The sequence below is a fragment of the Schistocerca cancellata genome, chromosome 7, assembly GCF_023864275.1.
Source record: "Schistocerca cancellata isolate TAMUIC-IGC-003103 chromosome 7, iqSchCanc2.1, whole genome shotgun sequence".
Lineage (NCBI taxonomy): Eukaryota > Metazoa > Arthropoda > Insecta > Orthoptera > Acrididae > Schistocerca > Schistocerca cancellata.
Window position 1 is genome coordinate 309,465,446 of NC_064632.1, and position 60,948 is coordinate 309,526,393.

At 42.3% G+C, this 60,948-nt stretch overlaps 1 protein-coding gene across 1 annotated transcript; it reads right to left on the bottom strand.

Moving 5' to 3' along the window:
- Positions 1 to 20,489: 20,489 nt before the first annotated feature.
- LOC126092745 (luciferin sulfotransferase-like) lies at positions 20,490 to 56,753 on the bottom strand. The gene is made up of 7 exons (XM_049908470.1): positions 56,591 to 56,753; positions 51,505 to 51,604; positions 45,340 to 45,481; positions 42,512 to 42,632; positions 25,660 to 25,754; positions 22,151 to 22,332; positions 20,490 to 20,673 (listed from the first exon to the last, which is right to left on the bottom strand). Exons 1-7 carry the CDS (start codon positions 56,751 to 56,753, stop codon positions 20,490 to 20,492), a joined length of 987 nt encoding a protein of 328 aa, XP_049764427.1.
- Between the last annotated feature and the right edge of the window lie 4,195 nt (positions 56,754 to 60,948).

Genomic DNA, 60,948 nt, shown 5'->3' on the forward strand with positions numbered 1-60,948 from the left:
TTCTAGGAACTTTCGCGTTTGTAAGCTGACAGAATTTTGCCAGTATGCTGCCAATGAACCGAAGTCTGCCACCCGATTTATCTACAATTGAGCCTTTGTGGTGGTTTAATTTCTTATCCCTAGAAATTGCCAGACCCAGATATTTGAATGAGATGCTTGATTACAGTTGTCACTCACTGATATTGTGGTCAAACAATATTAGGATTTTTTATTACACACTGGTGGCAAAAACTAAGTTATGCTAAGAACAACACACACCCATGCCCGAGGGAGGACTCGAACCTCCGGCAGGAGGGGGAGGATAACGTCATAGACCTCCTAGAACAAACAGACTTGAACTTATCGTATTAATTAACGTAGAGGAAGGTATCAGTGATCATAAGTCTCAGATAGCAACTATGGTTACAGGTGTTACAAGGAATGTTAAGAAATGTAGGAAGATATTTGTGCTTAGGAAGAGTGTCAGCCGGCCGAAGTGGCTGTGCGGTTATAGGCGCTGCAGTCTGGAACCGCAAGGCCGCTACGGTTGCAGGTTCGAATCCTGCCTCGGGCATGGATGTTTGTGATGTCCTTAGGTTAGTTAGGTTTAACTAGTTCTAAGTTCTAGGGGACTAACGACCTCAGAAGTTGAGTCCCATAGTGCTCAGAGCCATTTTTTTGAAGAGTGTCAGCATACATATTGCAGGGTACCTGAGCACTCAGCATCATGTATTTAATGATGAAGCCGAAGATATGGAGCAAAAATTGAAAAAAATCAAAAGCATCGTTCAACATCAACTCCGAGCGACCCATGTAGATCCATGAAACTTGGACAATACATAGAAAGAACTGCTACCGTATAGTGTATAAGACAACTGAAAGTAATACGTAATGAGAACATAAATGACAGTTTTATTAAAAGATATTAAATACACTAAAGTCACCGTGATTTATGACGGACGCGGACATTACAAGCGGCGGAACATGGTTCTAAATAAGCTCCGTAGTCCCCACGGACAGAAACGCATGGTCTGAAACGTGTTCCCATGCTGGCCATAAGGTTCGTAAGGCGTCCTTCTTGTAGGGCGTTCCATTTCTCTACAAGCACCGTCCACAACTGCTGTATGTGGGTGTGCTGCAGGACATCTTTTCAACTCATCTCACACATACTCGATAGGTTTTAAGTTGAGGGAACAGGCAGGCCACTCTGGCTACCGTATATCCTCTCGTTCCTAAGGCTCTACACTGAAGAACCAGAGATACCGGTACACCTGCCTAATATCGTGTAGAGCCCCCGCGATCACGCAGAAGTGCCACAGCACGACGTGGCATCTACTCGACTAATGTCTGAAGTAGTGCTGGAAGGGACCGACGCCATGACTCTTGCAGGGCTGTCCATAAATCCGCAAGAGTACGAGGGGGTGGAGATCTCTTCTGAACAGCACACTGCAAGGCATCCAGTTATGCTCAAATAATGTTCATGGAGTTTGGAGGCCAGTGGAAGTGTTTAAATTCAGAACAGTGTTCCTGGAGATACTCTGTAGCAATTCTGGACATGTGGTATGTCGCATTGTTCTGCTGGAATTGCCCAAATCCGTCGGAATGCACAATGGACGTGAATGGATGCAGGTCCAAATGGTTCAAATGGCTCTGAGCACTATGGGACTTAACAGCTGTGGTCATCAGTCCCCTAGAACTCAGAACTACTTAAACCTAACTAACCTAAGGACATCACAAACATCCATGCCCGAGGCAGGATTCGAACCTGCGACCGTAGCAGTCGCGCGGTTCCGGACTGCGCGCCTAGAACCGCGAGACCACCGCGGCCGGCAATGGATGCAGGTGTTCAGACAGGATGCTTACGTTTGTGTCACCTGTCAGAATCTTATCTAGTCGTATCAGGGGCCCCTTTTCACTGCACCTGCACACGCCCCAGACAATTGCAGAGCCTCCTCCACCAGCTTGAACAGTCTCCTGCTGACGTGCAGGGTCCATGGATTCATGAGGTTGTCTCCACTCCGACAGCCCATATCCATGATGTTTCGTTGAACACTTCGCACGCTGACACTTGATGGCCCAGCACTGAAATCTTCAGCAATTTGCGGAAGGGTGGCACTTCTTTCACGTTGAAGGATTCTCTTAAGTCGTCATTGGTCCCTTTGTTGCTGGATGTTTTTCCGGCCGCAGCGATGTCGGAGATTTGTTGTTTTACCGGTTCCCTGATATTCACGGTACACCCGTGGAATGGTCATACGGGAAAATCCCCGCTTTATCGCTACCTCGGAGATGCTGTGTCTCATCGCTCGTGCGCCGACTATGACACCACGTTCAAACTCACTTGAATCTTGATAACCTGCCATTTTAGGAGTCTAACAACTCCTCCGGACACTTGTATAGGCGTTGCCGACCACAGCGCCGTATTCTGCTTCTTTACGTATCTTTGTATTTGAATACGAATGCGTATAATAGCTTCTTTGGCGCTTAAGTGTATGAGGTCACACATCGTCAACCATAATAATGAAGTCAGGGCCGAATGCAGTCGTGAAAAGAGCAGAGAAGGAGTACAGTGTCGCACTAACATTGATTTGTGGGTGGACTGTATTAAGAGACTTTAGAGGCCGGTACGCCGATGCAACACTATACCTCCCCACACCTGGACATATATAAATGATTACGTTCGCCAATGATCGTGGATGCAGCATGTATTCCTATCCCTCGCCGTATGAGGGTACGTCCAGAATCACTACTCAGACTGAATCTGCCGTCATAAAAGAATATCATACGAACGCCCTCCTCCAACGACCATTGCGTCTGCACTTGGCCCATCGCAAAAGTTTTAGTCGATGTGTTGATGTCAACAGGACACAAAGTTCTGGTCGTCAGGCACAGAGACCACCTCCATGCAGTCACCGTGCGACAGTGAAGCTGAAATTGAGTGCGTTGTAGTCCTGTTAAATGTCGTTGCAATTGCAGTCGCTGTCTGATGTGGCTCCAATCTGGCTACTGCACAATATAGCTGTCATCTACTGTTGTAATTCAACGTGGTCGACTTCCTGCTCTCCTTCGGACAGCAGAGCCAGTGGTTCGGAAACCTCACCATACTCCCGAAACAATGCTGTGAACAATACTAAACTCTCTGCCTACTCTCGCATCATCTGCGAACAGTCTTAAAGAGTCTCCGACACATTCTTCTAAGTCACTTATATACATTGCAAACAGTAAGGGTCCTAACAGATTTTCACCGAATATTTCGGAAATTACCTTTACATCTGCCTGTTTTGTTTCGTTAAAGGCGACGGTTTGGGTTGTATATGCAAGGAACTCTTTAATCCAGTGACAAATCTGGTCCGATACTCGATAGGCTCCTAATTTTTTTCGCTAAGCGGCAGTGCAGGACGGTGTCAGATCCCTTCCTGGAGTTAGGGAACGCGGTATCAAGCGAAGCGCCGTTGTCCACAACGATATGGATCTCATGGAGGAACAGAGCAAGCTGAGTTTCACAAGATCTGTTTCCAGAATCCACATTCATTTTTATAGAGGAGATTTTCGTTCTCCTAACATATCATAGTTCTTGATCACAAAACATTTTCCAACATTCTACAACAGATTTATGTCAACTATATAGGCCTATAATTATGTGCATCTCTTCCTGCGTTCCTTCTTGAAAGCGGGAGTGACCCGCGCGTTTTCACAGTCAATATTTACCCTACGTTGCTCCAGCGATCTACGATAAACTGCTGCTAGAAATGAAACAAGTTCTTTCGCATAATCTTTGTAGAAACTGTTAGGTATTTCGTCTGGTACTGATGCCCTTCGGCTACTAATCGCTTGTAGTTGATTTTCTATTCCGCAATCGGTTATCTCATTATCTGCCATTTCGACGTTCGTGCGATGATTGAAAGGATGGACTCTGGTAAAAAATCCCGTTGCGAAAAAAATTCGGAAGACCGAAAACAGTGTTTCAGCCTTCTCTCTGTTATCTTCAGTTTCGGTGCCAGTAGGTCTCTGAGTGAATTAATAAAGGATTTCGACTAGCTTAGTGAATTAACGGAGGACCAAACCTTCTTATGGTCTTTAGTCATATCGGTTGACAGAACTTTGCTTTTAAAATGATTGAATGCTTCTCTCATTGCTCTCTTTATGCTCGTTTTCCCTTCTTTCAGCTTTTGTTTTCCAACGTTTTCAATTCCCTTTCATCTGTGATGAGGCTCTCTCTGTTTACTTAGCGGTTTCCTAATACGACTATTAAACCACAGCGGGTCTTTCCCATCCCTTAAGATCCCGCTCAAAGTTGATGTCGAACGATGTTTTTGAACTTTTTTTCATTTGTGCTCCACATCTTCGGCCTGATCATTGAATACATGATGCTGAGTGCTCAGATACTCTGCAATTTGTATGCTGACGCTCTTCCTAAACAAAAATATCTTCCTACCTTTCTTAACATTCCTTGTAACAACCGTAGCCATAGTCGCTATCAGAGCCTTATGATCACCGATACCTTCCTCTACGTTAATTGATACAATAAGTCCAATCTTTTTGCTGCTAGGAGTTCTAAGACGCTATCTTCCCCCTCCCGCAAGAGGTTCGAGTCCTCTCTCGGGCATGTGTGTGTGTGTGTGTGTGTTCTTAGCATAAGATAGTTTAAGTAGTGTGTAAATCCAGGGACCGATGACCTCAGCAATTTGGTCCCTTAGGAATTCACACACACACACACACACACACACACACACACACACACACATACACACACACACGTTATCTTTATGAGTTGTTTCTCTATCAGCTCAAAGTAATTTTCGGTCAAGATGTTGAGAATAATATCACACAAATCCTTGCCTCTGGAATCTGTTTCGATAATACGACTCTCCCAATCTACACCTGGAAAGTTAAAGTTGCCCCCCCCCCTCACCGACTTTACAATAGAATTATCAGGATATATTCCATACGTTCTATAAAAGCATCATTTTATCGTTTTTGACCGACCTTTGCTGCTTAATTTACACAAACTCCCACCAAAAATACAGCTATCGGCACATAAACCTCTGAACATTTGCATGCCATGTCAAAGCAAAACCTAAAAACAATCTCTCACCTACGTTACAAGCAGTGGTTGTTTGTACATCTTGGTACACTCTGCACTTATGTTGCAAACTGTAATCACCCCTCTAAGGTCGAAGTCACCCCTCCCTGTAATGTTGCCAAGGTCAACGTCAATGTCAAAGTCAAGGTCGCAAGATGACGTCAAAGATGGCGGACTATGACGTCACAAGATGATAGAAAAAGATGGTGGACTGTGGCAGACTGGTGGCAGGCTGTGGCACAGTATGACATCACAAGTTGGAGAACTGTGGCCAACTATGACGTCAGGTTGTTGGTGACGCTACAGCTGTCCATTAACACTGCTCACTGTTCACTGTAGTGGAAGGACCATGAAGTGCCAGCCACCACCATCCCCTCCCCCCCCCCCCCCCCACCAGAATAAGAAAAGAAGAATACTGTCAGATTTGAATACAAGTATTATTATTATTAACCATTTCCTCTCATTGTTCACTGGTTGTCTGCACAAGTACGTTTGCGTATTCTTCTTTTTTTCAGCAGCAATGCAGAGGTCTCCTGATGTGCCACAAGTTGTCATGTTGGAGTAGGACATATATCTATTGGCCAGAGTACCACCATTCATCAAATAAATCAGAGTTGAATGGTTTTAGTGTACTATGCATATACTGGCTAAAAGATATATTTGATGTGGATACACAACCATTCATCAAGCTCCAGTTAAATGGTTCTAGTGTATGACCATTTGCCACAACATATAATATGACTGACTGCATATCAAAGAATGTGACTATAGACATAAAAGCAGACAGTGAATACCAAGTAATAATGTAAATTTAAAACGCCAAACATAGTATTAAAGTACTATTTAGTCAGATGGGCTGGAATGAGCTATGTCGAGCAGTGCCATACATCAATGCTCAGATGAGTACAACATATGATCCATCTCAACCTCCTGCTCCATACATCTAGTGCTTTGGTCTGAAGCTGTCTATCATAGAGATGTACTGGGATGCAGCACTCAAGATAGCACCTGGAGATCCCTTTATTTATCTACATTATTCATATGTTATGAAGTTGCGTGAACTAGGGAGTGCATTATGGGATGTGTTCAACAGACTGAGTGGATAGCAGTCATAAATTAAAGCTGTATACAGTGATGTTGTGTGTTATCTGCATTAGCATAGTGTACATGTGAATAACTTGGAGCATGCATATGCTCAGCGCCAAAGTCAGGTACTGTTAGTTCCATAAGTATTAACTCCATGAATGCTAAATTTATGGATGGAATACCAAAGTTTTTTGTGGCTCCCATATGTCTGCATGCTACACAGGTTGAATTTATGTTATATAAGAAGCAATTGTTTGGAAAATACTGTACAGCTGTTGATGTACTGCACCTGATGTGAGATTATTCATGTATAATAATAATATTCCACTACAAATCTCTTTATTTGTCATTCTAATACCATTTTTAAGTTTATAAAGATGTACTGTCACTGTAACTCATGAGTAAGTTAATGAAAAGAGAGGCACTACCAAACTGCTTAAGCTACAGTGGTTACATATGGAGCTTCCTAACATAGCATTTTGCTTTTTATTAGACATGAGGTGTATCAGTCATTGGCTCCGATTTCAGCCCCTATAAACATTTAATTTTTTAAAAGAATACTGTTATTTGTGCATTCAAATGCCATAGATAGCTAATAAAAATCAGTATGTGCTATTTTCTCTATTACTATGTGAAGGGTGATTTGACAGTTGCTATTGTCAGTGGAAAGATTCCTCTGCTAACAATCTGCAACTTTCTCAGAATTTTGTTTTTACCAGGGTCACAACCATACTATGGTGCAGCACCTTTTTCAAAATGAGAGATCGAATGTTAACAGAGAATCTAGTAAATTTTACATTTTAGATGATAGTTGTAGTGTTTCTATATGTATATATCACAGTGTCTGTGTATTGTTGGGCTACTTTATCAAACTGCTTTGCACAGTGACCTGTATGTCTGGGGCAAGTAAATGATTTTCAAGGCCGAGATGCGTAGTTTACCCTGTATGATGAATGTTTTATGGGAGTAGTATTGGCCTACACATCTACACATGCAAAAAACATGGCTGTGGACAGACTGAGGTGGACAGAGGAGGGGATGGTCAGAGTGAGGGGGGAGAAGGAAACGGACAGTTAATCACTCTCACAGTGTGTACTTAACAAGTAGAATTGTTTTCAATCACAGCACACACATTCTTGCTCCTATGTGCAATCAATGAACGATCACAGCTTGTCATATGACAACCATGGACTTCCACACAGAAGTTGTCCCTAGAAAATTCAACAAATGCTCCGCTCATGTACCATTCAATGCAGTATATCAGCCATAAAACCACTAGTGTGAAACTGGCAGCTGCGAAAAGTACTTCGGTAGTGCTGCTCTAAGCATGCAGAAACCCTTTTCTCCACCTCGACTGGAAGCACTGCCCATCTGGCTGGGAAAAGAGACTAGCCTCTTCACAAGCCTGCTGATTCCACACTCCATATGGACTGTAGTGACAAGCGGCTGTCTGTTCAGTAGCATGCCAGTTTCTCTAGACCCTCGCTCTCAGCTTCACTCAGAACTTGCTTGCTCGTCTCAGTGCTGCAACTGATCACTATAACATCTTCAGACCCAGCCCACTGTGCTGGATACATCAGCCACTGCAACAATGTGAACCCTGGTGGTATGCCACAGGTTTCTCCACTACTTCCACCACAGCGAGGCAGTGGTCTCTAGAAGATGTTGCTACTTCCACTTGTTACAGCTGACTCACCTTACCGCTGTCCATGCTTGTGACCACTTCCTGGATGTGGGGAAACAACTATGCCATTCGACATGGCACAAATTATCCGATTCTGCAGAAACAGCATCCTATGCCACAACTGAGCTGTGCGCAGCTAGTGTTCATGTCATTTATTGTTTGTCATTACGGTACTGCCGCCTCCTTTTCTTATTCCATTTACTGGCGTCACTAACTACTGTCTTACTCGCCCGTGAGTGGCAGCAGTAGCGCTTATCGATAAGTGCACTGTCGTACCATCTCTGGAGCGACCGATAGTATTTCTGGGTCGTCGTGTGTCTGGAAGTTGGAGAAGGACCAGAAGTGCAGTTGGCGACGAAGGAGTGTCGAGGACAGAACACCAGTGAGGTACGGACAGCCAATGCTTGCCGACAGCTGGTGACACACCTCCGCGTCCGAATGAAGGAGACTGGAGCAGGAGCGGCCGTTGGTTGGTCGTTCGATCGGTCGTCCCATCTGCCGACGTTTGTTTTGTCCTTTGACCGTTTCCGGATGGTGGCAGACGGTCAGTTGGCTCAGAGCAGCGAGGAGGTCCCTGTCGCGTGGAGTCGGGCCAGAGCCGCTGGCGGCATACACGCACAGTTGGAGTTGTGAGGCGCTTCTTGCGAGGGTTACGAAGTTCGTCGCCTACCGATCTTGGAGTGCTTACTTAACCTATTATCAAGTCTCAGCTGCTATCACTTCTCTTCGTTTGATCTTGGTTGTTGTTTTCTGCGAGATTCCCGTGAGCGACAACACGTGTGCATTCAAGTCGGCTAGAATTGCAGCCGTTTTCTTGGATGTGGTTTAACTTAATTTAATTCACTCCTTCATTCTGGTTACCTGCCCTGGGCGATGACGTAGTTTTTGGCAGTGTATTTTCCTTGTCGTGTTGTTGCTGTCCAGCATGGCGTGTAGTTCGACAGCTGAGGTGTGTTGGTAGTTTTGGGGTTTATTCTGACTTGGCTGGATTGGGCACAAGTATCCACAAAGTTGTGCTATTTACGTCTTGTTGTCGTTTTGCTCGTCGGGTGGAGCAGAACTGATTTTGTTGGTTGGTTTGTCGGCTGGCCTTCGGTTAGGTTGCCTTCTGATTAAGAGGTTTTCGGTCTGGCTGCCTGCCTCACCTAAACGTGCATTAGCGTTACTTCCCAGGCCAACCCTTGGAACCTTCTGAGCGCCGCTCATTGTGTTTTACATAGTGATTTCCTTTTAGTTTTAAGTACTCTGTGTGGCCTTCAGCCGAGTTTTAGCTTATCAATATTGCAAGCTTTTTTCTCTTTAGGCCTTAAGCCATGAAACTTTTTTCTACATGGCGTGTGGCTTTCAGCCGAGTTTTAATCTGTCTTAAATGAAAATTTTAAATTTTTTTTCTTGCCCTTAGGTCATAAGATTGGTATTCTTTAGCATGTGGCCTTCAGCCGAGTTTTACTTTCTCTTAAACTAAAATTTAAAAATCTTGGTCTTCCCTTTAAACTAAGATTTTAAAATCTTAAGTCATAACATTGTTATTCTTTAGTATGAGGTCTTCAGCCGAGTTTGCACGAAATGTTTTAAGCTGAGACCCTCAGCCTGTTAAATTGAGAGTCCTTTTTCCTAGGCTTTAAGCCGTTAAATTGTTTGGTTGATATGTAACCTTCAGCCGGGTTTCAGCCTATTTAGAATTAACATTGAAAATTTTTGTTTTGGCCTTAATCCTTAACACTGTTCTTGCTTAATGTGTGGCCTTCAGCCTATTTTTATTGAAGAAAAAATTGTTTGAAAGAATTGAAACTTCCAGAAGAACTCCTGTAACTCAATTCCTTGCTTAGGCCTTCGGCCTTAGATTTTCGTATGTAGCTTTCAGCCGATTTAAATCAAATCAAAGGGGCTCTTTCGTTAAAACCTTGAGAGTTTTTAATTCTTGCTTATGTTATTGTGTGTTTTAACTAATAAAATTTATATGTTTAGTGTAACTGACAGCAGCTTATTTTAGCCCCTTTCCACACATATTAACCTCACTCGCTCTGTCCTGCTAGTCCAAGGTTTTCAACTACATAATTATATTATGGGTCAAAGTTGGCATTCGGTAATATTAGGGCCAACTCACCCGAAGATAGGGATGTTATGTATTTCACACTTCCATTACTGAGTAATGAGTATTCACATGACTTGAAAACTAGACATTTTTCTTCCATGCATGCAGTTTGTACCTGACACAGGTCGAATTCGTTACTCTCACCGAAATAAGAGTAACAGAAATGTCCCATTACTCGTCTTTCTCCTTTCCTTCGTGTCAACTCAGTTGTGTTCATATTTGCATCAGTTTATTATTATGAACAAAGCAAGTCCTTACTAGCATGGAGTATCGAGTATGTTTTATTTTTTATTTTTTTATGAATACAATTCGTGTCTGACTCAGCCAGATTTGGCATTAAGCATAATCCTCCAGTTTCTTTGTTTCACACGTCGTGGTTTCCGCTGAATGGCAGTCACTGTGTATCAATAGCCCCGAATGTTAAACTGGGGTTATAACACTCCTACCAGCTACTGCTATACCATAACCTCGGAACTGGAGGCAGTTTGCATTCAGAATTATTTTGTTAGAGTAATAATGGTATAAAGCAACAGAGCAGTGCTACCCTCTGAGAGGAATTTTGTTATGTTGACCGTGCTGTACCTAACGGAGGTGGCTTATCGGAAGTGAAAGTCAGAATTACGTGAATATTTGAACAGTAACAAACAAAATTTTGCCTATCTGCATTGTTTAACTGATAAAGAAAACGGTCGCCAGCCTAACTAGGCAAGAGAATGATTAACATTCTTGTTCAATAAAATAGTTATTAGTAACTTTAATGGATAAACACAACCTATACTTTGTCACAAGCGAGTGCAGTGAACTCTGACACATACATGTGTTTACGGTAAGATTGAAACTAACAGTTATAGCAGCACCAACTATTTGCAAAATTATAACAGTTACCGAAACACACTATTACTTTCAGGGCTTACACAAACTGAGTGGTCTTTATAACATTACCATTAACATTCCCTCCAGGATCATAAATTGGACATAGGTTAAGTCTCTCTCAGTTAAATACTTTACTATTTAAAATGAAAGTTAGTTGAAATTGACTGACAGGTTACTTATCACTGCCTTTCTAATAAATAGATTATGGTTTTCATAAATAGAGATCTTTCCGTTACTTGTTACCTAGCATTAGCACAATAGACAGACTGTGTATCTTGTTATACTATTAATATGCACTTCCAATACACAAGAGAGACAAACACTTAGCAATCATGAACATATAATTTTCTGCTATTGCAGTTTCCCACTTTTACTACAGCGAAACACAATTTTGACAAAATTGCAAGAAACTGACTCACCTTTTAGAATTTACTACAGACAACAATGTGATCATTTACTTTATAAGCCTCAGTCTTAAGAACTTTTAATTTTGAAGTTGGCAACAGCACTTTAATAAGCAGTTTTAATAGGAATATTTTCAGCAAACAATATTTACTTTAACTCACTCTCTTGCCACATTAACTTTAACTTTCCTTTTACTATGTTGAAGAGGCATTAATGAGCAAAATACTGGGCTTTAATGTTCATTTAGTAAGGACACTCGGATATCACTTTAGCTCAAACGGAGAGGAACCTGAGAGGTGTTATGATGAGGAGAAAAATCAGGGTAGGTACATAAATTCAGATATAAATTACCTTATATTTGAGCACACTAACACATCCATTAAGCTGATCCTTCACTGTACATCATTGCAGTATTCCGATGTAATGATTGCGCAATGTGGTGGCAACTGCATGTTGTTAGGTGGAATTGCAGGTAGAATTGCTGGACTCTGTCATTTCTTGGTGGCGATGATTGATACCAATCCCAGAATATTTCCAGCTATTTATCCATTCTTCCGAGGCATTGGAAAGCGGCAGGAAAAGCCTCTCTCGGAACCCGCACAATATGCATCTTTTACGTAGCTTTTCCCCGACTCGTAGCTTGTCCCCGACTGACTATCAGTTCCACCTGTTCTACGTAGGCCAACCACAATTTGCGCGCGCTACACAGTTTCGTTCCCGAGGGGAACCACTGCACCTTTTACATACTAACTTACTAAGAACCCTAAGTGAGGATCAGCAGTTTACATAACAGCAACCAAACACATTAAATAAAACAGAACATTTGCACATATTGACATTTCTACCAAAAATTATTCACACAAAATTACAATCATATAAAGTAAGTTTAGTTCCCTCCAAATGGGACAAAGAATTTAAATGACAGGTACTCTACATTGCATAGAACCAAACCATGACATCAAAGTTTGTGCAAAGAAAGGAGTATACAATTCTGTGTTATCAATTCAGTCAAACAATGTTTACAGAAGCTCAACGATGTAACATTAAGTGGAACAAAAGCAAAATAAATCAGCAGAGCATTAGAGTTATGGTGTTATAGGGTTTTAACATGACCAAGCCATAACACGACAGTGTTATATCTATAGAACCTTCGAGCCATAGTTCAAGTTGCTGCACTCGCTGAAAAATTGAAGATGGCCATGATGAGAAATTGAAAAGTGCAAGCTGGCTGTGGTGGGAAAATTTTTAAAAAATGTCAAATGGTTGTGGACAATTTACAATATGGTGGTGATGAGAAATTTTAAAAAATGCAGGATGGCAGTGGAAGTAATTTAAAAACTTAGCTCAGTTGTGCTCGCACTCCCCCATTTTCCTCCCCTCCATATCTCCCTTTGCAGTCAATCTCAGCATTGCACTTAAAAGAGTTAGTCAGTTACCTGAATTGCATAAAAATGGCACCAGGTTCGAAAATTTGAAGTATTTTCGAAAAAATAATGTTCAGTTCCCATTAAACCTCCAAACACGCACACACAAACGCACACACACACACACACACACACACACACACACACACACACACCTCTGTGTTTCACACGTCAAACTGTGTACTCTATGCCCATGTTAATAATTGATAACTCCGTTTTTATTGTTCACTTTCTTCACTACTAAAATTTGCTAGTGTCAGATATTGTACTGTCTCGCCAGTAAATTTCACCTCATATTTGTAAATTGGAAGCTATATACCATTCGTTATGGAATATGAGAATCAGCATAAAACATACTTCTGTAAACAGTTAAAAATCAGTGTTCACTTACACACTGTAATTAATGAATTAGAAATACGTAATGACCACAGATAAGTTTTACCATAACTAGTATTCCACGAAATTTCAAAATGCAAAATACAATCAACTACTGCTTGATGCTTCTGTTGCTTGTTATTTCTATGTAACAATACCATCCTCATACACAACATAGGCAAGAGACCAACAAACTAATGAAACTCGAATTAAGCTGTTTCAATGAGATTTTTATTCTGTTACAATGTAGTACTTAAACCACCCATTTTTCTAATACTCAATGAGAACTTCTGCTATGTTTACAGTTATTCATCACAACACGAACAAAGAATAAGACAGAGTGAAGCGCAGACAAAGGTGATGGTTCAAGGATACAGAGATGAAAAGTCGATATCTCGAAAATAAAATATTTCCCTTCAAAATAAAATTATTTGTCATTTATTGAGTACAAAACACATGCAGGTTGCTTGCCACAATACACATGTAACATTATAGATCTCTGATTGCCAACGAAAATTCGAACTTTGCAGCAAAATAAAGTTGTATTATTTCCTAAGGTACGTGAGATTTCGAGTACAAAAGACACATGACACTATTTTCGTAAATTAGCTTTTCTGTAAAATTTAAATATGCACATTGCTTGTATATTGGTTCTAATGAAAAAAAGTCGAGCGGCATTTGGCACGACCAAAATTTGACTGCAGTATCACACTTTGCAAGCACAACAGACCTTCAAATTAAATATTTCAATATAAACTGCATGTGGAACTTATCCAAATACATACAGCTTGTTTATTGACACTACTCAAATAACTTATAGGCTACTAGATGATCACAGCTTAATCCTAGTAACGTACATTAAACTCATCAAAATATATAAATATGGTTCTATAACAATGCAAAAAACACATGGATACTGCTACTGATCTAACTTACAGCTTAAAGTGCGCTTGACGACGAGTACACCGTTCGTTTGTTGCATATTTTTACGAGCTTCAAACAGGAGCGACTGCAGTAATGGATAGGAACTGTGATTGTTGTGTACAGATGCGAGCTGAGCTGGCGACCCTTCGCTCACAGCTTCAGGCTGCGTTGGCTTCCGTCACACAGCTTGAGGCTGCTGCCAGGGGGCGTCACTACGGGGGTCAGATGCGGGGATGCGAGGGACGTTAGGCACGTCGCACGTGCCCTCCTATCGGTCCACTGCTGTGACCGCCCCGAGTACTGCCTGCACTGAGGTTGTCCCCTCACCCGCGGTAGAGTGGGAGATCATTCCCAAGTCTGGCAGGCAGCGGAAGACTTTCCGTGGGGCCACAGCAGGGCCTCCTTGGTTCGTTTGACGAACAGGTTTCGGGCGTTATCTGTGGCTGACGATGTCTCTGAGCCGGATGCAGTCGTCCATCCTGTTCGAGAGGAAGCTTCTCGACCAGCAAGGTCTGGGCATTCACAGAGGGTGGGTTTGCTGGTAGTTTGGAGCTTCAGCGTTAGGTGCGTAATGGGGCCTCTTAGGAAGGAAAAGAAGCCAGTGTTCACTCCTTGTGCATTCCGTGGGGAGTCATTCCGGATGTAGAAAGGCTGTTTCCGGATGTCATAAAAAGTACAAGGTGCAGCCAAGTGCAGGTGGTGGCTCATGTCGGTACCAATGACGTGGATCGGAGCAGATTCTGTCTGGTTTCGGGCGGCTAGCGGAAATGGTAAAGACTGCCAGTCTTGGTTACGAGATTAAGGCGGAGCTCATCATCTGCAGCATCGGCGATAGAACCGACTGTGGTCCTTTGGTGCAGAGCCGAGTGGAGGTTCTGAATCAGAGGCTCAGGCGGTTCTGTGACCGTGTAGGCTGCAGATTCCTTGACTTGCGCCATCGGGTGGTGCGTTTCCGAGTTCCGCTTAATAGGTCAGGAGTCCACTACACACAGGAGGTGGCTACACGGGTAGCGGGGGCTGTGTGGAAGGGACTGGGCGGTTTTTTAAGTTAGAGGGTCTCAGGGAACCACAGAAGGGACGTCCGTCTAAAAGTGTGCAGGTAAAATACAGTAAGGTAGTCGTAGAAACGATTGGTATTGTAGTTGTAAATTGTCGTAGCTGTGTTGGGAAAGAACGAGAGCTCCAAGCCCTAATAGAAAGCACTGAAGCTCAGATAGTTGTAGGTACAGAGAGCTGGCTAAAGCTGGAAATAAGTTCAGCTGAAATTTTTTCAAACAATCTAATAGTGTTCAGAAAGGGAAGATTAAATACTGTTGGTGGTGGAGTATTTGTTGCTGTCAGAGGTAGTTTTCCTTCTAGCGAAATTGAAGTAGATAGTTCCTGTGAAATAGTATGGGTAGAGGTTATACGTGACAATCGGACTAAACTATTAATTGCTGTTAATTGGATCGATATCTTTTGCCTTTTCAGTGGAGACCAGCTGCCAGTCCTGAACAACATCTCCATCACCCTTAACACCCTACTCATCATCATAATCATCATCATAATCCTAATAAGCACAACCGTCCTCCGCTTATTCTTACTCTCCCTCAACACCTTCAAGTTGTTTCTTTTGTCTTTAACGTCTTCATACTGACATTAATTTTACAAATGAGGAACTATCTTTACTAGAATAAGGTCTTAAGAACAACATCTCACCTAATGTATCTGATCATAGTGTTATAGAAAATATGATAGTAGATCTTAAAAGTGGCCTCGATTGCTTAAAAATAGATAACGCTTGTCAAACTAGAATAGCTCATAACGTACGTAATATTATCAGCCGTAGTTTGTCTAACGCTGAGAATACTATCAGCCGTGACAAAAAAAATTGTAATGCTATTAATAAGAAGCTTAAAGAAAATGACGCTCTTGTAACGAGGTCAGATAAAGGAAGTTTCGTGGTTATCGCTAGTAAACATGAATATGTGAGTGAGACTCTGCAGTTCTTTGAGGAGAACAGTGTTTTTGAGCTTCAAGATGATCCCACCTCAAGGCTGCAAAAAGAAATTATGTCCGCTGTCAATGATGCAAAATTTTTACTGAAACCAATCCAGAAAAACAATTAATCAATATGAACCCGCAGCCTCCAAAATTGCATTCTCAGTTTAAAGTACGTAAGACTGGTCATCCAGTTCGTCCCATTTCTAATAGAGTCTACCACACCTTAGCAAAGTTTCTTCACAATGTATTTAAAAAATCCTTTGTTTTTCAAAACAATCATTCAGTATCCAATAGCCAGTCCATAAAAACAAAACTTTGGAATGTGATCAAGATACCAAGATCGTTTCGTTTGATATTAAGAATTTATATACGAATGTACCTGTACGCACGACCTTAGATACTGTGGAAAAAAAAAATTTTAAATTTTTCAAAAAAGATATTACTGATGAGAAAATTACCGATGTCATGAATTTACTATATATCGTGTTGAAATATAATTATTTCGAATTTAATGGACAATTATACCAACAACATGACGGACTTCCTATGGACAATCCGATAGCAAGTGTCCTAGCCGATATCTTCACAAATTCCTTAGAATAAAATTTCTTTAAAAATTTGTCAGGTTGGTAATTTGTCTTATTGCCAATACGTTACGACATCTTGATTATTTACAAAGGCCCAGAGTCTGGTACCGACCATCTGTTTAAAATCTGCACGAAAAAATCACGTTCACATGTGAGCGCGAAAATGAGCATCGTCAGTTAAACTACTTGGATTTAACATTGACGATAACTGACGATAGAATATCCTTTAACATTTTTCGCAAAGAGACATACACTGACCAGATTATACCAGCCTCTTCAACGCATCCTGAATCCCATAAAAAAGCCTCTTTTCACTCAGCCATCCATAGAGCTGTTTCCACACCACTGTCCGCCGAAAATCTTGCAACTGAGATAAATCTGTTAAAAACCATTGCACTCAATAACGAATATAAGCCGACTATAGTAGATAAAATTTTCAGAAATAAGACCAAAGCCAGAATTACTACGCTCAGCACTTCTCTTAATAATGAACTTGACGAAAAGAAAAAAAAATCCAATCCGTATATAGGGCCAGTATCTTATAAGATCTAGCTATTACTCAGGAAAAAATATAGCTGCAATGTAGCCTTTTCTACTAACAACAGATTACATAGCAAACTTATATGTAACGGTCTCCCCACCAGAACTGAGGAATCTTTAAATCAGTTGTGACACATGTAAAGCCTGTTACATAGGCCAAACAGGTCGTGTTTTCTCTACCAGATACAAATGATTCTAACATTCATAGCTCAACTTTTGCCAACCACCTGTTGATCACAGGCCACAAACCTATGGAAATTCATGACATCGGAATTTTGCACTGCGAAAGAAAAGGTTTTAGACTAAACATATTGGAAGAGTTACAGATATTCAAATATTTTTCTCTGAAGAATGGCCTCATATTAAATGAACAACTGCAGTCGCATAATATAAATTTTTGAATGGCTTAAAGCCCCTACTAAAAGATATGTGACAGTTAAAGTTGCTTATCCGTTTCACTGTAAGCCCTTAAATACTGTTTTCCTCTCTCTTGCTTGTATAATTCACATCTTATTAAACTGTTAATCACTATTATATTAATTTCATGTAGATGTTGCTAAGATTTTATAAATTCTGCTACCAGAGCGCGATCGTATCATGTTCACGTCATTTGGCGCGGCCTGCTCGCACAGTTGCTGTTACTTACTCGTGGCCTACACCACTGTAGTGCCCTTAGAGGCACGTTTACACATTGTTTTTAAAATTTTGTTTATATCTGTTATGAATCCAGATGGAAAATGATTTAGTTGCGGTTTTAACTTCTTGACTAGAGCGATGTCGCTCATATTTTCCTTTTAACTACATGTGAGTATTTTTATGCAATTTAACTTGTAAAAATTAAGTATTTGTTCTATGCCTACCTGCTATTAATGTACCTTCCTGTGATATTGTTAGGTAAGGTAACAGTTTCTTCTGAAGAAGGCGCCCCTAGTTGGCGTTGAAAAATAGTTAAAGAATTTTAAATTCTGTTTGCAACCGGTTGGCTGAAAGTTTGTAACATTGTAATTAATTACGGTTGCTCAGCAAGCCATGTTCAAAACATTATTATTATTATACTGATGTGATTGTGGAAACAACACGTCTATTGCCGTTAGGGAAACAGTGTAATTCGAAAGGGAACATTTTGCAATTAGCGGTGTTGGAATGAATCATGCAGAACATCTGTCAGAGGAGTACGGCACGTTAGGTGAAGCAGCACGCATTATGTTTATACTGTATGCACTGTCCACGACACAGGGACTAGTTGCGAGCGGAGTAACACGTCTGTGACAGACTCCAATGTACATCTGTACACATATAAATTTTCTCATTGTAAACCTCTAAACTAGTGTGACATACGTATGGCATACACAAACGATGAATATGTGGATATGCTTCTGGTGCTTGGTGCATCTGATAACCGGGGTGGTGTTGCCACTCGTGAATATGCTGCTAGATATCCTGCTCGTCGCCATCCAGATAAAAATGTGTTTTGTCGTCCGGAGCTGGGCTTTCGGGAGTCAGGTTCTCTCGTTCCACCATAGCGTGACAGAGGTCGTCCATGGACTCGCCATACTCCAGCTACTGAGGAAGCTATTCTGGAGGTCAGACCCTCAGTGAAGTCTACGTAGCGTAGCAAGGCAGCTGCATGTCTCGCAACGCACTGTCGTTAACATGCTGCACAAGCATGGGCTGCACCCCTATCATTATGCTTTCACGCAACACCTGCATCCTGCAGATCGCCATGAGCAGATACAATTCTGTGAATGGTTCCAACAACAACAGGAAGCCAACGATGACTTCGTGAACACCGTAATATGGTCGGATGATTCAGCATTCACTAGGGAATATGAACAATGCTCACCATTGTTGTGAGGTTAACACACACGTCACCCGCGGCCGTGGATATCAAGTTCGCTTTGGTGTCAACATTTGGGCCGGAACATCGGGCGACATATGCTTGGGCCCCTACATGTTGCCTGACAGGTTGAGTGCACGGAAGTATCATGCATTCCTCTCAAACTATCTGTCTGATGGACTGGAAGATGTTCCACTACATGTTCGGCAGAAGATATGGTTCCAACACGATGGTGCACCTCCACACTCTGAAGTTAATGTGCGACAGTATTTGGACAGAACATTTCCAGGGAAATGGTTCGGACATGGAGACCTAGTTGTGTGGCCACCGCGTTCACCTAATCTAAATCCCCTACATTTCTTCCTGTGGGGACACCTGAAGGAGCACATGTACTTCACTCCACCGACGAATCTGGAAGAATTGATTGCACGTGTTCACACTGATCTTGTTACTGTGGATGCAGCTTTGCTGCGAAGGGTCCAGAGCTGTATGATCCGGCGGGTTGGGCAATCTTTGGACGTGCAGGGACGTCTCTTAGAGCATCTGTTGTTCCGAGGAAACTTGTTCTGTTGTGAAGGTCACGCGGTCATTAATATGTACATTATTATTGTCAATGGTTGCTACTGTGCGACATCTGAGCCCTCATATTACATATAGTATAAATGACAGGTGCGCATTGTATTATTGTACTGTGCTGTTATCTTTAGAATCTCGAAACGTGTATTGTATTTGTAGTTATTCTGTCCTATGACAGGTCATTTGCTTCAACTGTCTGTTTCTTAATTATCTAACCACGCATTTGTTATGTGCAGCGTTACAATATGTTGTAAATTTAAGATACATGTGTCCTAAGAAACGGTGTATATTACAGTATGAAATGTCAGGATGAAATCAGAAAATAAAAAAACTGCGCACCAACGCAGGATCGAACCCTCGACCTCCGCTGTACTAAAATAAAATTCTACTGCACCACCTCTACAGCACGACAGTGCTGACAAAGACAGTTACCCTGTATGTGGTTACAGTGTTGCCATATTCCCACTCTTTAACGTCTTTTTCCTGTAGGATGTACTCGCCGGACGAAATTTTGTGACAGATATTTTTTTATCGCTGGCATGTGAGGAAATTCGCTTCACTCTATATATACTTGTAATGGGGTTGTGTCTTGGCAATAATAAATACATGTTGTTGTTGTTGTTGTTGTTGTGGTCTTCAGTCCTGAGACTGGTTTGATGCAGCTCTCCATGCTACCCTACCCTGTGCAAGCTTCTTCATCTCCCAGTGCTTATTCCAACCTACATCCTTCTGAATCTGCTTCGTGTATTCATCTCTTGGTCTCCCTCTACCATAAATACATATGGTACAAAATTTGATCGTATCCTTTATGGTCTTAGTTAAGGAATTAGTAGAGGATCGTACTGAAGTATGAGGACAATAGATTTAGACACATTGTAGAAAAATAATTTATTGTTGGTAAACTAGCTTCACCACAACTCAAAACTTTGCGTTTGTCAGTTGTAACAAGTCTTCGTGTTCATCCAGGAAGTTCTTTCATCTTCGCGAATCCAGCGACCATGCGGGCTGTGCAGAGATTGTGAGCACACGGAGGACGGGTCCTTAGGAGTCGTCGTGTCCTCCAGATACGCCCACCTGGTAGCCAGTGCCTTGGATATGCTTCTGCGTCCACTGGTCGAACTTCTCGATGTAGCTGGCCGGCATCTCTGTGCGCCAGCCACCAGCCTCGCCGCGGCGCATGAACTTGGTGGGATCCGCGCCAGCTCTCTCCGCTTCAGTTGGCTCTCTAAGAACAACCGGGACAGCGTGGTAAGCCTCTAATGTCACTATATACAAGCATACAGGTGCATGATTCAGAGCCGCTATCACTCGACGCACGCTGATGGTGTACGGCCAACATTATACAGGTCGTAAAAGATTTTAAATTCGTTATTTTGAGATAAAGAGCCATTGGTTACAAATAGGCCAGTAACAAACTCCTTCCACCCTCTTAAGGAATAGAACTGTCACGTATAAAACAGCCTCAAGCCTCTTATTACTTAAAAAAGAGGTAATGTTTCAAATATTTTATGTTAAACGTGCAAAACCTTTATGTAGGTCTGTAAACGAGAAAGAGTACAGAAAAGGTTTTTTAATTATGTTTAAAATTTGGTGAAAATCGCTAAGTGTGTCATTACCAAACACTGGATGGGTTTACACTGCTAAATTTGACCTCCGTAGTAAGGAAAGCTTTCAATTTTCATGAAGTCGTGTCTCCTGAGCTAAGTGTCGTAGAATGTTTGAGGTACATTCATTGGTATATGTGCATATAGTCTGCAAAATATGTTGCGAATGGAATTATTAGTTCGGAACCGACAAATTGAAACATCAGTCCAGATGCTGAAGTTTTATTACTCGAACAGTGAAAATGTAGTAAGCGATAAACATTTTTCCTTTCATTTTTCTGGGAGAGTTGTCACGAGAGAAAGTTTCTAAATAATTTTAAGTTACGTGTAAAGTTGCTGAAAGTCCTTCTGTGTTCTCATTCTTGTTGGATTCAGTCTATGCACGTTACACGCTGCGAGTTTTGCTGCCTCTGACTTTAACACTTAATGTATTGTGTTCAACCTGTAACGTAAAATTATACTGTTAACGATATACACCTAAATTCTACAATTTCATAAAGGCCTAAGACTTCATTTACTCCACCTCAATTTCTCCATCCATCTTCCTACTCCAATCAGTATCCTCTCCCACCTAGTCAGTAACGCGGTACCACTGCATACATCACCAAATGTTTGCCAGGAGCATCGAGCATCGTCACCTACACTACTAGAACGCCACTATTTGATCAAAAATATCACTTAATTTTTATACCTCAATTAATTATAATTATTTAATTATCATAGTCAGTAATTACGGACATTTCATAATGATAACATTATAATTAATTATAAATTAATTATAGTTGATAATTATAAACACTTAGCTTAATATTTAGTTTCATTTAGTCCAAGAGCAATAGTGTTCTGGCAGCTCACTTACAGGACGGAGCATGGACTATGAGGTGGGAGGCTGGGGAACACGACACGAAATTATCAACAAAGATCAAAAATGCTCCTCCACATTTGTATCACTTAATAGACTGCGAGTACAACTCGATCAGAAGATCAGTGAGCAAAATTGTCCCGCGTGAAAATGAGGATAGTTTTAGTGAACCTTAACGTAGCGAAAGTGAATACGACACAGTACTTTATTTCGCAGGATGTAATGTGCGTACATACTTTTTCGGCAGTTCGCCGAGGCCATTCTGTTGCCTGACTTTGGCTATGTTCGCTTGCTGGTTGACAGCGGGGTTGTTCTTCATGTTGGAGAAGCTAAGATGCTCACAGAGTTGTTCCATCTGCTCGTCGCTCACATGTTTTCCCATGAATTTCGCTGTTCGCCTGATCACCCTCGGAAGATCCTGGAAGTGGGACGTACAACTGTTAAAAGAAGTTCTCAAAATATTCCAAAGCAAATGCAGAAACGAATTAGCATACACAAACTAAAAGTTATAATTCCTATTACTCAACTTTGAACTGAAAACCTGTACTATTACGATGTCAGTTCAGAATCACTGATGACTTTGGCATCCTATGTGACATCTGTTAACTAGTGATGTGCGTCGTTGTGATAGATTTACTCCGTACAGTGTGATGTTTACCACGTCATTTCCTAGAAATTTCTTTGTAGGGCACAGTGCAGCAACAGTGACAGAGAAATTTTAGGTACACATGCTGTGTTCGTCTCTTAACAAGTCTTCAGAATGGATTATGGGTGTGTTATTTCTGAAGTGGCCTGGTTAGTTAACGGGGAACATTTTTATTGACTAAACTCGAGGAAATATGTGGAGAAATTCTGTTGAATGTGCCACATATGAACAGAACATTTTACATTGCCAAACAGTTTCCTGAGGGACAGCAACGCGGTTATCAAGCAAGTGAAACGCAGTCCACAGAATATGGGTATCAAAATTACAAAATGACAGACATGACAGTGTAACATAGAAGTTGGTGAATATATTGGCGCCGTATGGTTTCTCTCAGAATCAGTAGTAAATATTTCATAAGGAGGTACTAATTCCGTCAGAGGCGACAAACACATGGAATATCAATACGCATATATGCAGAAGGCGGTGCGGTAGTAACGCGTACACAAGATGCAAAATAGCACTGCTTTGGCGGAGCTGTCATTTGTGCTCAGGTGATTCATGTGTAAAGATTTCCGAAGTCATTATGGCCGCACAACAGAAATTAAAAGACTTTGAGAGCAGAGTGGTGGTAGGAGCTACTTGTGTAGGTCGTCCCAATTCAGAACTCGTTAGGCAGCTCACTATTTCGAGATCCACAGTGTCAATAATGCGCCGAGAATACCAAATTTCGGGCATTGCTTCTGACTACGGACAATGCAGTGGCCGACGACCTTAACGAAGGAGAGCAGTTAAGAAATAGTAGCAGTCGTAAAGTTCTAGCTGCTGCAAGCATAGGCGACTATGAATAAATGGTACATTGTTGTTGTTGTTGTGGTCTTCAGTCCTGAGACTGGTTTGATGCAGCTCTCCATGCTACTCTATCCTGTGCAAGCTTCTTCATCTCCCAGTACCTACTGCAACCTACATCCTTCTGAATCTGCTTAGTGTATTCATCTCTTGGTCTCCCCCTACGATTTTTACCCTCCACGCTGCCCTCCAATATTAAATTGGTGATCCCTTGATGCCTCAGAACATGTCCTACCAACCGATCCCTTCTTCTGGTCAAGTTGTGCCACAAACTTCTCTTCTCCCCAATCCTATTCAATACTTCCTCATTAATTATGTGATCTACCCATCTAATCTTCAGCATTCTTCTGTAGCACCACATTTCGAAAGCTTCTATTCTTTTCTTGTCCAAACTATTTACCGTCCATGTTTCACTTCCATACATGGCTACACTCCATACAAATACTTTCAGAATTGACTTCCTGACACTTAAATCTATACTCGATGTTAACAAATTTCTCTTCTTCAGAAACGCTTTCCTTGCCATTGCCAGTCTACATTTTATATCCTCTCTACTTCGACCATCATCAGTTATTTTGCTCCCCAAATAGAAAAACTCCTTTACTACTTTAAGTGTCTCATTTCCTAATCTAATTCTCTCAGCATCACCCGACTTAATTCGACTACATTCCATTATCCTCGTTTCGCTTTTGTTGATGTTCATCTTATATCCTCCTTTCAAGACACTGTCCATTCCGTTCAACTGATCTTCCAGGTCCTTTGCTGTCTCTGACAGAATTACAATGTCATCGGCAAACCTCAAGGTTTTTATTTCTTCTCCATGGATTTTAATACCTACTCCGAATTTTTCTTTTGTTTCCTTTACTGCTTGCTCAATATACAGATTGAATAACATCGGGGAGAGACTACAACCCTGTCTCACTCCCTTCCCAACCACTGCTTCCCTTTCATGTCCCTCGACTCTTGTAACTGCCATCTGGTTTCTGTACAAATTGTAAATAGCCTTTCGCTCCCTGTATTTTACCCCTGCCACCTTTAGAATTTGAAAGAGAGTATTCCAGTCAACATTGTCAAAAGCTTTCTCTAAGTCTACAAATGCTAGAAACGTAGGTTTGCCTTTCCTTAATCTTTCTTCTAAGATAAGTCGTAAGGTCAGTATTGCCTCACGTGTTCCAGTATTTCTACGGAATCCAAACTGATCTTCCCCGAGGTCGGCTTCTACTAGTTTTTCCATTCGTCTGTAAAGAATTCGTGTTAGTATTTTGCAGCTGTGGCTTATTAAACTGATTGTTCGGTAATTTTCACATCTGTCAACACCTGCTTTCTTTTGGATTGGAATTATTATATTCTTCTTGAAGTCTGAGGGTATTTCACCTGTTTCATACATCTTGCTCACCAGATGGTAGAGTTTTGTCAGGACTGGCTCTCCCAAGGCCGTCAGTAGTTCCAATGGAATGTTGTCTACTCCGGGGGCCTTGTTTCGACTCAGGTCTTTCAGTGCTCTGTCAAACTCTTCACGCAGTATCGTATCTCCCATTTCATCTTCATCTACATCCTCTTCCATTTCCATAATATTGTCCTCAAGTACATCGCCGTTGTATAGACCCTCTATATACTCCTTCCACCTTTCTGCTTTCCCTTCTTTGCTTAGAACTGGGTTTCCATCTGAGCTCTTGATGTTCATACAAGTGGTTCTCTTATCTCCAAAGGTCTCTTTAATTTTCCTGTAGGCAGTATCTATCTTACCCCTAGTGAGATAAGCCTCTACATCCTTACATTTGTCCTCTAGCCATCCCTGCTTAGCCATTTTGCGCTTCCTGTCGATCTCATTTTTGAGACGTTTGTATTCCTTTTTGCCTGCTTCATTTACTGCATTTTTATATTTTCTCCTTTCATCAATTAAATTCAATATTTCTTCTGTTACCCAAGGATTTCTAAGAGCCCTGGTCTTTTCACCTACTTGATCTTCTGCTGCCTTCACTACTTCATCCCTCAAAGCTACCCATTCTTCTTCTACTGTATTTCTTTCCCCCATTCCTGTCAATTGTTCCCTTATGCTCTCCCAAAAACTCTGTACAACCTCTGGTTCTTTCAGTACATATGGTACATATCACATGATAATTCTCAGTTTCCTGAAAACTTGATATCTGCTACTCACAAATGGAATTCGTATCTTCAACAGAATTTAAATGATGTGGCATGAAATATGCCCATAAGTGGGAATTTGTTGTTTTAGGTATTCGAAGCGCTTACCTTCTTCATTTCTTCGTACGTGTTGAACAGTACATTTGGTTCATTCCTCAGTTTCCAGAAATCGAGTACGTGATCCCAGAACGGAGTGAAAGGTACTGCAAAGCAAGAAGACGCCAGTTAAAACACTTGGTGCGAGATGCAAGTACATTAGGTATTTCATATTTTTGTATAACGTACGGAAACTGAATTACAGATGTGTCTGCAGAGAACAATACGTCAATGACAGGCGAAAAACAGACCAATCGAGAAGTGCAGTCGCTACGATACTGACTGAACTCTCTTGCTGGAATATCGGGGTTCAAAACCAAGTCTTGTCATCCAGATTTAGGTATTCCTTGGTTTCCCTATATCGCTTAAGCCAAGTACTCGCATCATTCTGTTAAAATGAGCAAGGCTGATTTCCTTCCCCATGTTTATCTAATCCGAGCTTATACTTCGTACATTAGGATCCCTCTTCGACGGTACCCTAAATCCCAAGCATCCGTATTCCTGTCCAAAATAAAACGATACAGCTGCATAGTTCTATCTGAGAACTCTCTGTTCGTTGTGAATCGTCATATTCGCACGGTGTATTACTTCATCCATAAAATTGTGGGGATCCAGCCGTAATGAATTTTTGTCTGCTGCTATTATTTAAGCTATAAACAGTTCAGCTGTCTTCGGAGCGAGCAAGAATGACTGACCGTAGCCCCATCCCCCTTTCTCCCGTCCACCTTGATTGCCGGTAGGGCGAGCCAATTACGCATGCGTACGCGGTATAACATAGTGGAAGAAGTAACACATGACGGAAGGGACGTGTGCTACCGTGTCGGCTCCGTGAAGTAAGCTACGACACAAACTCTTAAAAGGGGAGACTACACTGCATGGCCTTTCTCCTTTCACAAGAAATCTTCTCTAAATACACTGCCTAACAAAAAAAGTTAAGCACCCAGAAGACAAGATCCGATGTCAGTGTAACTTCCATCTATGACAGCCACAACGGCCACAAGAGTTCATTAGCTTCTTTCGTGTTTAGTAGTGTTCCCAAGCCTGGTAGTGCACATAAGGAGAGTGATCAGCGTCAGATGCTGAGTGAACACTGGATATGGCGATGCCGAGTACTCGTGTGAGATAGCGTTATTAGCAACTGACAGAGATTGAAAGGGGTCTTATTGTGTGTCTCCATTTGACACGCTGGTCGAATCGTGCAGTATCCAGATTCTTAGGGTATCCGAATGCGACAGTGATCCGATGATGGACTGCATGGGAATCGGAGGGTGGGAATACTCGTCGTCCAAGTGGTATTTCTTTCGTTATGATTTGATGTGTACTCATGCGCAACTCTCTCGCCATAGCGACAAATAAGGTTGTTGGAAGCCCTTTACCACAGTCTACGATAAACAATCGCGAAACTCCTAAGGGCAAAGAAATTCAATCTTTTGAGTCAAGTTACTGCGTGCCACTCGCTTGGGGCGCTAGCATCGCTTCAGCTATGAAAAGCAGCTGACGTTTACTAACGGAAGAATGGAATGATACAATGGGATAACTTGCTACTTTTAATATTTGTTACTTCCGTATTTCCAGTATGAAAAGGAAAATGTAATAAAAGAAACCTGTATCGTACTAATGTCAACATATACTACCGAGCGAAGTGGCACATGGTTAGCGCAATGGACTCGCATTCGGTAGGACGACGGTTCAAACCCACGTCCAGCCATCCTGATTTAGGTTTTCAGTGATTTCCCTAAATAGCTTCACGCAAATGCCGGGATGATTGTTTGAAAGCGCAAGGCCGATTTCCTTCCGCACCCTTCCCTCATCTGATGGGACCGATGACCTTGCTGTTTGATCTCCGCCCCCAAATCAACCAACCAATCAACATGCAATAACGAAAGCTCAGTGCTACTAGGTGGTAAATGACTGAATCAACTGCAAATAATGTAATAGGGGTGTTCAGATTGTCTCCTAAATCTTTTACATAGATCAGCAACAACAGACGTTCTGTAACAGTTCCTTGGGGAACGCGAGATATTACTTCTGTTTTACTTGATGATTTTCCGTCAGTGACTACGAAGTATGACCAATCTGTCAGGAAATCACGAATCCACTTGCACAACTGATGCACGAACGAAATTTGATTAGAAGACGCTTCTGAGGAACGGTGTCAAAAGACTTCTGGGTATTTTTCTTTTTTTTTTGGTCATCAGTCTACTGACTGGTTTGATGCGGCCCGCCACGAATTCCTTTCCTGTGCTAACCTCTTCATCTCAGAGTAGCACTTGCAACCTACGTCCTCAATTAGTTGCTTGACGTATTCCAATCTCTGTCTACCTCTACAGTTTTTGCCCTCTACAGCTCCCTCTAGTACCATGGAAGTAATTCCCTCATGTCTTAGCAGATGTCCTATCATCCTGTCCCTTCTCCTTATCAGTGTTTTCCACATATTCCTCTCCTCTCCGATTCTGCGTAGAACCTCCTCATTCCTTACCTTATCAGTCCACCTAATTTTCAACATTCGTCTATAGCACCACATCTCAAATGCTTCTATTCTCTTCTGATCCGGTTTTCCCACAGTCCATGTTTCACTACCATACAATGCTGTACTCCAGACGTACATCCTCAGAAATTTCTTCCTCAAATCACGGCCGGTATTTGATATTAGTAGACTTCTCTTGGCCAGAAATGTCTTTTTTGCCATGGCGAGTCTGCTTTTGATTTCCTCCTTGCTCCGTCCGTCATTGGTTATTTTACTGCCTAGGCAGCAGAATTCCTTAACTTCATTGACTTCGTGACCATCAATCCTGATGTTAAGTTTCTCGCTGTTCTCATTTCTACTACTTCTCATTACCTTTGTCTTTCTCCGATCTACTCTCAAACCATACTGTGTACTCATTAGACTGTTCATTCCGTTCAGCAGATCATTTAATTCTTCTTCACTTTCACTCAGCATAGCAATGTCATCAGCGAATCGTATCATTGATATCCTTTCACTTTGTATTTTAATTCCACTCCTGAACCTTTCTTTTATTTCCATCATTGCTTCCTCGATGTACAGATTGAAGAGTAGGGGCGAAAGGCTACAGCCTTGTCTTACACCCTTCTTAATACGAGCACTTCGTTCTTGATCGTCCACTCTAATTATTCCCTCTTGGTTGTTGTACATATTGTATATGACCCGTCCCTCCCTACAGCTTACCCCTACTTTTTTCAGAATCTCGAACAGCTTGCACCATTTTATATTGTCGAACGCTTTTTCCAGGTCGACAAATCCTATGAAAGTGTCTTGATTTTTCTTTAGCCTGGCTTCCATTATTAGCTGTAACGTCAGTATTGCCTCTCTCGTCCCTTTACTTTTCCTAAAGCCAAACTGATCGTCACCTACCGCATTCTCAATTTTCTTTTCCATTCTTCTGTATATTATTCTTGTAAGCAGCTTCGATGCATGAGCTGTTAAGCTGATAGTGCGATAATTCTCGCACTTGTCAGCTCTTGCCGTCTTCAGAATTGTGCGGATGATGCTTTTCCGAAAGTCAGATGATATATCGCCAGACTCATATATTCTACACACCAACGTGAATAGTCGGTTTGCTGCCACTTCCCCCAATGATTTTAGAAATTCTGATGGAATGTTATCTATCCCTTCTGCCTTATTTGACCGTAAGTCCTCCAAAGCTCTTTTAAATTCCGATTCTAATACTGGATCCCCTATCTCTTCTAAATAGACTCCTGTTTCTTCTTCTATCACGTCAGACAAATCTTCACCCTTATAGAGGCTTTCAATGTATTCTTTCCACCTGTCTGCTCTCTCCTCTGCAGTGGAATTCCCGTTGCACTCTTAATGTTACCACCGTTGCTTTTAATGTCACCAAAGGTTGTTTTGACTTTCCTGTATGCTGAGTCTGTCCTTCCGACAATCATATCTTTTTCGATGTCTTCACATTTTTCCTGTAGCCATTTCGTCTTAGCTTCCCTGCACTTCCTATTTATTTCATTCCTCAGCGAATTGTATTTCTGTATTCTTGATTTTCCCGGAACATGTTTGTACTTCCTCCTTTCATCAACTGAAGTATTTCTTCTGTTACCCATGGTTTCTTCGCAGCTACCTTCTTTGTACCTATGTTTTCCTTCCCAACTTCTGTGATGGCCCTTTTTAGAGATATCCATTCCTCTTCAACTGTACTGCCTACTGCGCAATTCCTTATTGCTGTATCTATAGCGTTAGAGAACTTCAAATGTATCTCGTCATTCCTTAGTACTTCCGTTTCCCACTTCTTTGCGTATTGATTCTTCCTGACTAATGTCTTGAACTTCAGCCTACTCTTCATCACTACTACATTGTGATCTGAGTCTATATCTGCTCCTGGGTACGCCTTACAATCCAGTATCTGATTTCGGAATCTCTGTCTGACCATGATGTAATCTAATTGAAATCTTCCCGTATCTCCCGGCCTTTTCCAAGTATACCTCCTCCTCTTGTGATTCTTGAACAGGGTATTCGCTATTACTAGCTGAAACTTGTTACAGAACTCAATTAGTCTTTCTCCTCTTTCATTCCTTGTCCCAAGCCCATATTCTCCTGTAACCTTCTCTTCTACTCCTTCCCCTGGAACTTCATTCCAGTCGCCCATGACTATTAGATTTTCGTCCCCCTTTACATACTGCATTACCCTTTCAATATCCTCATACACTTTATCTGTTCATCTTCAGCTTGCTACGTCGGCCTGTATACCTGAACTATCGTTGTCGGTGTTGGTCTGCTGTCGATTCTCATTAGAACAACCCGGTCACTGAACTGTTCACAGTAACACACCCTCTGCCCTACCTTCCTATTCATAACGAATCCTACACCTGTTATACCATTTTCTGCTGCTGTTGATATTACCTGATACTCATCTGACCAGAAATCCTTGTCTTCCTTCCACTTCACTTCACTTCACTGACCCCTACTATATCTAGAGTGAGCCTTTGCATTTCCCTTTTCAGATTTTCTAGTTTCCCTACCACGTTCAAGCTTCTGACATTCCACGCCCCGACTCGTAGAACGTTATCCTTTCGTTGATTATTCAATCTTTTTCTCATGGTAAACTCCCCATTGGCAGTCCCCTCCCGGAGATCCGAATGGGGGACTATTCCGGAATCTTTTGTCAATGGAGAGATAATCATGACACTTCTTCAATTACAGGCCACATGTCCTGTGGATACACGTTACGTGTCTTTAATGCAGTGGTTTCCATTGCCTTCTGCATCCTCATGTCGTTGATCATTGCTGATTCTTCCGCCTTTAGGGGCAATTTCCCACCCCTAGGACAAGTCTTCGGCTGCCAATGCTGATTATTTATCAAAATTTAGGCAGTGGGGAGCGAACCCGGGACCGAAGACGTTTTGATTGTGAATGAAAGACGCTACCCCTAGACCACGGGCAACTCTCAGAGTGTGGCAGCAAACATCAAGTGGAAATGATGTCGTTATTTAAGAGCGCGCCGATCTCCACTTACTTTTTATTTGATAACCAATATTTTGAACAGATAAACGATCTCGCCACGGGTAGCCCTCTCTCATTCACGGTAGCTAATTTATTTACGGTAGACTATGAAGAAAAAACACCCAACTCTGCAATGTTAAAACCGACTGTGCTGAGGAGATGTGTCAATAACATGCTCGTATTCATAGTTTGTCTCCACGGCAAGAACAAATTAATGGAGTTTTTTGAGCATCTTGACTCATTCATGAAAATATCAGAAATCAGATTTATCGTGGAACAGGAAATGAACGTCTTTGATATTTGTTTGTAAGGATCCATCTTGATCACATAATTTGTACAATTTATAATTAGTAGTATCACCCATTACAAACAAATGGTTCAAATGGCTGTGAACACTATGGGACTTAATATCTGAGGTCATCAGTCTCCTAGAACTTAGAAATACTTAAACCTAACTAACCTAAGGAGATCGCACACATCCATGCCTGAGGCAGGATTCGAACCTGCGACCGTAGCGGTCGCGCGGTTACAAACAAACAAAAAAGTGATGTGACAAACTAAGCTCAATTAGTTGGTGCTAAGCCTATAAAGGCCTAGGAATACATAGGAAATAACAAATAAAATAATATTATTAACACCCACGCATATCAACCGTACATACCATAAAAATATTCTGATATCAGCATCAAGGTCAATATCTAAACATCTACGTACGTAGTAACTTCTGGTAATGCCCTGGGTGCGTCCTGCAGTTACACAAATATCTGAGGCCAATAGAAGGCACTAATGCAAGGGTACACAAGTAATGAATATTGTAAAACCATAGTTAAAATGCAATATACGTAGTCATTAATTAAAACTATTTCATATGGCAAAATGATCGTCTGACAATAAAACATAAAGTGCCATAGAATATACGAAAATAAAATCCATACTTAAAATCCACACAAAACGCATATAGGGTAATGATGGAAAGTTTCTAGCTTGAAAAATTAAATAACACATAATCGCGTAAGAGGTGTAAAAGTTACATCAAAAATATGAACAGAAACTTTTCATTATGACAAATCAATTAAACATAATCGTAAGTAGATAAGTGAGAAAACAATGTCTGTTAATTAAAATCTCGATAGTCGATGACACATTCAGCATGGAATCGCAGCGGCGCCACCTCGTGGCTCCCCTGTGGGAAGTTTTTGCTTTCCTGCGGCCGAGCTCGCGCAAGAAGGCCCAGCCTCCTCGCCGCTGATGGACGCGCGCATGACCGCACGCCAAGCTGCTGCGACGCACGACGGCGCTCTGGCCACTGGCCTTCTGAATACATCAGAATAAGCAGTCAGGTTAAACTCATTCTGTTCACTCAACAGTAACCTCGGTTGCCGTTTTCTGTGTACGTAAATTTCCATTTACTCCAGTCGGTTCTATGGTTGCCCTTTCGGTGCATTGTGCAACGCTTCCATATTATCCTTTACATTTCCTGCCACGTGTTCTTCAAATGCGTGCGGAATGACCAATTATTTTGGACATATGCATATTCTTTAAAACGAGTCATATATTGCATGGCAGTTTATGCTGTATACTCAGATGATAATTTTGTCATACGAAATGATTTTAATCAGTGACTACACATATTGCATTTTAACTAAAGAATTTACAATACTGTTTTGTCATGTACGCTTCTATTAGAGCTCTTTCTGGCCTCAGTTATTTCTAAAAGTGCAGGATGTATAAATACAGATCGCACACAGGCCGTCACCGGCAGATGTTATGTACCTAGATGTATCGATGTTAACGTTGTTTGCTTATATCACAATATTTTTCTGATATGTACAGGTGGTATGTATGGGTGCTAATCAAGTTAATTCCACTTAGTTTGTCATACAACGACCGAAATTGATAATTATAAATTGTACAATGTATGTGACCAAAACGGACCTTTACAAATAAAGTGCCGTAATATGATCGCGGACTCTTTTAGTGACTTCGTCTTCAGTTGATGGTTCTGGATGTATTAGTTTGACATAAGGAGGATAGACTTTTAGGGCATTGCGTGTACGGTAGGCCCAGCCATACCGATACATTAGATATTTCAGGTTTCTAAATGTCACCGTCATTCGCAAACTATGACCATACTTAAAATTTAGTACATAGCACACATGTAGTGTCTGACGGTGACAGCCAAAAGAGCGAACTAGGACGCCATTTAGAAGAGTTGTTTAGTAGAAATCGATACACAAAACTTCAAATGAAGACAGTTCTGCAAGCAAAAACACCGGACTAACCAAAGAAAGAGCAGTAACAAAGAAAAGCTAAGTCTACTGACTTTGTACAGTACGTGAGAAATGTTTCTTCAAAAATTACCAGAATAATGAAGAACCATAAAGTCAATGTAATTTTTTCTCACCGGTCAAGACAGCAACTTTTCTCGTATCTGTGAAAGATGAACTGCTTTTACGAAAGGCGGAAATACACACGGAAAACAATGCCGTCGTTGGCGAAATGCGGAAAAGGAGCATCTGACGTTCAAAAGGGCATGATCATTGGCTGGCGGGCCAAGGGTGGAAGCATTTCCGAATCGGCTTAGGTTCTAAACTGTTTGCGTGCGGCTGTCGTTAAAGTATACCGCGTATCGCAAAATGGCACTAACCAAAACTGGCTCAGAGGCAACTGTGGTGCACCACGGGACGTAGACGATAGGGATGAACGACGTCTGCTGAAAAATGCACGGGTGAACAGGCGCGCAACTGTTGCCCAACTGACAGCCCAGATGAACCAAGGGGATCCAACAGTGTCTCCTCAACTACCGTCCAGCGAACGTTGCCTCCATAGCAGGTGCCTCGTTCATGCACCCACGCTGACTGCTGATCATCGACGACGAAGGCTAGGATTTGCACGCCAATAACGCAACTGGTCGTCCATTGAGTGGTGGTAGGGTGCCTTTTCAGATGAATCACATTTTATGGTCCATAGAAAACATGGCCTGTGCGGCGTGAAATACTCTACAACAATCGTCGGAAGGGTCCAAGCCGGAGGAAGGAATGTTATGGTGTGGGAAATGTTTTTGTGGCATTCCCTTGGTCACTTTGGAATGTACAACTGATTACCACAAGTATGCGTGTATCCTTGGTAGCCATATCCACTCCTATATGCAGTTTGTTTCTTCCTGGCGAGATGGCATCTGCCAGCAGGACAACGCAACATGTCACAATGTGTGACACTCTCCAGATCACCAAATTCCCCGAATTTAAACCCAATCGAGAATCTGTCAGACTACCTCGAATGGGCTGTGCGTGCCTTCGATCGTCAACCGAGAAACCTAGAGCAGGTTGCCACGGCACTGGAGTCGACGTGGCTCCACATCGCTGCCGGTACCTTCCAGAACCTCACTGACTCTCTTCTTGCACGTCTGGCAGCGGTTCGCGCTGCAAAACGTGATTACTCAGGCTACTGACAGGCGTTCACATTAATGTGACTGACGATGTATAAGATGCACTCAAAAAGAAGCGAGCTCTAGGGTGTAAAACGAAACCTGCTGAACTGATCATAATATCATTGCCTGCGGAAGGATGTACGTCATCGGCCAATGAAATCCGTCCTTTCCTGAATCGCTTGTGCCATTCCTTGAAACTTGCAACGGACATGCAGCGCTGTCCCTAACGTGTGCCATTCTTCGATGAATTTCAGTTCCCTGTACTCCTTGCGCGGTCAGGAAACGCGCTCTATACTTTTTCTCTTCTTTTGTAGCCTCCATTTTACTGTTTTCAGCATTACTGAATACAGTGGACGGTCGACACTTGCTTGTGCTCGCTCTGTGATCCCGTGGTTGTGCGCCGACGTCCCTCTAGCGGCGAGTTCAAACGGTTCAAATGGCTCTGAGCACTATGGGACTTAACATCTGAGGTCATCAGTTCCCTAGACTTAGAACTACTTAAACCTAACTAACCTGAGGAGATCAGACACATAAATGCCCGAGGCAGGATTCGAACCTGCAGCGCGGTTCCGGACTGAAGCGCCTAGAACCGCTCTGCCACAGCGGCCGGCCACGGTGAGTACGAGGTCTGGGTCCTATTATAGGGACCCAGCCTTCTTCCACAGGCAATGGCATTTTGATATTTTCAGCGGTTTTCATTTAATAGTCTTCGGGTCGTTGCTTTTTGATTGAATCTTATATTCAGATCCTTGTCAGTGTGGTAAAGGATGCATAAGACAAACAATACGCACTTTACAAGAACACTATCGACACACCCGCAAATCTGCTGTTGCTGAACATTGTATTTCCACTGGCCATACCATGGATTACAGAAAAACCAATATATTGGTCACTGTCTCACACCGTTGGGATTCAGTAGTCAAGGAAGGTGTGGGAGCAAGATTAGCAGAGAACGTGCTCAAACAAGAAGAGAGCTTCAAGCTGGACGAATCATGCAAACAACTTATTTCACGTCTGCGCTCTCCAAGAGTACATTATTCTGAGTCTTCAGCGCGTGGCATATGTCACCCACTTAAATAATCAACAACTGACTCTGCACTTGCTTTGTTTTACACTTAGATGCTTAAAGTTTGATTTACAATTGACGCTCTTGTTGCCGGCAATGTTATCTCCGATGTATACTTGTTTCCTCCACAATATTGTGTCCAGTAGTTTAAAATCCTGCCAGATACTCACCTTGAAAATGGCCAGAACATGGAAAGAAGAAATAATGCTTTCTTGGATGCACGATCAGAAAATGATTGCGTGTTCTATCAGCAGAAACAACTTCAAGAAACTCAGTGTAGTTTCTTTTCTGATATTATACATTAAAACTGTACATCACTCAAAGAAGGAACTAGTTCAGAATTACTCATTAAATACAGGGTTATTACAAATGATTGAAGCGATTTCACAGCTCTACAATAACTTTATTATTTGAGATATTTTCACAATGCTTTGCACACACATACAAAAACTCTAAAAGTTTTTTTAGGCATTCACAAATGTTCGATATGTGCCCCTTTAGTGATTCAGCAGACATCAAGCCGATAATCAAGTTCCTCCCACACTCGGCGCAGCATGTCCCCATCAATGAGTTGGAAAGCATCGTTGATGCGAGCTCGCAGTTCTGGCACGTTTCTTGGTAGAGGTGGTTTAAACACTGAATCTTTCACATAACCCCACAGAAAGAAATCACATGGGGTTACGTCGGGAGAGAGTGGAGGCCATGACATGAATTGCTGATCATGATCTCCACCATGACCGATCCATCGGTTTTCCAATCTCCTGTTTAAGAAATGCGGAACATCATGATGGAAGTGCGGTGGAGCACCATCCTGTTGAAAGATGAAGTCGGCGCTGTCGGTCTCCAGTTGTGGCATGAGCCAATTTTCCAGCATGTCCAGATACACGTGTCCTGTAACGTTTTTTTCGCAGAAGAAAAAGGGGCTGTAAACTTTAAACCGTGAGATTGCACAAAACACGTTAACTTTTGGTGAATTGCGAATTTGCTGCACGAATGCGTGAGGATTATCTACCGCCCAGATTCGCACATTGTGTCTGTTTACTTCAACATTAAGAAAAAATGTTGTTTCATCACTGAAAACAAGTTTCGCACTGAACGCATCCTCTTCCATGAGCTGTTGCAACCGCGCCGAAAATTCTAAGTGTTTGACTTTGTCATCGGGTGTCAGGGCTTGTAGCAATTGTAAATGGTAAGGCTTCTGCTTTAGCCTTTTCCGTAAGATTTTCCAAACCGTCGGCTGTGGTACGTTTAGCTCCCTGCTTGCTTTATTCGTCGACTTCCGCGGGCTACGCGTGAAACTTGCCCACACGCGTTCAACCATTTCTTCGCTCACTGCAGGCCGACCCGTTGATTTCCCCTTACAGAGGCATCCAGAAGCTTTAAACTGCGCATACCATCGCCGAATGGAGTTAGCAGTTGGTGGATCTTTGTTGAACTTCGTCCTGAAGTGTCGTTGCACTGTTATGACTGACTGATGTGAATGCATTTCAAGCACGACGTACGCTTTCTCGGCTCCTGTCGCCATTTTGTCTCACTGCGCTCTCGAGCGCTCTGGCGGCAGAAACCTGAAGTGCGGCTTCAGCCGAACAAAACTTTATGAGTTTTTCTACGTATCTGTAGTGTGTCGTGACCATATGTCAATGAATGGAGCTACAGTTAATTTATGAAATCGCTTCAATCATTTGTAATAGCCCTGGACATTGGTAGTTAGTGTAAGCTGTCGTGGTTGGTGGAAGCTTGCTTGCAATGCTAATCAGATGTATGAAAGTGCCTCTGTTTATCTGACATAACTAAATCGCTGAACTCCTAGATGATGATGAAACGGTCCGTTATCTACGAAATTAAACAGCAATTACAGTTAACACAGATTGTTGCTCTAGAATATGCAATAAATTGTTTGGCAAACAGTGATAATGATAAGGTAATGCCTTGGCAAGCCTGGGGTTAGGATCTGGAGTACGGTTCAAAAGAACATGTAACTGTATTACAAATTATATTTGCTTGAACGGTAACATGATTCCCAAAGGGTTAGCTCTTAGGGAGAGAAAGTGCCACAGATGGGTATGCATTAGCATCTATACCCGGAGCTGAAAGCATTTGAACCTACAGCTGCAGGCAAGTCTTCAGAATAAATCTTGAAATTATCGAATGTCGTTAAAAATGAATTTCCTTAAGGTACGTCTCGCTGTTGCAGACAGATCACACCATGTTAATCAGCAGAGGACACTGCGGAATCAGTTATTGGTTTTGTATCAACAGCTCACTTCTGCGTCTGTTCAAATCAACCGGTAAAGTACCTAAGTCGCCTGCTCACAACATCTGCTCGAATAGACACCTGGCTGAGGAGAGGTGCCCCGTAATGGCATCTGGCTGCAGAGACGCTCAGCTGTAGAATACTACCGTACCGTCTGCTTACTACAAGGAAGACCTGTGCATCTACGTTTTCTGTCGTCACATAACTTTGATTGAGTGTGCGATAAATATTCTGAGTGCTGGGCAGTGAAAAATAGCCTTGAAAGACACTTGGCCTTATCCCCCCCTTCTCGCTGAAAAACTGTCCTCCTCTTTCTTTCTCTTACTGTGGTCAACGAGAATGAACCTCTGTAAGGTTAGCCATGTTTCTCTCTCCAACTTCTAAATTATTTATGTTACGGAGTTTTAGCGGTTTCCATAGTGGATTAAATATTTTGTCTTACTGGGCCTCAGTTCAGTGGTGGTGTCCCACAACTTCAAAGGTGGCCAAATCTGTGCCATTCTTCACTCCGCAATCAGGTGTTATCTGTAGCAGTCTGCGCATTTCGAAGAAGACCTGCTTACTACCATTCTGCCCACAACGGCGCTCTTCCATGTCTCTACCAATAAAGGCGCTTATTCCCTTACTACACACAGCTTGCTGAAACCAGAATACATTGACGTGGCACAACTGCAGATACACTCTGTATTGTGACTTTTAGCTTCCCGTACGCGAAGTGGCTCCATAAAGCATGGGCCAGTGTACTGCCTAGCATTCAGACTTTGCAGGTGTTTAAGGGCCTTTCACGAATTCTGGCCGGGGCAGCTCTCCCCTCCCGGCTTTTGTTACCTACGGCGCATTTGCTCGATTACGGCTAGGTGCAAGATGCTTTCGTAGATGCCTCTTGTTTAGGTGAACATACAATTAAATATACAAATGTAATCTACGTTAGTTAAGTACAAGCAAACACATGTACAATACAAATTTCATTTATCAGTGGGAATTAATTACTCTGATTTGATGTGTCTTTTTATTCCTGGTTTTATATCACTTGTGTGATAGTTTGGGAAAAACGCTCGTGTAACACTAGGCATGCCCTATCTGACACTTAAATACGGGAAGCATTGCGCTTCAATTCGTTTGTGTTTTAGTGATGTTTAATGCCCTACCATACAACAGGTAGTCTGTGTTTGATGGTCTAAAATAGGTGATATTGATATCCTTCAGCAAAATTTTGTGCCCTCTTATTGTGTATTACGCCCAGGACTGCCTGATGATGACGAAATAGTGGAAACTAGCTATACCAAAATAAAATTTTATAGGTGCGTTTTTTTGGTGTATATAACAATGTCCATCATCAAAACTGTTGATCATAACTATTAAAACACTCTATAAAGAAATCATTTAATACAACATACTGAAATTTGATGGCTGGCTCTGAGCACTATGGGACTTAACATCTATGGTCATCAGTCCCCTAGAACTTAGAACTACTTAAACCTAACTAACCTAAGGACATCACACAACACCCAGTCATCACGAGGCAGAGAAAATCCCTGACCCCGCCGGGAATCGAACCCGGGAACCCGGGCGTGGGAAGCGAGAACGCTACCGCACGACCACGAGCTGCGGACTGAAATTTGATGCATTAGCTAATAAATGTGTATACCGTTTCCCACCTATAATGTGTCCATTACTGTAATATCTTTCATTCATCCGTTCTTCACTGGACTCGCATTCGGGAGGAGGACGGTTCAATTCCGCGTCCGGCCGTCGTGATTTAGGTTTTCCGTGCTTTTCTTAAATCGCTCCAGGCAAATGCCAGGACGGTTCCTTTGAAAGGGCACGACCGACTTCCTTCCTCGTCAATCCCTAATCCGATGAGACCGATGACCTCGCTGTTTGGTCTCCTACCCCAAACAACCCAACCCCAACCATCCGTTCTTCAGCGAGCTGTCAAGAATCTATGCTGACTGGAATATTGCAGCCACTTAATTACATTCTCTAGGGCTACTTCATGATTTGAGATCTTTCAAGCTTCTTCAAAGCCAATTCTTCACAACTGTAACTTGGCTCTAACGTTATTAACGGTTCATAACCACATGAAGGTGTTTGTTAACATTGTAACATTACTACGAAATATCGATTAGTGATTTTTTTTTCATTTTTGTTACGGTTATGTGATAATTAATTGTGTGCGCTTGGTACGGTTTTGCTTAGAGTGGAAAGTATTCGATTTCTCGCCAGAGGGAAATGAGAATGGAGGACTCTGCAGTCCGATAGGATCGGCAGAGAGCTTTCGGCGGTGTCTGAGTAGCAAAGTATGAACGGCACCTGAGAGGCATCCACCTTTGGTGGAAACGGTTCCTGGCCCGAAATTCTTAATGAGAGCAGTGCTAAGCGCTAATCCCTTACCACAGACACTGTGCCGCCGATCACCACAGATTTCCCTGAGCGTACTTGAGAGTGACATTTGCCTTTTCGCTTACGCATCAAAGAAGGGCCACCTACCGACTCTTCCCTCGCATGAGGAAATTTGTTGCTCCCCTCCAGAGTCACTCACTGTCTAGGTCCGATCCAAAGTAGCCCTTCCGCAAACAGATGGGGTGTGGATAGCGCTGACCAACGGAAAGAGACTGTTCGAAACCAGTACCACACTCGTGAACTGTAATGTTTCTTTCTGCATAGTTTGACCTGGAAGTTTCTGCTGCTTTGCTCTGTTTTTAGGAAACGGATCGTATTCGTTCGTCAGCTTTGCAGGAGCAATCAGTCTCACCCCCACCCCCACCCTTTTCTCTCCCAAGTGGAGCATGTGAACTGCAGAGAGTTTAGGAGGGAACTTGGATTGGAGAGGATTCGCTTCGCGGCTCTCGTTGGTGCTGGCTGGCGCCCTCTCGCTGTACTGGAGGAATGTAAGTTTCAGGCAGTAGTGTAATCCATATTCTGAGCAGCTCATATTTTACCCATTTGGCTATGCTCCTCAATACATAATCAAATTGATTCCATATTTTTAGATTTCCAAAAGGCTTTCGACACCGTTCCTCACAATTGTCTTCTAGCCAAACTGCGTGCCTACAGAGTATCGCCTCAGTTGTGCGACTGGATTCGTGGCTTCCTCTAAGAAAGGTCACAGTTCGTAGTAATAGACGGAAAGTCATCCAATAAAGCAGAAGTAATATCCGGCGTTCCCCAAGGAAGTGTTATAGGCCCTCTATTGTTCCTGATGTATATTAACGACATAGGGGACAATCTGAGTAGTCGTCATAGATTGTTTGCAGATGATACTGTCATTTACCGTCTTGTGAAGTCATCAGATGATCAAAACGACTTGCAAAATGATTTATAAAAGATGTATGTATGGTGCGAAAAGTGGCAGTTAACCCTGAATAAAGAAACGTGTGAAGTTATTCACATGAGTACTAAAAGAAATCAACTAATTTTCGATTACGCGATAAGTCACACAAATCTGAAGGCTGTAAATTCAACTAAATACTTAGGGATTACAATTACAAATAACCTAAATTGGAACGATCACATAGATAATATTATGGGTAGATCAAACCAAAGACTGCGTGCGATTCATTGGCAGAACACTTAGAAGGTGCAACAGGTCTACTAAAGAGACTGCTTACACCGCGCTTGTCCGCCCTATTCTGGAGTATTGCTGTGCGGTGTGGGATCCGCATCAGGTGGGACTGACGGTTGACATCGAAAAAGTACAAAGAAGGGCAGCTCGTTTTGTATTATCGTGAAATAGGGGAGATAGTGTCACAGAAGTGATACGTGAATTGGGGTGGCAATCATTAAAACAAAGGCGTTTTTCGTTGTGACGGGATCTTCTCATGAAATTTCTATCACTAGTTTTCTCCTCCGATTGCAAAAACATTCTGTTGGCACCCTCCTACATAGGAAGAAATGATCACCAGGATAAAATAAGAGAAATCAGGGGTCGCACAGAAATATTTAAGGGCTCGTTTTTCCCGCGTGCCGTTCGAGAGTGGAACGGTAGAGAGACAGCTTGAAAGTGGTTCATTGAACCCTCTGCCAGACACTTTATTGTGAATAGCAGAGTAATCACGTAGATGTAGATGTAGAGATCCCTAATACGCTACTAATTCCCTATAGTCAGGCGATCCTTAAATAATAAGTAGAACATGCCATATTTTAGGACTTTTGCTCCTTTGCGACAATTTGTGTGTGTGTGTGTGTGTGTGTGTGTGTGTGTTCAGTGGCCAAGCACAACTTTTTAAAGATCTAAGAGACGCAAAAGTGGTAAAGAGTGTGAAACACTCTAGTGTTTTTTTAGCAGGAATAGATGGCGCACAAGCTATTGAAACTTATTTCGACCTCCTCCTGGTCTGTTAATTGTGTTACTATTCATGTTATTTGTATCCGTGTAAGATATAATTTTAGTAGGTTCGAAGTCAGCTAGTAGGCCTAACATACAAGTATATGTTTTCTTTACAATACGAGGCAGGTTATTTTCAACAACTGAAGTGGATAAATTATAAGAGAAAGAAATTAATTTAGCTTGAATTAGATAGCTCAAAGTATTGTATTCTGAATCTTATTATCTCTTTCTTCTGGGATTTTTGTCTGATGTAAATAAAACATATTTTACCGTAGTTCTTACTGATTTGCAATTGCAGTGCAGGTACTCACTTTGATCCATCATGAACCAGTCCATAAAGTGCTCAAACGTGAATCTGAAGCCGTAAACCAGGTTATAGTAGTGGTAGTAAGAGAGTGCCGCATCTTTTGGATCTCTGGAGACGTAAATCACCTGCAGGGAACAGAAAGCAAACGCTGCAGTTTAGTGACAAACAACAATTATTGTGTAGGTGGCTTTGGACTGTTATGCAGAATAAACTATTTGGAGGCATTTCTTTTCAGCACACCCTTTTACGCATAGATTGATGTCTTGAGAAGCATCACGTAGTATTCCGACACACTACACTGAAATAGCTTTATCTTCTTCGGCCAGATCAGTGCAGCAGGTGAAATAACATGGCTGCACAAACATCAAAAATTATTAATAGTTGCGAAAAACGTCGTCACAGATATATGCCATGTAAGTGCAGAAGCACTATCGAAGGAAAAATTGCTTACCTCTAGTTCAACCGCTTAGAGGATCGAATTATGAAAGACATATAGTGTTCACGAATTATAACTCTTGTGGAGATTGAAGGACCTCTATTTAGGAATCAGCAAGGTTTATGTAAGCAAGGGTCATGCGAATTCCAACTATATTTGTTCATTCAAGGGGTTCAGAAGGAAGTTAATTACGGAACTCAGGCCCACGCCGTATTTCTCGGTTACCGGAAAGCCTTCGGTACAGATCTGCACCATCGCTTAGCAGAACTCATGAAGAGTACAGTGGTGCTGGCGCAGAAGCGCATCCTCCCCCTGGGCTCCGGGCGAGTCCATCCTGTTGTTCCAAAGGGGTGGCCACCTCAGTTGCCTCTTACCTGCTGTCCTGTTCTGTTCCAGCATTTTCTTCGCTGTCTCATTAGTACGTAGTATGGCAGCACAGTCTTCACATACCATAGGTACAGGGAAACTTCTTTGTAACCAGGCACATGTGATTGTATGAGGTGCCATGAAATTTTTATTTGAAGAGCCAAATGGGGAACCAAAAATCTCATTATCAACTGCGCTTTAGAGGGTAGAGAAATCACTAACTATTCTAATCACTGAACGAAGAGAGCTCGGCTGTAGTGACATTTACGAGTAGTAGTCAAGGAGGGGAAAATGTAACTAAAAGTATTTCCCATGACTCGACTACTTCAGAAAAACTGTATAGAAAAAGGAGAAATAATTATTCTTAGGTAATATTGTCGATTGGTTATCTGGAGACTGATACATAATTTCCCCAGGACCCATGTTCTTTATTTTACATTGTTAGTATTTCAGTAAGCAAAGTTGGCCATTGTATTACATTTTTTTACTTTTTTTGCTATTATGAAATTTCCCTCTGGCATTTTATGGTCTACTTTATTTTTCTTTGGTTGATCTTTTGTGTATGTGACTAACCTTTTTCAGTACTCCAGTAAAAAAATATTGACTTAGAACGTCTAACTTTAAACAACATTAGGATTCAAGATAGCATCTGGCGTACTCTAGCATAGGGTGATAAGAACTCTGCTGTTCGCGGTATGTACACTATCTGATTACCAATGTCTGGACAACTATTAGTGGTTATTAATATGAGGTATGTCCGCCCTTCACATTTACGGTAACATGAACTATGCTGGGCACAATTTCAGTGACGTGCCTGAATATCTGTGAGGGAATTCTCAAAACCCAAAACTGGGCTAGGTAGTGATGTTGGACGCTTGGGTCTGGAGCGAAGCAGACGTTCTATCTCTTTCCAAAGGCGTTCCGTTGTGTTCAGGCCGGGACTCCGGGCAAGCTAGTCTGCTTCAGGGATGTTGTTGTCCACAAAGCATTGCCCCACAGACGCTGCTTTTTTACAGACTACAATGTCATGCCGATAGATACGTCATCGTTACCAACCCGTTCCTCGACTGTGCCCAGTACACAAAGCTGTAAAATGTATTCCTATCCATCCGCATTTAGCATTTTCTAAAGTGAAATAAGGGGACGATAGCCTAACCATGAAAACCAATCCTATCCACAGCTCGTGCTCTAGTGGTAAGCGTTGCTGCCTCTGGGTCACGGGGCCCCAGGTTCGATTCCCAGCCGGGTCGGGGTTTTATCCACCTTGGGACTGGGTGTTTGTGTTGTCCTCATCATTTCATCGTCATTCGGGAAGATGGCGAGACTGGACAGCGAAAGGATTGGGAAGTTGTGCAGGGGCTGATAACCTTCACTATCGCCATTACACATGACAGCAGATAAAGTTTTCAAGGCATTCGCAGAACCCAAACCCTTCCATCAGACTGTTACAGCGTTACTCATCACTCCAAATCATTCATTTCCAATCATTCACTGTCCAGTAACATTTCTCCTTACACCATTTCATACGTGGCTTAGTAGTTTCTATATAAACTTGTGGCTAAAGAGGACCTGCTCGAGCATTGTATCCAGATCTTTTCATTTTCCTGTGCACAGTCATTGCGTTAGATTTCTTTAGATTTTTACAGAAACCTTCTACAGTGCTCGACCGTCTTCCTGTGTTTGGTCTTGGTTTAGCATTTCTTTCCCGTTTCCACTTCGCAATCACATCACGAAAGTCGACTTTGCACGCTTTAGAATGGTTCCAGAGTTGTTGATAGATTTGTTACTCAGGTGACATTCAGTGCCCAGTCGCAGATCTAAGCCACTGAGCTTCCTAACCTACCCATTCTGCTGTTGTTACTGCTCCATTGACGGCTTCTCTTATACTGCCGACTCCGCCTCTGGTGACATACAGTGGTCAGTTACACATTACATAGATAGCTTATGTAAATGACATGGCAGATTACGTCAACTGAGCGCCCATCGTTTCACGGACATTGTAAACACAGAGATGTGTGGCGAGGACTCACCTTGGGCCTCTTGGTCCAGATCTGGGTGGGAAGCAGCTCCTTGGGCAGGTGGCTCTTGACGTAGCGTGGCGGCATCAGTTTGGCCACTTTCTGCACTGTCTCCAGTTCCCCGTCTGGCACGTCGCCGCCGATGGTCATGTTCCTGCACACACATGTGTCTAACACGGCTGTGATCTATAATTTCGTACGATAACAACTTTCCAAGTGAATGAAAATATGTTTTGCCTAATTCTTCCTAACATGTAGTGAGTAGGAAAATAGTCCACGCGAAATAGAACGATTTTCACCATCTCGCCTACACGTTTGGCTAAGATAGTTCGGGTCCGATGGACTGCAGTAAGACGCTAGGCTAGAGTGATCTTACGGTTAATGTTGGAAGACAGGTTGAAAAATGGCCGACCTACGTTTATACCAGAGAAAGCTTTCGCCATTGTTGACTGGAATGCATTTACTTCAATTCTGAAGGTAGTAGGGACCGAATGCAGTAGCGAAGGGTTGCCTACAACTTGTACGGAAACCGCACTGGAGTTATAATAGTGGACAGGCACGCATGGGAGGCAGTTGTTGATTAACGAGTGAGACAATGGTGTAGCCTATCCCTGACGTCATCCAATGCTTTGAGCAAGCAGTAAGCGAAACCAAAGAGAAATTGTTAATGGAGTACCAGAAGAAAAAATAATAATTAAGAGATTTGGCGATGGCATCGTAATTCTGTCCGAGACGGTAAAAGACTTGGAGGATCAGTTGAATTGAATGGGTAGCGTCTTGAAAAGAGATTAGAAGGTTAATATCAACAAAAGTAAATAAAGAATAACGGACTGTGGCGAAACTATAACAGGTTTGGGATATGATACGAAAGAAAGTCCGGTTTTCGCAATTTCGATACGAAAATATATGACGATGGTCAAAGTAGGAGGACGTAAAGGCGGACTAATCACATAAAGAGAAGCGTTTCTGAAAAAGATAAATTTGTTAATATCGATTATAAACTTAAATTTTGGCAAATTTTTTTCTGAAGGCACGAGGATGTGCTGAAAATTAATGTCTCCTATTTTTTCTGTAAAAACTCGTAAAGGTTTATAAAAAAAAGTAAACTTTATTAACATTTTATATGTGTATTCTCCAGGTCAACATTTTTATTTCTTAGCATAGTCCTCTGACGACGAACACACATAAATACACTGATGTGACAAAAGTCATGGTATAGGGGTAAGCACATATATAGATGTAGTAGTATCACGTTTACAAGGTATAAAAGGGCAGTGCACTGGAAAAGTGACATTTCTACTCAGGTGATTCATATCAAAAGGTTTCCGACACGACTATGGCCGCACGACGGGAATTAACACATTCTGAACGCAGAATGGTGGTTGGAGATTTGAAGTATGGGACATTCCATAGCGGAAATCGCTAGAAAATTCTATATTTCGAGATCCACAGCGCCAAGAGCGTGCCGAGAATGCCAAATTTCAAGCATTACCTCTGATCACGGACAACGCAGTGGCCGACGGCCTTCATTTAGCGACTAAGAAGAGCGGCGTTTGCGTAGTTGTCAGTGCTAACCGACAAGCAGCATTGCCTGAAATAACCGCATAAATCAATGTGGGACGTACGATAAACGTATTATTTAGGACAGTGCAGCGAAATATGGCTTTAATGGGCTATGGCAACAGACAACCGAGGCGAGTGCCTTTGCTAACAGTGCCTCTCCTGGGCTCGTCACGATTTCGGTTGGACCCTAGACGACTGGAAAATTGTAGCCTCTTGAGATGAGTCTCGATTTCAGTTGGTGACAGATGACGGTAGGATTAGTGTGGCGCAAACCCCATGAAGCCATGGACCCAAGTTGTCAACAAGGCGCTGTGCAAGCTGGTGGCGGCTCCATAATAGTGTGAGATGCGTTTACATGGAATGGACTGGGTCGTATGGTTCAACTGAACCGATTATTGAATGGAAACGGTTATGTTTGGCTACTTGGAGTACTTAGAGACCATTTGCAGCCATTTGCGATTCAACTGAACCGATTATTGAATGGAAACGGTTATGCTTGGCTACTTGGAGTACTTAGAGACCATTTGCAGCCATTTGCGATGGAATTTTTTTGAATGACAACGTGCCATGTCAGCGGGCCACATTTATTCGCGACTGGTTCGTAATGGTTCAAATGACTCTTACCACTATGGGACAACGTCCGAGGTCATCAGTCCCCTAGAACTTAGAACTACTTAAACCTAACTAACCTAAGCACATCACACACATCCATGCCCGAGGCAGGATTCGAACCCGCGACCGTAGCGGCCGCGCGGTTCCAGACTGTAGCGCCTAGAACCGCTTGGCCACTCCGGCTGGCTTCGCGACTGGTTTGAGAAACATTCTGTACATTTCGAACGAATGATTTGGCCACCCTGATCGCCCGATATGAATCCCATCGAACTTTAATGGGACATAACTGAGAGGTCAGTTCGTGCACAAAATGCTGCACTAGCAACACTTTCTCAATTATGGATAGCATTAGAGGCATTATGGCTGAATATTTCTGCAGGGGACTTTCATCGACTTATTGAGTCCATGCCACGTCGAGTTGCTGTGCTGCGCTGACCAAAGGATGTCTAGCACGATATTAGGAGGTATCTTATGATTGTTGCAGATTCTGCAGAATTCACGTGTGGTCTGGTATCCTCATGCCGAAGTAGAAGGTGCTTCATGTGTGGACGAACTGTTCCAGTTCGTGCTTTTAGTTTTCTGAGGCCACTCAAGCACCGAGGTAGTTACGTTACACACAGCCGTGTTCTACGCTATAATTCGGGGCCCACTAGCGACAGAGGGTAGCAACTTGCGGTAATAGGCATCGCATGTGATACGTCAGCCTATGTTAAGAGCAGAATAAAAAATTCGGAGGCATTACTTTTCGGCACGCCCTCGTATTTGTCTGGACAGTAGCACTGTACGGATGTGAAACGTTGACAATAAGCAGATCGGACAAGGACAGAAGAAAAGATGTGGTGCTACTGAGTAATACGGAAGAGTAGATCATCAGACAGAGTAGCTAACGAGGTGACATTGAATCGGAAATAAAAGAAATTTATGGTACTACTTCACTAACAGAAGGACTTTTTTTTCTCTTGTGCAGAAAGGTGTAAGCATAGTGCTGCATCCGTATTCAATAAGTTACCACAATAATTCAAAAACCTTAGCAGGAACCCACGCGCTTTCAAATCGAAACTGAAGAGTTTCCTCATGAGTCACTCCTTCTATTCTGTCGAGGAGTTCCTTGAAAAATTAAACTGATTCTTGTTGTATTGTTGATTGAATTTACTTAAACTTATGGCTACACTTCTTTCAGGTTCATAAACATTTTATTTTTATCTGTTATTACTTCTACGCTGTAATTTCATGTACTGACACTTTCCATGACCTTGGAGATTTGCTCCTCAATTTGGTCCTACTGAACTTGACATGTAAATAAATAAAGGACGTATTCTGAGGTACCAAACTGTCGTCTATTTGGCAGTGGATGGTAGTGACAGGCTGAAAATAGTAGATAGAGGTGTAAGTATGAATGCAGCAAGCAGGTTCAAATGTTTGTAGACTTCCATGAAATCTGCTAATAATAACGATTTATACAAATCATACTATAAAAGTCTAGGTGGGATAAATTTACGAAAGATATTCAGACAGACTATCGTGAGTGCCACTGCATGTTTGTATGTATGTCTGTATGTATGTATGTCTGTATGTATGTGCGTGTGTATGTATGTACGTATTGAACCGAGGACCTAGAAACGACGGAGAGGCTTCGACCTGCAGCAGCCCTCAGGGGTTCACACAACAGGCCACAGCAATCCACCCACCCCGCCGCCGCCCCACACCGAACACAGGGTTATTGTGCGGTTCGGCCCCCAGTGGACCCACCGGGAACGTCTCATACCAGACGAATTTAACCCCAAATGTTTGCGTGGTAGAATAATTATGGTGTACGCGTACGTGGAAATGGTTTTTGCACAGAAACGTGTGTAGTATACTGCTGTAACCATTTTCAATAAGCTACCACAAGAATTTAAAACTCTTAGAGAGCTTAACGGGAATTTTTGTGAGGGTGCCAAGCACATGAGTTGTTTGAACACTCGTTGTAAATGTACTCCAAGACAGCTTTCAGAAAATGTTATTTACAAACATTATCAGAGTCTTATGAATGTGTCACACGTCCTGTTTTTTTTTTTTTTTTTTTTTCATCAGTCTACTGACTGGTTTGATGCGGCCCGCCACGAATTCCTTTCCTGTGCTAACCTCTTCATCTCAGAGTAGCACTTGCAACCTACGTCCTCAATTATTTGACGTATTCCAATCTCTGTCTTCCTCTACAGTTTTTCCCTCTACAGCTCCCTCTAGTACCATGGAAGTCAGTCCCTCATGTCTTAGCAGATGTCCTATCATCCTGTCCCTTCTCCTTATCAGTGTTTTCCACATATTCCTTTCCTCTCCGATTCTGCGTAGAACCTCCTCATTCCTTACCTTATCAGTCCACCTAATTTTCAACATTACACGTCCTGTAGTCATGAGAAATTATGCCAAGTTTTGTGAATACCAGGACTGAGGAAGGGAGATCGATACTGTAAGCAGTAGATATTTGTAGTATCACTACACACAGTATTTGCTAAGATAGTGAACGCAAACATGAATTCAGGCTCTACAGATTGTGACGTTTTCTTCAGAACATACACTTTCCTACCCCGTTACTTTATTTAATGTGTCTTGTATTAGAAAGTTTTACGAAAAACGTCGTACAGACCAGTGTGCATGTAGATGCACCTCGTTAAATACTAGACAGGGCTGATGGGAGTTGATACACCACAGTGGCAGATGAAAACAACAAACTAGAGCCAATAGGCGCTAGTCGTGATAATGCAGTTGTTGTGGGCGTCAAAGTAAATTTTTTATAATTTATATTACAACTAAGAAGATTATAGAAATTAATGAATATCTCAGGGAGAGCCTGTGCATTAGTTAAGTGTCACTGTGCTTCTATAATATCAAAGTATCTGGGTTAATAGAAATGAGTGGTATCACATTGTCACCCGATCATTCACGAACATGTACAAAGTAGTGCGAACATAAATTTTAGAGCACTAAGGACTGTATAGCTCCCGGAGGCGAATTGGAGCAGTTGCTCGAACACCGTCTTGATCATTCTTCCGCATCGGTCGTAATTGTTACAGTCAGCGTTCCGTCTCAAAGTATTGTAAACGTTAGAAGATGGCACCAGAACACTATTTTTTCTGATTTTGTTGAATGTTATCGGAAGTACTTTGATCCTTGCGTGGTCTCACCCACAGCATGCGGTGCAGAACATACTGCGTGGTCTAGAAACAGAGTATGTCATTTGTAAGATGGTTTACCCACATTCCATTCATTGTTATCTATACCTCAATTTGCTTGTACGGCCAGGTTGTGCAACAGATGTCCAGTGGTGAGCAGTAACAGCTGTTTGGTTTAACCACTTCAAAAGAATGTGTCTGATTGTTCGGTCGTAATGTGCTAGTGGATAGTTAATATATGTCAATAAGGCATCCCATTTGGTAAGTATTAGTAGATATATTACATATTGCGTCCCAAGTGGGCAATTGATTTAACCATTTCGGACACCATGGCTACAAGTGTTACCTTAATTTTTATTGAGCCTTCTCTGCAACAGAAATTTTTTCATCAATGAAAACCTCATTTTCACGTGTGTGAATGTTCAGTCTTTCCACTGTGTGCAAGTACTGCCACTTGTTGTGCATCGCTATAAAAATATCGTCAAGGAAATGTAGCAGTGCGTAGCAGCTTGTGACAATCAGAACGCAGAGAGGTGTTTCGCTAGTAATATTCCACTGAATAATTGAATGTTATTATTGTTATTTTGCGTGGTAGTTATTGAATGGTCAGTTAAATTGTTACAACACTGAGTATTTCAAAATTAATTATTTTAGTCTGTAAATAAAAGCTATGTGCACAAAGTGCATTTTGAAATTAGGTGCATATATCTCAATAAACCTTTCATCTGAAATCATTAAAAAATTATCGAAGAGTGAGAAATTATAAAACAGACCTTCCCTTCTTTAAGAAACAATTCCGGTCTGAAAGGTTTGATAGCCGATATATCACAATATATCACAATGTACTTACTGAATCTGCGGGAATCTGTCTTCCAGATTGATCTTCTTCGCAGTCTCGAAATCGCAGTTGTGTCCAATGAGCCACACCATTTCCTGAGTCCATGTTGTGCCTGCAAAGAAGTTACCAAGCGGGTTAAAAATGGTTCAAATGGCTCTGAGCACTATGGGACTTAACATCTGAGGTCATCAGTCCCCTAGAACTTAGAACTACTTAAACCTAACTAAGCTAAGGACATCACACACATCCATGCCAAAGGCAGGATTCGAACCTGCGACCGTAGCAGTCGCGCCGTTCCGGACGGAAGCGCCTAGAACCGCTCGGCCACAGCGGCCGGCCCAAGCGGGTCAGTTTTGGTGGCATACCCCACGTCTGAAGCCCACTCCATGTTTACCAGCGAACAGCAGCGAACAGCAATAGGCAATCGGTACCAAATATGCACACTGGCCGTTCCTCGGACTGTTGCAGGGTAGGGCTGCGGCGACAGCGGCCTGACGACATCAACATGACCCTCCCCTCTCTTAAACCACGTATCTTTCTTGGAAACAGGCCAATTAGAGAGCTTCTAAGCCAACACACACGTATTTACATCTCCCATTCACAGCCCAGTGTTTGTCACCCAATCACATTTTCAGCTTCTTCTTAAGCCATGCCATTTTCTAGGAAATAGACCAACCACAGAGCTTATAAGACAACGCACGCACACACACACACACACACACACACACACACACACACACACAAACACACACATTGAGATCTCCCAGTTACAGCCCAGTATTTTTACAGGTCATTTAAACGAAACGGCAGTCAGTATGTACTCAAGAACCGTCATTTCGTCAGCATTTGCAGACCTGACAGAGTCATCAACATCTGCAGCCATGTGCCACAGCTTTGTGATATTTGCAGAACCCAAACAGCTTCGTCAGCATTCACAGAACCTGACACAGCTTAATCAACAAACAAAAATAAATAAATAAATAAAAATAAAAAACAACCACACACACACTCATTTAGATCTGTCACAACCCAGTATTTTGCCAGCCACTAAATTGAAACAGCCATTCACTGCCCACTGTTTCAGCAGTCATTAAAACTAAAGAGCGGATTAGTGTGTACCACAGAGTTGGTAAGCTTGTTCTCTGTACTTCAATTGCTTACAATTAAAGTTCGATATTTGTACTCCACTTGATAGGGGGCACAATGGACCCTCAAATTAAATATCACAGTGTTATTTCCATGTCAAATTGTCTGTATTATTCACCAAAATACATAAAGGTATTGCCACTACTGGTGTAACTTACAGTTAAGATGCACTTGACATCTTAAACGCGACTGTGGGCTCTCAAATGTCACAAAACGGAAATGAGCGCACGGCATTGTGGGCCGGGAGTCCCCCATTCGGGGGGAGTTCGGCCGCCGAGGGCAAGTACTTAATGCATTCGACGCCACATTGGCGACTTGTGCATCGGAGATGGAGATGATGACAACACAACACTCAGTCCCTGAGCGGAGAAAATCGCCTGCCCCAGCCAGGAATCGAACCCGGGCCCCGTAGCGTGACATTCGGCGGCGCTGACCACTCAGCTGAAGGGGGCCGACTCAAATGTCACAATATTACTTCCAGATCTAACTTGGCTGTATTAGGTATCAAAATACGTAAAGATATTGGCATTACTGGTCTAATTAACAGGCTGAGGTACACTTGACTAAAACAAGTCTGTGATCGCTCGTTATTTCCACGCCCAAACTGTCTGTACTGTTTTCAAAATACGTAAAGATATTGGTACTATCGGTGTAACTTACATGTTAAGATACACTTGGTGGCAAAAACATGGCTGTGGACTCTTAGGTTAAGTGTTACACTGTTAACTCCACATCTAAATTTTCTGTAACACCTATCAAAATACAAAGATATTCGCCTTTCGATCTTAGGTCTACTTGAGAAAATGTTGCTGGCGGTACAAAAACTATTTTCTTCAACTGACTCGCAACCATTTTAGAATGGAAGAAGGTAATGAATACATTATGTTATACTTCCCAAGTGATTTGACGTCAGCCGGCCGCGGTGGTCTAGCGGTTCTGTCGCTGCAGTCCGGAACCGCGGGACTGCTACGGTCGCAGGTTCGAATCCTGCCTCGGGCATGGGTGTGTGTGATGTCCTTAGGTTAGTTAGGTTTAAGTAGTTCTAAGTTCTAGGGGACTTATGACCTAAGATGTTGAGTCCCATAGTGCTCAGAGCCATTTGAACCATTTGACGTCAGGAAAATGTTTATGCACACCAAGAATGCGTCATTATCGCTGTCTAATGACGTCTGCGAATGGTATCCAAGCAATGTCACAGACTTATGGTTACAAAACTGTAAACTTTCACCGGCCAGTGTGACCGAGCGGTTCTAGGCGCTTCAGCCTAGAACCGCGCGACCGCTACGGTCGCAGGTTCCAATCCTACCTCGGGCATAGATGTATGTGATGTCCTTAGGGTAGTTAGGTTTAAGTAGTTCTAAGTTCTAGGGGACTGATGACCTCAGATGTTAAGTCCCATAGTGCTCAGAGCCATTTTTTTTTTTTTTTGTAAACTTTCCCAAGTTCACGATTCCAGCTGGGTACTAAAATAAATCTTGAAACACGGCGTCATTGTGAATATAAATAAAGGATTTGTTACGGGGAACCACAGAGGACGAGGAGTATGACGAGCTTGGTGGTTAACGTTCCGTCTACAACGAGGTCACTAGAGACGGAGCACAAGCTCGGATTAGGGACGGTTGGGAAAGGAAATCAGCCATGGCCTTTGAAAGGAACCATCCCGGCATTTGCCTGAAGCGATTTCGGGAAATCACAGAAAACCTAAATGAGGACACCCGGACGCGGGTTCGAATCGTCGTTCTCCCATATGAGAGTTCAGTCTGTTAACCATTGCTGTGAAAAATATTCAGTCAAACAAGAATAATTGTTGCTTCCAGTCGTGGTCAGTTAAAGCTGGCTTCTATTCAGTAAATGACCAAGTGAATCATGGAGTAGTTACACTTCTTATTCAGATACATAAACTTTACAAACATTCAATTTCGTACTGAACTGAAACATGTGAAAATATTTAAGGAAAACAGTTGAAGCGGATCCATTGATATGTAGCATATTCAGTAGTCTGGGCAAGAGCGTGGTTATAAAAGGAACATAAGAACGTGAATGAAAAATTTTAATCGGTTCCGTTATATCGCAGCATCATAACTGTGAGAAAAATGCCAAATTTTTTAGCGCTACCGGTCGAAAGTGCAGACAGAAGTTGATCATTTCTCTTACATAAAAGCACTAAAAAAGACAAACATAGTAGCATTACTTTCTTCTCATCATTCAGTTGAAATATGTGAGCCTTGTTTGTGCTTTTTTATTCTAACGAGAATTTGCTGCACATTTAGTTGAATGTTAGTAATTCAAACCAGTCAACAGCATCATGCCCAACGTAGAGAAAGAGTTCATAAAATTCGAGTCCGCAGGTCGTGTTCGTGCGGTAGCGTTCTCGCTTCCCACGCCCGGGTTCCCGGGTTCGATTCCCGGCGGGGTCAGGGATTTTCTCTGCCTCGTGATGACTGGGTGTTGTGTGATGTCCTTAGGTTAGTTAGGTTTAAGTAGTTCTAAGTTCTAGGGGACTGATGACCATAGATGTTAAGTCCCATACTGCTCAGAGCCATTAGAACCATAAAATTCGACTCGTATAACAAGTAAAATTGCCATTTGCATAAACATAGACACCGAAAGCTTGCAACTATCGGGCGATAACGATGAAACTTTTGTGCACGAATCATGTAGCACTGCTTTCTATGCTTACTGTGGTTACAGGGAGGCATATTCAGAGTTTTCGGCGTACATGTTATAAACAAGCAGATGATTATTAGTCTCGAAGAGAAATTATCGTTTTGAACAGCAGAAATCTGCCACATCTGCATTGAATTCTTCAAGCAAACTGATACTAAACACAGAGATATTTGTTGTTTTACAGGCATATTTCGACGAACCGCACATGATAATTATAATTTAAGTTGCAGACCTAACTTTAAGGTGTTTGTCGTGTTTCACAATCTGACGAATTACGATGCTCATCTTATAAGTATCAACCGTTGTGAACGAGTGGAAGAAACCGACCACTGCAGAACTGTTAAAACAAATCATCCCCATGTTTCTGTAATTGATACAAACACAAAAAAGCGTAACACCTTTAGTGAATCTAACACAACTGTGACATAAAAATTCGGTTTATAGATTCCCTCAACTTTCTAGTGTGTTCTCTAGAAAAACGTGCCTTATATTTCAAACCAGACAAGCTGAAAACAGCAAGAAAGCCAAGAAGGACAAAGATCTTTGTAGGTGGCCGAAAGACGACTTTAACATAATGTTTCTCTGGTTCCTGCCTAATTTTAGACGATATATTGACCTACGTTTGGAACGAACGCACAGGATTTGAACAGCTCTAATTCCTCATTAACTTTCCGGTGATCTGGTGTATTCTTCATTAAAGCTGTGCTAATTTGATGTCGAGAATCGTCAATGTCTTTGAAGAGAGACTGTAGGTGTTGCAGATAAATGGTGCATGCAACAACACGATCACAAATGGGTCTTCGTGTCTCAGATGAAGCAACACTCGTCAGGGGGCGTTGAACTCGAGAAAGGGCGGCAATGCAGCGAAAGATTATTTTGGGTGTAAAATTGACGACTTGTACCAGCAATCACAAGTGTAAAAGCCCCATGAAAATGGCTGAATGGCTGTCACCCGAAACGTGACAATATGTCGACATCAGCTGCCACAATTCGCGAAACCTTTTGCAACAATACTCATTACGACGGGATTCAAGTATCACGAGAAAGAGAATGGCTAACAGTGGTAGAAGGTACCCTCCGCCATTCACCGTGTGGTGGCTTGCAGAGTATGTGTGTATATGTAGATGCAGGACCAACACCGCTCTTCACCCCTTCTTCTAATCCAGCGTTATGCCATTAAGACGGGGTCCGTCAGCAAGCCTCGATTGCACATTTCACTCGTGTGTAACTAAATACTTGCTCACATGGCGAGATCTGTAAATGCATTGAGTGATGGATTACTCACCACACTTGGGGAATGAGACGACCCACACGTCGTCGGAGCGCACCTCGAAGTCTGAGACGCAGGTCCAGTTGCGGCGGTAGTGGTCTGTGACGATGCAGCGCGAAGGGTCGGCCCTCCACAGCACAACCTTCCCATCACGCTCCCTCACTGGCTCGAAGTGCATCGCACCCATCTGCTGCCTGAGAAACAGATTACATTTGCACACTTGTACAGAAGTGCACTGGCGCAGTATGGCTATGACGTCTGAATTGAGGTCGTTGCACGCTTGAAGGAACAGAATTGAAATACATTCCACAACTGATTTAAAACTGCGACATTCACACAAACCGTCAACGAACAGAACGGAACGTGGGAGTCGTGTTTTCTAGGGAAGAAACGGTCGACGTGGTTATGGGTGATGGGGACTGCGTCCTTATCTGCTAACTGCCCAAATTAAAGAAAGAGAAGGAAGATTTGATTTAGCGTCCAGTCGACGGCTAGGTCGTTAGATACGAAGCACAAACTCGGGTTGGGTCAAGGATACAAAAAGAAATCGGTCGTGCTCTTTCAAAGGAACCGTTTGCCTGGAGTGATTTAGGGAAGACAAGGAAAACGTAAATCCGGATGGCCGGACGCTGCTTTCCGCGCTGCCCCATGTTATACACTACTGGCCATTAATATTGATAGACCAAGAAGAAATGGAGATGATAAACACCTATTCATAGGACAAATATATTATACTAGAAATGACATGTGATTACATTTTGACGCAATTTGGGTGCATAGATCCTGAGAAACCAGTACCCAGAACAAGCACCTCTGGCCGTAATAACGGCCTTGATACGCCTGGGCATTGAGTCAAACAGAGCTTGGATGGCGTGCACAAGTACAGCTGCCAATGCAGCTTCAACACTGCCACAGTTCATCAAGAGTAGTGACTGGCGTATTGTGACGCGCCAGTTGCTTGGCCACCGTTGACCAGACGTTTACAATTGGTGAGAGATCTGGAGAATGTGCTGGCCAGGGCAGCAGTCGAACATTTTCTGTATCCAGAGAGGCCCGTACAGGACCTGCAACATGCGGTCGGGCATTATCCAGCTGAAATGTAGGGTTTCACAGGGATCGAATGAAGGGTAGAGCCACGGGTCGTAACATCCACTGTTCAAAGTGCCCTCGGTGCGAACAAGAGATGACCGAGACGTGTAACCAACGGCACCCCATATAATCACGCCAGGTGGTAAGCCAGTATGGCGATGACGAATAAACACTTCCAATGTGCGTTCACCGCCATATCGCCATACACGGATGCGACCATCACGATGCTGTAAACAGAACCTGGATTCATCCGAAAAACTGACGTTTTGCCATTCGTGCACCCAGTCGCGTCGTTGAGTACGCCATCGCATGCGCTCCTGTCTGTGATGCAGCGTCAAGGGTAACCGCAGCTATGATCTCCGAGCTGATAGTCCCTGCTGCTGCTAACGTCGTCGAACTGTTCGTGCATATGATTGTTGTCTTGCGAACGTCCCCACCTGTTGACTCAGGGATCGAGACGTGGCTGCACAATCCGTTACAGCCATGCGGATAAGTTGCCTGCCATCTCGACTGCTGGTGATAAGAGGCCATTGGGATCCAGCACGGCGTTCCGTGTTACCCTCCTGAACCCACCGATTCCATATTCTGCTAACAGTCATTGGATCTAGACCAGCGCGAGTAGCGGTGTCGCGATACGATAAACCGCAATCGCAATAGGCTACAATCCGACCTTTATCGAAGTCGGAAACGTGATGGTACGCATTTCTTCTCCTTACACGAGGCATCACAACAACGTTTCACCGGGCAACGCCGGTCAACTGCTCTTTGTGTATGAGAAATCGGTTGGAAACTTTCCTCATGTCAGCACGTTGTAGGTGTCGCCACCGGCGCCAACCTTGTGTGAATGCTCTGAAAAGCTAATAATTTTCATATCACAGCATCTTCTTCCTGTCGGTAATATTTCGCACGTCGTCTTCGTGGTGTAGCAATCTTAATGGCCAGTAGTGTATATAGTGTTGATTACCTGAGTACCCCACACTTCCCAGGTATTTATTAATAACAATCTTCTAGTAGCCCATATCCACTTCTCCTGACTCTATCCACCTGCTCCTTCCCCCTCTGTCCACCTCCTAATCACACTCTTAGTCCAACTCTTCCTCCTCCCTGTCTGTCTGTCCATCTCTTCCTCCTCCCTCTGTCTGTCCATGTCCTCCTCTTTCCTTTCCCTGTCCATCTCCTCTTCTCCCCTCTCTCTGTTCATCTCCTGTTTCCTATCTGTCAATTTTCCCTTCCCCTCTCTCTGTCTATATCCTCCTAACCGCTATCTGTGTCCATCACCTCCTTCCCCCTGTGTGGCTATCCATCTCTTTCTCCCCCTTCTCTCCACGTTATCACTCCCACTCCAATAGTAGTTTTCTGGTTCTTACTGTTACAACACTTCGTTCCAGATAGCAAAATGTGTACCCTGTTTGGCTGAAATCGATTTAGATGTTTAGCAGGAACACTTTGCCCGTGGTTTTGCCTTTGTACATACACGTTACATATATTTCATATATAGGGTCATTCGCGAAGATATGCAAATATTTTAGTACGTTATTCTACAAGTACAGCTAAAGGAAAAAGTTCATATAAACATAGGTCTGCAATGTTTAGTTACGGAGTTGCGGCTAATAAAAGATTTTGTCTGAAATTTAGCAACTTCGCTAATATGAAACCATCACAAACCTGTACGAGGTTAAAGTAAAACACGATTTTCATTTATTTTGTTGTTATTGATCTGGCAAATCTAATAAAACATGTCCCAGACGTGTATCTGGAGTAGTTTTCCAGAACATCCAGAGAAGCAAAGTCATAATTCCGTAAAATTTTTAATTTATTGACTACTTGGCCCAATTTGTTTTTTTTTTCTTAAATTCCAAACAATTGCACAAAGTTTTCAACAGAAGTTGTAGAGAATTTAATTTTGGAAAAATTATGGTAATAACGTTAACTTAAGCTGTATGAACGTGTCAAGTAATGTGCTTTTATTAATACGATAGCACATGTGAATTCATGTTAAACCGGAAAAAACAAACCTCAGTGTTAAGGAAGTTGCACATTGTACATGCAGTTTTACAATTCATTGACAGTAAATGTTCAAAAATGTCTCCAGCGAGTTCAATGCATTTAGCTGCACTTGTATGAACAAATTTTGTTGCCCGTTTCAGTTCCACAGTGTTGTTCTTGATTTTGTCAACTGTATTCATAATGCGAGCAAGTAATGCCTCACATGTCTTTCATCCATCCCCATACACAAAAATCCATTGCTGTTAAATTGGGCGCCAAATTGGGCCAGGTAGTTAATAAGTTAAAAATTTTACGAAATGACGTTTTTACTTCTCTGGATGTTCTGGAAAACACGTCTGGGATATGCTTTATTAGATTCACAAAACCAATAAAAACAAAATAAATGGAAATCCTGCTTTACTTTCACCTCGTACAGACTTACGATGGTTTTCTATTAGCGAAGTTGCTAAATTTCAGACAAAATCTTCTATTAGCCTTAACTCCGTTATTGAACATTTGCAGACCAATGTTTATATGAACTTTTTTCTTTAGTTTTACTTGTAGAAAAGCATATTAAAATATTTGCATATCTCCGTGAATAACCCTGTATATTAAACATATTTAACACATATTTGTACACAGATTTCACCTATGTCTCTAGCGAATTTCACCCAGCAGTTTCGTTTTCACGCAGCTCAGTGTTTATGACGTAATATCTCCTGAACTATTTTTCGTACAATGACATAGTTTTCAGGAATATCGAGTGGCGTATGTGGATACTGTCTGTGAAATGTGTTGAGAATAGAGAAAGTACAAAGAAATAACAAAGCAGCAGCTTTTCCTACCTCTCAGTGTTTATGACGTCATGTCTCCTGAACAATGCGTCGTACAATGATATGGTTTTGCAAGTACATTCAGCGGTATATGTGAGTACTGTATTGCAAATAGAGACAGCAGTAAAGAAGTAATAAAACAAAACGTCATGCTTGATGCGGTAGTTTTACTGCGTGAGCGGCGAAAATTTAGTAAGCGATAAACTTACTTCCTTTCATCATTTTGCTTGTGTTTTCGTCACTAAGTTCTCTCACTCTCAAATACTGGATGGATATAGTCTGGCTATTAGCACGGCGTGAGCTACACTTCTTTCTCACCCCTAACCGCGCCCCTGTAAGAGGTAAGGTAGTTCTCACCCCCCAGACAGCAAGTGATATGTGTACCATGTTTGGCTGAGATCGATCCAATGGTTTAGAACGAGACGTGAAATAAACATACATACAAACACTTTTATAATATGTATA

Coding starts and splice junctions, on each gene's coding strand:
- LOC126092745 (XM_049908470.1), bottom strand. CDS start 56,753: ATGCACTTCGAGCCAGTGAGGGAGCGTGATGGGAAGGTTGTGCTGTGG. Junction 25,755..42,511: donor CTGGTTCATGATGGATCAAA/GTGAGTACCTGC, acceptor CTTGCTTTGCAG/TACCTTTCACTCCGTTCTGG. Junction 22,333..25,659: donor CGTACGAAGAAATGAAGAAG/GTAAGCGCTTCG, acceptor TCCCACTTCCAG/GATCTTCCGAGGGTGATCAG.